Source organism: Ascaphus truei, chromosome 7 (genome assembly GCF_040206685.1).
Source record: "Ascaphus truei isolate aAscTru1 chromosome 7, aAscTru1.hap1, whole genome shotgun sequence".
NCBI classification, from domain to species: Eukaryota; Metazoa; Chordata; class Amphibia; order Anura; family Ascaphidae; genus Ascaphus; species Ascaphus truei.
In genome coordinates, this window is record NC_134489.1 from 106653858 (window position 1) to 106725946 (window position 72089).

A 72089-nucleotide genomic window follows, 5' to 3' on the forward strand; every position below is an offset into this window, starting at 1 on the left:
CGTTGCCCGGGATGTTTGTGGTGTGGGGGGGGTGGCATTTGGGTGGGGAGTGGTCCACGCGGCCCATGGCGGTGTGCGGTGGTACTGCTGCTGTGGCTGTACTGATGGTGATTGTATCGGGGTGCTGATTTGGGAGGGTTTGGTGCTGATGTGGGGGTGCGGATGTGGGTGTGCCGATGGGGGAGGTGCAAAGGTTTCGATGTGTGAGTGCTGATGGTGTTGATGGGGGCTGGGAATGGCGGGGAGCCGAGAATGCCAGTGTGCTGGGGGGGGGGGGGGCATGGGATACCGGTGTGCTGATGTGGTGGTGCTGGGGATAGTGTGTGTGTGTATACACACGTGTGTGTGTGTGTATACATGTGTGTATACATGTTTGTGTGTGTGTATACATGTTTGTGTGTATACATTGTATGTGTGTGTATAAGTGTGTGTGTGTATACATGTGTGTGTGTGTGTATGTCTACGTTTGTGTTTGTGTACATGTGTGTGTGTATACACGTGTGTGTATACACGTGTGTGTATACATTGTGTGTGTGTATACATTGTGTGTGTGTATACATTGTGTGTGTGTATACATTGTGTGTGTGTATACATTGTGTGTGTGTATACACAGTGTGTGTGTATACATTGTGTGTGTATACGTGTGTGTGTATGTGTACATGTGTGTGTGTATGACTCCATGTGTGTGTGTGTGTGTACGTGTACATGTGTGTGAGTATACGTGTCTGCGTGTACGTGTGTGTGTCTACGTGCGTGTCTACGTGCATGTGTGTGTGTGTGTCTACGTGTGTGTGTGTGTACGTGTGTGTGTATGTCTACGTGTGTGTGTGTACGTGTGTGTGTGTATGTCTACGTGTGTGTGTGTACATTTGTGTGTGTATACATGTTTGTGTGTATACATGTGTGTGTGTGTGTATACACATGTGTGTGTATACATGATGTGTGTGTGTGTATGTGTACATGTGTGTGTATGACTCTATGTGTGTGTGTGTGTGTACGTGTACATGTGTGTGAGTATACGTGTACGTGTGTGTGTGTACGTGTCTGCGTGTACGTGTGTGTGTCTATGTGCGTGTGTGTGTGTCTACGTGTGTGTGTGTGTGTCTACGTGCGTGTGTGTGTCTACGTGTGTGTGTGTCTACGTGTGTGTGTGTCTACGTGTGTGTGTGTACGTGTGTGTGTGTACGTGTGTCTGCGTGTCTACGTGTGTCTGCGTGTCTACGTGTGTCTGTGTGTCTGCGTGTTTACGTGTCTACGTGTCTACGTGTCTACGTGTGTGTGCGTGTCTATGTGTGTCTGCGTGTCTACGTGTGCCTGCGTGTCTACTTGTGCCTGCGTGTCTACGTGTGCCTGCGTGTATACGTGTGTCTGCGTGTCTGCGTGTATACGTGTGTCAACGTGTGCCTGTGTGTATACGTGTGTCTACGTGTGTGTACGTGTGTGTGTGTCTACGTGTGTGTGTATACGTGTGCCTACGTGTGTGTATACGTGTGCCTACGTGTGTGTGTACGTGTGTATACGTGTGTGTGTATACGTGTGTGTATATACGTGTGTGTGTATATACGTGTGTGTGTATATACGTGTGTGTGTATACATGTGTATACGTGTGTCTGTGTGTATACGTGTGTCTGTGTGTATACGTGTGTCTGTGTGTATACGTGTATCTGTGTATACGTGTGTCTGTATAGGTGTATGTGTGTGTACGTGTGTGTGTGTGTGTCTGTGTACGTGTGTGTGTCTGTGTACGTGTACGTGTGCGTGTGTGTGCCTACATGTGTGTGTACATGTGTGTGTCTACATGTGTGTGTCTACATGTGTGTGTCTACGTGTGTGTGTGTGTGTGTCTACATGTGTGTGTTTGTGTGTACATGTACGTGTGTGTGTGTGTGTGTGTGTGTGGTCTGTGTGTGTCTGTGTATGTGTATGTATATATATATATATATATATATATATATATATATATTTATGTATAGAGATATATATATATATATATAGTGTGTGTGTGTGTGTGTGTACGGAGGGATCAGGCTGGAGATGAAGGAATGTGTGTGGGGGGGGGGGGAGCTGCTTACCTTACAGTCGGCAGCATCTTCCTCGTGCAGGCCGGGAGACGGACCCTGCAGTCATATGGTACGGAGGGGCAGGGATCGGACGGGAGCCGGACAGAGGGCATGTGGAGGGGGGGGGGGGGGGGAAGCTGCAGGGAGAACAGCACAGGGCATGTGGAGGGGGGAGGGAGGAAGCTGCAGGGAGAGCAGCACGGGGCATGTGGAGGGGGGGAGAGCAGCACGGGGCATGTGGAGGGGGGGAGAGCAGCACGGGGCATGTGGAGGGGGGAAGCTGCAGGGAGAGCAGCACGGGGCATGTGGAGGGGGGAGGGGGGGAGAGCAGCACGGGGCATGTGGAGGGGGGAGAGCAGCACGGGGCATGTGGAGGGGGGGTGAGCAGCACGGGGCATGTGGAGGGGGGGTGAGCAGCACGGGGCATGTGGAGGGGGAGTGAGCAGCACGGGGCATGTGGAGGGGGGGTGAGCAGCACGGGGCATGTGGAGAGGGATGGGGGAGTGAGCAGCACGGGGCATGTGGAGGGGGGGTGAGCAGCACGGGGCATGTGGAGGGGGAGTGAGAAGCACGGGGCATGTGGAGGGGGGAGAGCAGCACGGGGCATGTGGAGGGGGGGAGAGCAGCACGGGGCATGTGGAGGGGGGGGTGAGCAGCACGGGGCATGTGGAGGGGGGGTGAGCAGCACGGGGCATGTGGAGGGGGGAGGGGGAGTGAGCAGCACGGGGCATGTGGAGGGGGGAGAGCAGCACGGGGCATGTGTGGGGTCCCTCCTGCAAGGCTGGCGGGAGCTCCCCCCGCTGGCCTCCGCCTCGAGGTGAGGCGGCGGTGCCGAGGAGCGTTGCAGGCGGCGCCGGGTAGGCTGGGCTTTGCTGTGAGGAGGGTGGGAGAGGTGAGGCGGTGCCGAGAAGCGTGCGGCGAGGCCCGTGGGTATGCTGCCTCACCCATCCGGCCGCTGCCTCACCCATCCGGCCGCTGCCTCACCCGTCCGGCCGCTCCCACGTGGATATGAGGCGGGAGGCAGCGTGTTGTGGCCGCTCCCCCGCTGTGTCCCGGGCGCTCGCTCCGCTCCCCCGCTGACTGTAGCGCCGCCGGGGTGTGAGCTTGGGGGGGGGGGGGATGAGCTTGGGGGGGGTGAGGTGTGTGTTTGACACTGTGTGTGTGTGTGTGTGACACTGTGTGTGTGTGTGTGTGTGTGTGTGTGTGTTTTTTGGACCTTTGGCCCGTCACTCCGCCTCAGGCCAATGAGAGGTGTGGGGGGCGGGCCAAGGGGGTGGTGTGAGTGTGTGAGGCCAATGAGAGGTGTGCGGGGGCGGGCGGCCCAAGGGACCAATGAGATTGCCGCTAGGGACACAGGCCATGCAGACAAACATACAGTGCTTTCACAAATATATAGTAAGATGTGGGGAGTGAGTGTATTTTTATATGTATGGGGGGTGTATTTTTATATGTATAGTGGGCGGGTGTATTATATGTGTGGGGGGGTGGGCGTATTTTTTATATGCACTGAGGGTGTATTTTTATATGTATTGGGGGGTATATTTTTATATGTATTGGGGGATACATTTTTATATGATTTGGGGGGTATATTTTTATATGTATTGGGGGGTATATTTTTGTATGATTTGGGGGGTGTATTTTTATATGTATTGGGGGGTATATTTTTATATGATTTGGGGGAGGGATGATGGGAGGGTGCTCAATCCCCAAACCCTTCCCAGATTTTTTTTTTACGAATTACAATACAGAAATGGTGGAAATTGGTGCACACTTGGAGTGCAATTTAGAAAAATGACATAACGGTCCGATCATTTATAAACAACATACGTCCGAACCGACGTTTCGAGCGCGTCACATCTTTCCCCATTGTGTCCAGTATTTTTGGAGAAGCCGCCTGGCACCCCCTACCTGTTGGTGGCCCTTGAAGACTGGAATTGGCCGCCCCTGCTCTATCACAACTGGAATAACATGGCTCCACCTATTTAATTCATTGATAAAAGAAGAGATTAGAAAGAAAAAAAAAGCTTTGGTTAAGGTTGCGTCAATAAAAGAATAATGTGCTTAACAAATGAGGCGTCGCATCTCACGCAGCAGCGGACCCGGTGAATGCGGCAAGAATGGGCACGATGTATATTGCTAGGGGAGGTAAGACCTTAAGTGAGTTGGAGATTAGTGCAGAATAGATGGGCCAAGTGAGAGGCTGGGTGATTAGCCTATCTCCAGAGACTTCATCCTTTCAAGTCCCAATCCCACTGACACAGAGGACACACATACCCCTTTACAGGGCTTTCGGCTTCACCCTCTCTGTGCTGGAGGTGTATTTCTAACTCTTGCCAATAAGGCAAGGGATATTAACCCCTTTGTTGCCCAAATGCAATGATAGGGGGAATGTGTATGCCCCGTGTGAAGTACAAGCCACAAGAAAAATTAACGAATGGAAATATTATGTTAATGGGTTTCATTTTGGTAAACTGCTGACACTTAAAAAAAAAAATACGAGAAAAATAAAAGTATTTTTAGTTGTGAAATAAATTGTTGGGATTTGAAAAAAAAAAACAAAAAAAAATGACACACCAAATAGAAAAGTAATTACAAATATACAAGTATTATTTGTCAACATTGTCTTGTAATGTTTAAGCTGTATTTAGACATTAGATTTGTTTTACTTCCTTTATGCCCTTATTGCATGGAACTAACACTCCCCCGCCGCCCGCCTTACTGCTTCTCTGCTATAGAGGGAACAGAAATACAACAGATTACTTTGTGGTGTTGGAGGAAATAAAATAACAAACGATCCCTTCCTCAGAGGCGTCGCTGTAATTGAAAACTTGCAGAATTTTTAATTTTTTTATTACACTATATTACTTTTTTTAAATGCATCCATTGTCAAGATTGCATTGTATTGTATATATCTATTTAATTAGCACCAAGCATGTACCAGACATGCACAGACTGAGCCACTCGCCTGTGCTGAAGCAGGGATATCCATAAAAACTGGCCTGTTCGTGGCCCTTGAAGACTGAGTACGAGACCCCTGTAATAAACTATAGAAATACTTTACAGTATTACAACAGTGTTTTTATTTTTTACATGGGCCTTGAAGATGAGCAGAGAGGAAACTTGGCATATTATGAGGGCTAAAGAGTTTGGGAGCAATGAGAGAGAGGAAGATTTCAGGTGGGACAGAACAGTAGAGATGTGTGGAACAGAGAGAAGACAGCCTTGGGAAGAGTGAAGGAGGTGCGCAGGGATACAGCAAGAGATGAGAGCAGAGACACAAGGAGGGAGAGAGCCCAGAGAGAGACAATGAAACTGTGACGATGCTCGTCTCCAATCAGGCAGCGGCCCCGCAGGGCTGAGGTATGAATGCAAATTAACCGACCAGAGCCCAGGGACAGAGTTCTGTAAGAGTATCCGTAGTCGGTAAGCAGGCAGGAGGTCAGGGCTGGCAGCAGTGGTGCAGAATCCAGGCAACAGGCAAAGGGTCAGGGCTGGCAGCAGGGTGGGGTCAGCAAAAGGAATTTCAAATGAACAGGCTAGGCACCCCAATAGAGTAGGCCGCCAGTAATCAAAATGTCCACAGCAGCCAGGTAAGGGCGGGCTCCAGCCAAAGCCTGGACTGGAACCCTTACAAAAACGCATTGAACTAATCGCTGTGATCAGTACGCATTGATCATTAATGGCAACTTTAAGGACATACAACAATTCTGTACAATAGATACCCAACTAGGCACACACGTCTCTTTTCAGTTGTATGTTCCTGTGTCTCCAGCACCCAGTTACCCAGACTGCACTATTTCCCTAAGTGGATGGGGATTTGGCCTCGCTGGTACAGGAGAAAGTAGTCTTCCGAGTGGACCGAACAGCAGAGAAGATGCTTCAACATTTCCCTATCATCAAGCGACGTGTTGAAGGCCCCTCCGGCAGCGAACGGACTTTTAACATGAACAGCTGCCCCTGTAACCACATCTCACAAAAATAAACATGCCAAATGTCTCATCCACGTCAATGAAAACATCGGGATCTCGTGAGCCTGCTCCCCTCACCTTTCTTTTGCGGCTTTGGGGTCACACCCCTCTTTGACAAGAGACAAGAATAAATCCCTGTTAAGCCCAAGGCAGCACTTAAATCTCTTCAGGTTTTTTTATTTTTTTATTATTTAAGCTTTCCCCTGGAATTCCATTAAAAGCCTTTATTAAAATGCTAATTCACGGCGGATGGAAACAAAGGCTTTGTTAACGCGATACCGAGGGCCTTTAAAGAGGAGATTTAAGTGTCAGACTCTTGACCACGATAGCTGGAAGGATTTAGTGGATTCATACTTAATATCTTGGCCTGGTAATATCCCATAATCCATTGCTTTTAAATTCACGTCAGCTTCCTTTTGCAGACTCGGTTGTTCCACCAAGAAACTCAACACATCCCCCCCCCCCCCCCCCCCCCACCACAACGAAATATACTACAAAATAATACAAATAACAGATATTTTCTTCCTTGAGACTGACCGGGATAAACAGGCCCCTGAAAATTCATAAGGATTTTCAGCCCTCCATGAGATTTCCCTAACAAAAGATTTGTAATTTGCTCTTGCAGCTGCCGCCAAACTGCTGATTATTTATAAGGGGATTTGGAGCAAGGAGAATCTGGTCGCGTTTTGCGATTTTTGGAGTGTTCCTCGAGTCGTGGGACGTGCTCAGAAAGCTGCTACTTTGCCAGTGAATAGGCAGCTGTCTATCAAGGTTATTTTGAACTTGACCTTTTATTTCCCTTATAATCACAGAACAGAGCTCGGTTTAGTATTTTAAACAAAATAATAATTGTCAGGAAAAGAAAACGTAAACTTTAGGCCAAGGACAGGGAGGTGCGCGGGTTCGAATTTCCGTGTCTTGCGATGTCGGAGTTCAGCTTCGGATCGAATTTTCAAAAACCAGGTGAAATAGCGGCGAAATCCACAGAAAGTCACATTCTCACATTTGTTTTACTTTTTGTTTTTTCATTTTTTTTTGTTAATAAACAACTTTTGGGTTCGCGGAAGAAACAAATCAGGAATTCGTGCACAAAAGTTTGAATTTTGAAAAAAAAAATGATAAAAAAAAAGAAAAAACTACTTATTTGGAATTTTTCCCTATCATTTTTAGAAATACAAAATGTATGTCTTTATTTATATAGCGCCATTAATGTACATAGCGCGTCACAGCAGTGATACACGTGACATTCATATAAATAACAAATAATACAAATAACTCATAAAGGGGAGAAGTGCTTCAGACATAAAAGTAACATTTAGGTAAAGGAGTCCCTGGTCCGAAGAGCTTACAGTCTGATTGGTAGGTAGGAAGAACGTACAGAGACAGTAGGAGGGCGTTCAGGTAAGTGCGTCTGCAGGGGGTCAAAATCAAAAGTAATCGAGTTCCAGCAAAACCAAAGCATCATTTATTTTTAGACCTTATACCAAAACACCAGTGATAATAAAGAATATCACTTGTGAGCACATTCACATGTCTTAGACAGGTCTGCAACCCCTGCCTTTCAACCATTATCACCTAGCATACAGTGCTTTCACAGCAGCAAGGGATTCTGGGAGATGACATGCAAATGAGCACACAATGTGTCACCTTTTGCCTGAAATCCATTTACATGGAACCCATAAACCGGTGGAGGGTTTTTGTCGCCTTTTTCACCCACCATAACTTAAAATGTGTATACACACATGTGGACTTGGATACCCAACCGAAGCAAATATGATAAGTATTTACAATAGAGATACAATATGTAAGTACTTCAATAGCAGCGGATACTTTTTTATTTGGGGTGACAGAATATTTTAAAGACAAGCTTCCCAGAGCAATACTGTTTCCCCCGTGGCAGGCATCATGTAGCCCTCCCTGCCTGGCTCTTAGGTAGTTTACAGCAGTGTCAGTGTTGTTCAGGGTGCGTTACCTTACTCGGGGTGCGTTACCTTACTCGGGGTGCGTTACCTTACTCGGGGTGCGTTACTTTACTCAGGGTGCGTTACCTTACTCGGGGTGCGTTACCTTACTCGGGGTGCGTTACCTTACTCGGGGTGCGTTACCTTACTCGGGGTGCGTTACCTTACTCGGGGTGCGTTACTTTACTCGGGGTGCGTTACTTTACTCGGGGTGCGTTACCTTACTCAGGGTGCGTTACCTTACTCAGGGTGCATTACCTTACTCGGGGTGCAGGCTTCGCGCAGGCTGCGGGCGTTGGTAATGCATTGATGGGCGCCAGGAACTTTATTCCTTCAAACTGCAGCTTTATTATCTTGTGGGCACAGCCTCACATCTTGTATATCTAATTGAGTGTCCTTGGCCTATTCTGTTACCAAAATCTCCTTGACTTCCTTTGGGGCCCGAGCTCTTAGCCACGCTGTTCCCACTCTTTGGAACAATCTGCCTCTCACAGTCCGAGAGACCCCTCTCTGGGAATCAAGAGCTACCTGCTTACCCAGGCATTTAATTAATTAACCACAACATGTCCGCCATTTAATAACAAAAAGTACTGTCCCATGCTGTACCTTTCCTGGTGTCTGGTCTTGTTTATAACCTTAAATGTTTTCTTCGTTTCCCCTGTTTGTAACTGTGAAGCGCTGTGAGTCCATTTGGTAGAAAAGTGGTATATGAATAAAGCTATTATTATTATTATTAAGGTGCTGAGGCTACCTATAGAGTCCCTCTGCTCGGTAGCGCTGGTAGCACTCCATATACGCGGGGCCCTGGTACTACTCCCTCTGTGGTCAGCCTCCTTCTTTCAGGGTGGCCTGCCACTATGTGGCCTTCTGGGTGAGGACCAGCGATGGACCCTCCAGTGAAACTGGTCTGACTATGCCTAGGGGCTGTGGCTTGTGGAGCCCCCTCTGGACATAGTCTGTCTCTCTGTATACATTGGGAGTAGTATAAGACCATCTCAGAGGCACTCTATATAAACAGGGTACTTTCCCCAACTATAAAACAATAAAAGGGAATTTTTACTCTATCCTAAACATAGGAACTATATATAAACTATAAACTATTAACAGTGAGATCCCTCTTCTTCAACTCCCACTTACTATTTATACAGCAGCCTGATGTCACTGTCTCCAGGCAGAACGGGGCGGGACTTAACTTCTGCTGAGTAACCAAAGCACCATGTGATAGGGAAGGGGCGTAACTCTGTGTGACCCCAGTTAACTCCTTAAGGCCCTAGTAATCCCAAAAGGTGGTTTACATACACATCCTCAATACTGTAACATACAATTTAGATTGTAAGCTCTCCGGGGCAGGGATTTCCTATCCTATTGTCTGATTTTGTTTCTTGCGTTAGAATTCCTCGTACAGTATTGTCTCTTTTGTAAAGTGCTGAGTACACAGTATATTGTGACAGGGTCATTGACTCTGTATACATTAGTAGGAGATGGCAGAATGCCTGCTTTCCAGTAGACGAGGGGTTAACCCAGCTTATTAAGCAGTCCACAGGTGATTCAAATTAAGCTAGCTCACCTGCTTTTAAACAGGAAGAGGAAATGTCTCTGGAGCAGCAGTCTCTCTCAGGCACAGAGAGAAGACAGAGGAGTGTTGACAGACAAACACAGGCTGCTCAGATTGATCCTGTCCCAAGGGGGAACAAAGCTCCCAGGTAAAGAGCCAACTGGTGTTGTTGAACATTGTTGGGCTGGACTAGGTTAGCTAGCCAGCCAGGTAGATAACCTGCACTTTTGTTTAGTCAGTTCCCCGACCGGGGATAGGTTTTTGTTTACATTTATTGCACTTAAATAGACAGAGTACCCATTGTTTTGGTTACACTTTTGGACGAATAACTCCACCAGCATTATTTCACCAGAAGAATCGTGTTGTCTCCTCACTAACCACGGTCATCCTGCCACATGTGGTGTCAGAAGTGGGATGTCGAACACCCTGTAAAAGGGGCGGAGCTACAGATTGCGACTGGTGGAACCTGTCCACGCGGTAACTGTCAGTATGGAGGACGTAGTGAAGGCTTTTGTACACAGCACCGCTGTCCAGCAGGAAGCTAACAAACAGGGACTGGAAAGCACGGCTGCACAACGCGAGACAAACCGGATACTTGCAGCCCAGCTTGACATTATCGGAGAAACACAGAGGGAGCTGATTAAACGCCTGGCCCAGGTTAATATGGACTCGATCAGTACGGCCCAGGCGCGGCCCGTCCAGGCGAACCTGTACCTGCAGAAAATGACGCCGCAAGAACCTGTACCTGCAGAAAATGACGCCGCAAGATGAGGTCGAGGGATACCTCAGGTCCTTTGAGCGAATTGCTTCCCGGGAAAGTTGGGCCCGCTCCAAATGGGCGGGGATTATCGCACCCTTTTTACAGGGGGAAGCCCAAAAAGCATACTGTGACCTTGACGAAGAAGCCGCAGCAGACTATGACTGTCTGAAAAGCGAAATCCTTGCAAGGATTGGAGTGACTCCTGCAGTCTGTGCGCAAAGGTTCCATACGTGGAGATACCAGGAACAGAAGTCACCCAGATCCCAGTTATGGGATTTGATTCACCTAGCGACCAAGTGGCTAAAACCAGAGGTATATAGCCCGGCCCGGATCCTTGAGATGGTGGTGTTGAACCGCTTCATTCGAGTGTTACCCCAGGACCTTCGACAGTGGGTGGGGCAGGGAGATCCCCACACGTGATGCCATGGTAGGCGCAGTCGAGCGTTTTCTGGCCACCCGTAAACTGTCACGCTCCCCTCGCAAAAACTACAACCCACGGCCTAACACGAACGGTAGAGACCAGCGCTGGCGCTAGGACCCGCGACCGGTCGCACGATTTGAGCGAGTGGAAGAAAACCTGGATAGGGACAGAAACTCTAAATCTCTGAAAGGGTTTCAAGAACGAACTGGGCCAATTGTTTATTTTGAGTGTGGGGAGGCGGAGGATATTAAGGCTCACTGCCCACAGTTGTCTGAACCAATGGAGTGTGCGTATGACTCTGTGAAGTCAGAATTTTGTGGAGTGGTAGGTATGACCCACGGGGGAAAACGTACCCACAACTTCCTCACCACGGTGATTTTAAATGGTAAACCAATCTCCGCCCTGGTAGACTCAGGTAGTGATATTAACTTGGTATCCGGGAAGTTGGTTAAGCCTCTCCGGTTACACCAGGGTGAGAAGTTGCGGGTATTATGTGTACATGGGTGTACGCTTCCGTACACCACGACTCTGATAAAAGTGAAAGTCGAGGGGCAAGTCATCCAAACTCGGCAGCAATTGTACCAAAGGTACCCCATTCCCTAGTGTTAGGCTGTAATTTCCCTGGTGTTGACACCCTGATCAGAGGACAACTCACCTTAAACAATCCTACTCCGGATGAGCTTTTTCCGTTTACAGACCCTGAATTATTCTCCGAGGTGTCTAAAAGCCCTAAGTCGAAACGAGAACGTAGGAAGGAAAAAAAAAGAGGTCCGCCCCCACCCCAGTTGGCACTGGTTACTACTCCTAACGGAGGGAGACCAGAGGGAGAGGAGTTGTCCGAGACAGGGCCTGTTGATGCTCAGGTGTCCGAGTCACCCGTGGAGGTAACCGGCCAAACTCCTGATGAGGAAGGTTTTGGAAGTCTAGAACTTTCCCTGACTAACTTTGGTAGGGAACAGGCTAATGATCCCCAGTTGAAAAATGGGTTTAGCCAGGCAGTAGAAGTTAATGGGGTCCCGGTAGAAGGAATAACCAAGGAATCCTATCTCTATTTTTGTATTAGAAATGATTTGTTATACCATGTGAGCCAAGAGGAGGGCCAAGAAATAGAAAAATTGCTAGTACCCAGTTCATTAGTAAGGAAGGTCCTAGAACTAGCCCACTCTCACTTATTGGGGGGTCATCTTGGAGTAGAGAAGACACAGGAAATAATCCTAAAAAGATTTTACTGGCCAGGGATATATAATGCAGTAAAAAGATTCTGTACCACTTTTCCCGAGTGTCAGTTGACAGCCCCCCGACCAAGTTTGAGGGCCCCGTTGATCCCTATGCCTCTTATTGAGATCCCATTTGAGAGGATCGCTATGGATATAGTGGGTCCCTTAGAGAAATCTGCCAAGGGTCATCAATACATCCTAGTGATCCTAGACTATGCCATTCGCTATCCAGTGGCGCAGCCTTTACGTAATACTTCCTCCAAAGCCATAGCTAAGGAATTGTTACAGGTATTCTCCCGACTCGGGATACCGAAGGAAATTTTTACAGATCAGGGTACCCCGTTTACATCTAAACTTATGCGAGACTTATGTGTAGAGCTAAAAATACAGTCCCTAAGAACCTCTGTTTACCATCCGCAAACGGACGGACTGGTAGAACGATTTAATAAAACTCTGAAGATGATGTTGAGAAAGGTGGTTGCTAGTGATGGGAAGAACTGGGACACCTTGTTGCATTATCTCTTGTTTGCTATCCGAGAAGTACCACAGGCCTCTACAGGGTTTTCCCCATTTGAACTCCTGTATGGGAAACGCCCAAGAGGGATTCTGGATAACCTCAAAGAAGAGTGGGAGCAACAAGCTGTTCCAGGGAAAAATGTCGTCCAATTTGTGGAAGATAGTCAGACAACATTTAGAAAAGGCACAGAGGGCCTGTAACAGGGGAGTAATACCTGTTCAAGTAATGTGCCTTTAATCTAGCAGTGTGGTGGTTAACTGCTGGTAGTCAATTAATAAACACCACCTGCCTGATCTAGTTTGCTTACAAGCCTGTCTGTTGAGACAGGAAGTGACTCCTTAGCTCTGACTGAGAGCTGACCTTTGGAGAGACAGAGGAGTGTTCTTGAGACTCCCAGAAGAGACTGACCAAGAGAACACACATCTCTGGAGCTGACCGGTCTTGAACTCTGCCCAGCATAGCTGATTGCAAGACACCAAATAAGACTTCTAAACCTGGATGCTGATATTTTCTGTGCACGCACGGGTGCGGTTCCAGGAGAGCAGATAAGCTTACTCTACAGCAAGAAACAGATAAGACTTTCATAATTAAGAGACTGCTTATATCTGCTTATTTCATGCTATATGTTTTGGGGCTGCGAGACATGCTTGACTTAGGGAGTTGTGAATCAATTGCATGGTATTTTCACTAAAGATACTCCCAAGTGAATAGAAGCTTTGTTCCCCCCCCCCCCCCTGTGTTTGGATGATTCCCTGATGAAAAGGAAAAGGCACAATAAAGCCTATTATAATTTCACCTTATAAAAGCCTCCAATTGTGTACCTCTGTGAACGTCCGTCTACATATGGTGTCCGAGGTGGGACAAGAGGTGTCTTTGTACTTAAAAAGGACCGGAGATTTTTATGTGAATTTTTTTTTTAGGCTTTTTGCCTACAAACAATCTGAGAAACTTAGAAAAAAGAAAAAAAAAAAACCTCATGCAGCAGAGATCGGAATTAAAGGGATAGACACCACTGAACCCACACTGCACTGAAACTTACAAAAACCCAGAAGAGACTGCTGAAGTAGCTAAACCTTAATTTGCCTATCATAAAGTGTAATATGGTCATTGAAATAGGGGTTTTGCCTTTCAGACAGTCAGGGTTCAAGAAGTGAGTCAGCCCTTAAAAAGGGATTGGTGTTTGTTGTTTTCAAAAGTTTCGCTGAAGCAGTGAATACAGATGGTGACCCACGAGTGGTACTGATTTTGCAAATAAAGGTTGCCACACCGCATAGGGCTACCAGCTGTGAATGGAGTATATGCAGAAAAGTGTGAAAATTGATACAAGACTGTGCTGAAGCAGGGGAATTTTTAGCAAACAAATGCTGAGTGTAAAATTGCCCTATAGGGGAAAAAGTGATTTCTGAACTGTGCAAAAGGTTTTTCAAAACCAATTGCTGAATGTTGAGTCACCCTGCCGGGAATGAAAGAAATAGTCCACTGCAAAGAATGTTTTTTTTTTCTGCAAGTAAAAAAAGTCTGCCTATATATATCTTGGGAGCAAAAACAGACACCCAACGTGTGAAGTGTGAATGCCTGTAAGGAATCCACTACTGGCTTTGACTATTGCCGTGCAGACCTGTGCAGTTGCAAGCTTCCTCTGGCAATCTATGGCACAGGTGCTGCCTCTCATTGCAACTTCTGCCCTGTGCTACTTCATTGGAGGAATTCTCACACACCCTCCTCCTGTGATTGGATCTCCGCCCTTTATATTCTAGGCGTTGGCTCTGAACCAGCGCCGAGCATAACTATTCCTACCTCTATGTTACTGTCTCTGCCACAAACCACCCCAGGCCTCTCTCCTAGCGTTCTTACCTTCCAAGTTCCTGAGTATCCAGAGGCCTGGTCCTGGACGTCTGTGCTGAAGCGTTGTTGCCAGCACTGGCCTGCTGCTATTCTCCTGCAGTGGCCTACCCGGGACGTCTGTGCTGAAGCGTGTTGCCAGCACCGGTACCTGCTGCATTCCCTCCTAGCAGTGGCTACCCTTCCTTTCCTGCGGCCTGCTGCTATCTCCTTGCAGTGGCCTGCCCTGGACGTCTGTGCTGAAGCGTTGATGCCAGCACTGGCCTGCTGCTATTCTCCTGCAGTGGCCTACCCGGGACGTCTGTGCTGAAGCGTGTTGCCAGCACCGGTACCTGCTGCATTCCCTCCTAGCAGTGGCTACCCTTCCTTTCCTGCGGCTTGCTGCGATCCTCTTGCAGTGACCTGCCTTGGACTTCTGCGCTGAAGCGTTGGTTCTTCCCGACGCTGCCCTGCGGTGAACTTCAGCCAGCCTGCTGTCTCCTCCTGCTGAGATCGGCGTCATGGGCCGAGGCCGCTCCTCGCACAGAAGCCACCCCCGCGCTCACGCTCCTAAGCTGAAGCGGGGAAATCCTGACTACCTGTTGCCGAACTCCTGCTTCCATAACGACGATGCTGCCTTCTCCAATCCTGACCCTGCGATGTACGACTACGAACTGCGCACTCCGGATCAGTCTGCGTGGACTCAGGTCGGTGATTATATAACCCCACCTCAGCCCCGCGGTCCGGTCCCGGTTTGTGGCGATCATCGGCGTAACAGTATGCTCGGCCCGTTAAAACCGGACCGCGCCGTGGCGGGGGATGGCAATTTTCCAACTGAAGTTATGTCCCGTCCTGCGTATCAGTCCCACTATGAAGGCCAGTATTTGTGTGAAGTACTACCCCTGATTGATGAACTGTGGACTTATGAAGGTTTAACCCCTTTGCAAAGACAATGCCGTTGTGATCTCTTTATTAAGGCTTACTGTATCCTGAACTTAAAACAGTCTCTAGCCGAATGTATTCGCTCCCCTGATTCCCCTTTAACCTGGGATAATGTGAACCCTATGGAACTGGCCGACGCCCAAGAGGCAATCTATGCCCTGGCCTCATCACTGGACATTCATCTAGTAGAACAGAGCGCCCTCCTCATGTTGGCCCAGTCTCAAGATACACTCCATGTACTTTCCTCAACACTAGACACTCACATAATAGAACAGGATCCCCTCCTTGCCAGCTATGCTGCTGCTTGGCAGATTCTCTGTGCTGCCAGTCCTGTTACTAAACCTGTGGGGTTACCTCTCTCTCCTAAGAATGGTCAAACCATTTCTCTGTCGCTGCCCGCTAAGGAAGAAGCTGCCACGCTCCCTAATCCTGAGTTAACCTCCCTAAGTTCTGTCCCTGAGGTTATTTCGGTCTTAACCCCTGCTAGTCAGGCTTATGCGTTCCCCACTGTAAATCCCTGCAGTACCCAGGTCAGTGTGTCTTCCCTAGCACCAGAGAATGAATCCTGTTTGCCCTCTTTTCCTAAACCAAAAATTCTAAGCTCTGTTTCCGAGGTTTTTTCTGTATTAACCCCTGCTAGTCTGCTCTGTGAGGTTCCTACTGCTAACCCTAGTATTCCGCAGTCTAATGATAGGTCCCTAGGGCAAGAGGCAGAACCCCCTATGACCCCACTCTCGGAGACTAGCTTCTATTTCTCTGATTCTCAGGTACAGAGTAATTTAACCCTTGGGGTTTTTCCTATGTTAACCCCTGCAGGTCAGCCCTGTGAACCTTCCTTGGTAGATCCCTTTAGTTCGTCAGTCAGGGACACCTCCTTAGCCTCAGAGGATCAACCCCTTTTGTCCTCTGACTCGGCTAAAATTCTCGGGGCTATGCCCCCTGAACTTTCGGCAAATATACTGGCTCCAGTAAAAAGTATTCTGGAGCCGTTTGTTTCTCTAAACCTGTTCGCAGAATCCCTACTCCTAGGTATTTCACTCACCCCGTCTGCCACTCAGAGAGCTGAGACCCCTGCTTCTGAGCATAGACCCCTTTTCGTGGAATCTGTTGTCGTTTCTGAAGTCCCAGACACTCTTTCCCAAATACCCACTTCAGAGGCCAGCACAGTCGTGGTTGCCCCACTTGCACTGTCTGAGTTCTCCTTTTCTCAAATCCTAGGGTTTAAAGCGAACAGTACATATTATGCTCCTTTCCAAGTGACCCCTACTGAGATCAGCGTATCTGCTGTTGCTCCCTCAGTACCATTAAAGTTAGGGCCCTTCTTTTTGAAGGATCAGGCTTTCAAGTTTGAGACTCCCTTTATCCCTGACTTTGTAAATCTGCAGTCCCTTCTCACTGTAGTTAAAAGTTCTCCAGCAGCCGCTGAGTTAAGCTTTGCCGCTGTCAAATCTTCTGTTATAGAAGCAACCTTGCCTAGCTTACTTCTGTCTGTCCTATCTGTGATGCCTATCACCTTTACTAAAATTTCTGTTTTGCAAGGTATTTCTCCTATTAAATCTGTGATACCAGCAATTCCTTTTATCAGTTCCAAAACTCCTGTCACTAAGTCTCCCATGGAGTCTGATGCCCTCACTAGGGATTCTCAGGGACCCAATTCTGTAACAAGCAAGATGTCCCTTGTGTCTGTTGAAGAGTTTTACCCAGTTTCTCTCACGGATCATGCCACAGCCTCCGGGATGATCAAAAATGACTTTAAGTCTGGGATGCCCATTCCTGCAATAATACTGTTTCACGCTGATTCGCCCACAGTATTCGGGGTATCCACTACTGACTGTATGTCTACTACCACGAACTCAGGGGTATCGCATTTGGAACTTTTCCTTTTTTCAGAAGATACCGTCTTTAAAATGGACTTATATTTCTCTGTGTCTTCCACAATACTTGGGGTACTTGCTATGGACTGTCCTGTCCCAAGACTAGGGTTACCTCTCAAAAAGGTGCCTGGAGCTACCGATGTTAAAAACCCTATGTTTAAAACAGTAACAATTTGCATTGCTTCTCCCACAGTATCATGTGAGACCTGGGTACCTGGGACCTCCACTCCGAAGCCAAGCTCTAGTTCTCTGTCTTCTTTCTCTGTGTTGGAGGCACCCAGCTTTAACCCCAAGACTTTTTTCCCTAAGGTCGATGCACCGCTTAACCGCCTGCCTTGTTTTTTGGATAAAATCTGTTTTCTCACCTTTCAAACAGACTCCTTACTCGCAGGTCTCTGTGCGGTGCCCAAAGTGCCCGTTCTGTATGGCAATTGGCCTCTCCCTAAGACGAAGACACCCTTACTGGACCTCGTCGCTTTACCTGAAGCGTCCGTTCCTGTTCTCTATGGGTCCACTATGGGTATAGACATGCTTATTATGTCCTTCGCCAAGGCCACAATTTCGGATTTGATTCTCTCAAAAGATCACAAACCAAAGGAAGCGGATCCTTCTTCAACTGCCAGTACCATGAGTTGCATACACACTGCTACAGACTCTCGCAAATTGCTTGGGATAGCAACCCTGCTTGGTATCAAAAGTACCGCTGCAATAGTGTGTAGTGAACCCTCCCGCCCCATTCCCTTGCTAACAACCACCCGGAATTCCTTGGAAGCTAAAGACTCTCGCAACTTCCTCCGTGCTGATTTCACCAAAGACATTGCCTTCTCTGAAGGTCCCTCTGCCATTTTTGTCCAACAATCTGTGTCCTGTGTCCCATACTCTTGGACTATTACTATGCACCGGACACCTGGCTACTGTCCTTCCGATGTTCCCATTCCGGAGCCCTCAGGTCCCATTGTCCATGTACCAAGAACTGCAGTACCACCGCTGTCTTTCATGGGACTCGCCAATGTACATCTGGATTGTGGACCTAATTATCGCCGGAGACACTTCAGGAACAACTCAATGTCTCCCAGACCTATGAATGGTCCTGTTCACCCAGGCTTCTCACCCAGTGGTGGGGGTACTGTAAGGAATCCCAACAAACTATGGGCTTTCAACGCCACCTCTCGCCTAAGGAGGTTTAGGAACAATTCCATGTCCCCCAAATCTGTGATGGATCTTGTTCGTCCGGAGGTCTCACCTGAAGGGGGGGGTACTGTAAGGAATCCACTACTGGCTTTGACTATTGCCGTGCAGACCTGTGCAGTTGCAAGCTTCCTCTGGCAATCTATGGCACAGGTGCTGCCTCTCATTGCAACTTCTGCCCTGTGCTACTTCATTGGAGGAATTCTCACACACCCTCCTCCTGTGATTGGATCTCCGCCCTTTATATTCTAGGCGTTGGCTCTGAACCAGCGCCGAGCATAACTATTCATATCTCTATGTTACTGACTCTGCCACAAACCACCCCAGGCCTCTCTCCTAGCGTTCTTACCTTCCAAGTTCCTGAGTATCCAGAGGCCTGGTAATGGACGTCTGTGCTGAAGCGTTGTTGCCAGCACTGGCCTGCTGCTATTCTCCTGCAGTGGCCTACCCGGGACGTCTGTGCTGAAGCGTGTTGCCAGCACCGGTACCTGCTGCATTCCCTCCTAGCAGTGGCTACCCTTCCTTTCCTGCGGCCTGCTGCTATCTCCTTGCAGTGGCCTGCCCTGGACGTCTGTGCTGAAGCGTTGATGCCAGCACTGGCCTGCTGCTATTCTCCTGCAGTGGCCTACCCGGGACGTCTGTGCTGAAGCGTGTTGCCAGCACCGGTACCTGCTGCATTCCCTCCTAGCAGTGGCTACCCTTCCTTTCCTGCGGCTTGCTGCGATCCTCTTGCAGTGACCTGCCTTGGACTTCTGCGCTGAAGCGTTGGTTCTTCCCGACGCTGCCCTGCGGTGAACTTCGGCCAGCCTGCTGTCTCCTCCTGCTGAGATCGGCGTCATGGGCCGAGGCCGCTCCTCGCGCAGAAGCCACCCCCGCGCTCACGCTCCTAAGCTGAAGCGGGGAAATCCTGACTACCTGTTGCCGAACTCCTGCTTCCATAACGACGATGCTGCCTTCTCCAATCCTGACCCTGCGATGTACGACTACGAACTGCGCACTCCGGATCAGTCTGCGTGGACTCAGGTCGGTGATTATATAACCCCACCTCAGCCCCGCGGTCCGGTCCCGGTTTGTGGCGAGCATCGGCGTAACAATGCCATAACACCCAAAGATGAGACTGAAAATTACTGAACTCAGGCAGAAAACCAAATTCTGTTGCTGAAGCGGAGAGATTGCACCTAGCAAATAAATGGTGTAAAGCAAACAGAAGTTTTTTCCTAGCAACTACACATTCAGTATACCTGATGAGAGAAAATGCATGCACAGTACTGCTGATATTGTAAAACTTATCCAAGAAAGAAAATTCTTCAGAGATGCCTGGGAGACCTACGACCTCTACAAGCAAAATATGCCCACCTGTAGGACTACCACAATTGGGGATTCTAGCAAATACAGTGGCAACAGCTGCAATTGCGCCTCCTGAGGTCAGGAAGAAAATTACACCTGATAGCCTAAAAATGGAGGACAAGATGCAGCGTTCCTGTAATGAACCCTACCCCATGGAAGAGTGGCCCTTCCAGTCCAATAAAGAGGAAGACATCTCTTATGGGGAACCCGAACCGAGTCACACTCACAAAACACCCCAAGAATGGTGGGGGTGCCTGAACTCGGCACGAACAGAAAAGACCGCACCCTTTGATGACGAATATGATCAACAGGAGACAGAGCGGGAGCAGCAGATCACCCAATATTTCTGTCAGCTAAAGCAACTGCAAAAAAAGCCTGGCGTATATAATGAAGCTGCTAAAATTTCAAATGAAGATGGAGACCCCAATATCCCTGAAGGGACGGTGTCATCCAAATCAAAAAGGCGGAAAAAGAAAAAGAAAAGCAGTTCTTCACTTACCGTGGAAGGAACAGACACGTCCGCAGATCCTGCGGAGGAAAAGGGGGGCCGAGTTGCCCTGCAGCCTAGAGAAAATGGAGAATTCGTCCCGCGGGTAACCGAATATCCAGAGGGCCCAAGGCAGAAGTCGTGTACCCCAAAGAAGTGTCTGTCCGGTGCCAACAGTGAGGAACCCTCAACCAACCATCCCAGGGAAGTGGAGCCGGAACCAGTGAGTGACGATCCCTTGACCAACCCTGAAGATGCCCTGAAAAATGCCAGGCATGACTGTGATCTGCTCTGTGAAGAATTGGAAAGGGAGAGAGAAAATAATGCTGAGCTACAGAAGACTGTGCTCGCAATTTATTCTGCGGCCAAGACCGAATTGGAGGATCTCAAGACTGAGATAGATACGGCAAAGGCTACTATTTCCACCATGGATGAAAAGCAGAGCCAATCTGATAAGATGGTGGCTACGCTAAAGCGGAAGTATGAGGAGGCACTGAAGCAGATGACAGTCTTCCAGCAAGAGGTTCACACTCTTCGTATAGAGCTTGATGCCTCACATCATGAGACCAACAGCTGCCGCACAGACCTGGAAGTTTCCAGAAAGGAACTACACAGTCTCACTGAGGAGCTGGACATTGCTAAAGAAACTATTGATAATCTTGATACAGATCTCAAAGTCTCTCAGAAGGAGTTTCAGACCCTCAACCTAGAGAAGGAAGTCTCACGTCAGGAGAGTGTCATTCTCAAAGCAGATGTGCGTAAATGGAAGGAGGACTGCAAAGAAGCCCTAAAGAATACAGAGACTGAAAAAAGAGAAAATTCAAGATTAAAAAGAGAAAACTTAAAACTGAAAGAAGAAAATTTTCAGTTGACAGAAGAAGTCAAGGAAAAGTTTGAAGCAGAGCACCGACTGCAGAACCAACTGCAAGGTCTGCGTACACACCTCCAGTATGCTGAGGAGAAGCAGCAAACGCTGCAGGAAGAAAAGCTGCAGGCTGCTAAATAAATTCAAGTGCTGCAGGAACGTCTGATGATCCAGTATGTCCCCGCAAAGCAGCATGAGAAACTGAAGGCTACCCTGAGCATCACCAAAGCAACGCTAAAAGCCAAGCTTAGAACCCAGGTGACGCGGCACAAAAGGGAGCACAAGAAGGTCCAGAAACTGAAACAAGTAACTGTGGCCCAAGCAAAGAAGTTCATAGTGCTTCACAATGCAATAAAAATGTGGAGGCAAGCTCATAGAAAGCAAAGCATGCAGATAAATTCCCTGAGAAGAGACTTGCAAGACACACTCAAAAAACAGGGATCTCTCGCGGATGAGATTACAGTCCTACAAGGACAAGTATTGACCCTGACTAAGCGTCAGTATCCCACAGCCTCAAAAACCCATGAAGACAAGGGTACAGTGAGAGCTGGGAATACCGCTCATCTGAAAGACAAGGTTGCAAAATTTGAACCACCTAAACAAGCACTAGCAAAACCTTCAGCCACCCAGCAGGCAACAAAAGAAGGTACACGTGCTGAATTAAAACCAGAAGAATCCTTAGCTGATGAAGCTGAAAAGATGGGACATTCTCTGGAAGTAGGTGTGGAATTGCAACTTAATCTAAAAGGGGTTGAACTAGCAACCCCATTGAATGGAAAAAGGGCAGAGCGACAGCTTCAAGAGCGGAAAACTCAAAGGGCGGTTTTTAAACGCTCTGCAACTGCTGCCATACAGTATGCCTACAATAAGACGAGCACCCGACGCAAGGGAAATCTCATGACCGCGCACGTAGAAAAAAGACTATACTTGGAGAAAGTCCTCCTCGAGCGACTGAGGGGTACTGATCTCAAACACCTTCAAGAGGAGACACGAATAAACTGGAGACAGGGCTCCAATCCCAACAGGACTGAGGGTTCTCTTCCTCCATCCACTCTCATTCAAGTCACTAAGATATCTAGAATGAGAGTGGAAGGATGGGCTTTGGCCGTGGCAAGCCCGAGCTTCCCACAAACAGGGGAGGTATGTAACAGGGGAGTAATCCCTGTTCAAGTAATGTGCCTTTAATCTAGCAGTGTGGTGGTTAACTGCTGGTAGTCAATTAATAAACACCTGATCTAGTTTGCTTACAAAAGCCTGTCTGTTGAGACAGGAAGTGACTCCTTAGCTCTGACTGAGAGCTGACCTTTGGAGAGACAGAGGAGTGTTCTTGAGACTCCCAGGAGAGACTGACCAAGAGAACACACATCTCTGGAGTGGACCGGTCTTGAGCTCTGCCCAGCATAGCTGATTGCAAGACACCAAATAAGACTTCTAAACCTGGATGCTGATATTTTCTGTGCACGCACGGGTGCAGTGCCAGGAGAGCAGAGAAGCTTACTCTACACAGCAAGAAACAGATAAGACTTTCATAATTAAGAGACTGCTTATATCTGCTTATTTCATGCTATATGTTTTGGGGCTGCGAGACATGCTTGACTTAGGGAGTTGTGAATCAATTGCATGGTATTTTCACTAGAGATACTCCCAAGTGAATAGAAGCTTTGTTCCCCCCCCCCCCCCCTGTGTTTGGATGATTTCCTGATGAAAAGGAAAAGGCACAATAAAGCCTATTATAATTTCACCTTATAAAAGCCTCCAATTGTGTACCTCTGTGAACGTCCGTCTACAGGGCCCAACAGAACCTTTACAACAGACAGGCTACGGTTCGCAGCTTCCGAGCAGGGGACCGAGTAATGGTGCTTGTTCCCACGGCTGTTATCACATTGGCAAGGGCCATATGAAGTTCTAGAACAGGTCGGCCCGGTGAATTATAAAATTCGACAGCCAGATCGGAGGAAGGTAGAGCAAATCTATCACATAAATCTATTAAAATTCTGGAAGGATAGAGAGGTCTGTCTGACGGTAGTAGCTAACAAATCCGGGAAAGGGGATGATCCACTCGTTCGAATATCGGCAGAACTCACTCCTGAACAATACAGAGAAGCTGTAGACTTGGTAAAAAGGAACAGGGATGTATTTTCCAGCGTACCAGGGAAAACTGGGGTGATTTCCCATGATATCGTCACCAAGCTGGGAATAGCCGTTAAGATAAGAGGGGCTATTCAGTCAGAGGTAAAGAAGATGCTAGAATTAGGGGTAATTGAGGAGTCCCATAGTCAATGGTCCAGCCCTATTGTCTTGGTACCTAAGCCGGATGGGTCAATACGGTTCTGTAATGACTTTAGAAAAGTCAATGAAGTCTCGAAGTTTGATGCCTATCCTATGCCGCGGGTAGACTAGTTAATTGAGAGGTTGGCGAGGGCCCGTTTTCTAACCACTTTAGATCTTACAAAGGGTTATTGGCAAATCCCCTTAACAAGTTCAGCAAAAGAGAAAACAGCCTTCTCCACACCTGATGGCCTCTTCCAGTATACTGCCTTACCCTTTGGCCTTCATGGGGCACCTGCGACCTTCCAAAGGTTGATGAATAAATTGTTACACCCACACTCGAACTACACCTCAGCGTACTTAGACGATGTGGTAATTCATAGTCCAGATTGGGACTCGCATCTACAAAAGGTTGAGGCAGTGTTGAGAACCTTTCGGGAGGCGGGTCTTACAGCCAACCCAGCTAAATGTTCAGTCGGCCTAGCAGAAGCAAAATATCTTGGCTATGTTGTGGGAAGGGGGACAGTAAAACCTCAGCTCAATAAAGTTGAAGCCATTGAGAATTGGCCCCGTCCCCTTAATAAAAAAAACAGGTTAGGACATTTCTAGGCATTGTAGGTTACTACGGGCGATTTATACCCCATTTTGCAACCCGGGCTGCACAGCTTTCAGATTTAGTAAAGGCAAAGGCACCTGATGTTGTAAAATGGAGCAGTGGTGCGCATTTTTAGACCTACGTACAGCGCTCTGTAGTCACCCAGTCTTGGTAGCCCTGGATTTTACGAAGGATTTTTTTCTGCAAACGGACGCATCCGAAGTAGGTCTCGGAACAGTACTGTCCCAGTTTGTAGAAGAGGAACACCTGGTCCTCTATCTAAGTCGCAAATTGTGTCCCCGCGAACAAAGATATGCCACAGTAGAAAAAGAGTGTTTGGCCGTAGAGTGGGCAACAGACACGTTGAAGTATTACCTTTTAGGCAGGTCTTTTACGCTCATTAATACAGTGGATGCATAGAAACAAAGAAAAGAACTTGAGAGTTACCCGTTGGTTTCTATCTTTGCAACCTTTCAGCTTCACAGTCCAACATCGGCCAGGCATACTGCACGGTAATACTGATGCACTCTCTAGGGTGCACAGTCTCGGTGCACGGGCCGCTCCACTCGGTAATGTTACGCTGGGAAGAGGGATATGTGACAGGGTCATTGACTCTGTATACATTAGTAGGAGATGGCAGTATGCCTGCTTTCCAGTAGATGAGGGGTTAACCCAGTTTATTAAGCAGTCCACAGGTGATTCAAATTAAGCTAGCTCACCTGCTTTTAAACAGGAAGAGGAAATGTCTCTGGAGCAGCAGTCTCTCTCAGGCACAGAGAGAAGACAGAGGAGTGTTGACAGACAGACACAGGCTGCTCAGATTGATCCTGTCCCAAGGGGGAACAAAGCTCCCAGGTAAGGAGCCAACTGGTGTTGTTGAACATTGTTGGGCTGGACTAGGTTAGCTAGCCAGCCAGGTAGATAGCCTGCACTTTTGTTTAGTCAGTTCCCTGACCGGGGATAGGTTTTTGTTTACGTTTATTGCGCTTAAAGGGACAGAGTACCCATTGTTTTGGTTACACTTTTGGACGAATAAATCCACCAGCATTATTTCACCAGAAGAATCGTGTTGTCTCCTCACTAACCACGGTCATCCTGCCACAATATATATATATACATATATATAATGGTGTTTCCCCCCACCCGATCGCAGATAGGGGCCATTACAGGGTGTGTGGTGCATATACCTGCCGGCAACAGGAGGGCGGAGTCATCCGCCGATGGTAGTGGGGACACAGGAACAGGCTTCTGGGGTTCATACCCCACACATCTCCTTAGCAGTGCAGCGCCTCCATCTGCCGTAGGCTCCAGGAACTGAAGGTGATCTCCCACGGTAGAACTTATTACCTCTCCCCCTAGTAAGGTCACGCACCAGGCAGGAGGTATATTGCAAAACAGGAACAGGTTTATTACTACACTCTGCAGTAACAGTTACTCAGCAGCCTTCTGCCGGACACAGTCTCTCAGGTCAGCTATTACTGGATGATGGTCCCTGGACCATCACTACAGGCCAAGGGCACCCGCAGCCGTCCTAGCTCTTCCCCACCTCCCTAGCAGAGTCAGAGGTATGGTCCACACTCACTCTCCCCTGGAGGGAAAAGAACATGTTAAGACCCCAATCTCAGGCTCCCAGACGTGTGACCTGCCTTCCTCAGAAGGAAGGAACAACTACTAACTTTAGGGCGGTCCTGCCCTTAAGTACAGCCAGGAGGCGGGCACCCCACTGTCCCAGCTACAACAGGATGTAACACCCCCTGCTGTTACTCAAGTGCAGTACCAAAGGTGAGGGGGAAAACCCCATAGCAACTACTGGCAAGCCTGTTAATACAGCAGGGCCCCGGGCATACGGCGGTTCCGTTCTAAGGGCCCGCCGTATAGTAAAAATCGGCGTAAGCGGAACCGGCGATTTTCAGCTGTGCGTATGCGCAACCCGGCAATTTCCCGCTTGTGCGCATGCGCAACCCGGCAATTTCCCCCTCGTGCGCGCGTGACCTACGTTCTGCGCATGCGCGGCAACAGCCTCTGAGGAGACATGGCGGCCCCCTTCTCGGTGTCGCCGTATCAGCGGATCGCCGAGAAGCGGGGCCTTGCTGTACCAGGGTTTACTGCCAGCCCATTGGGCAAAATAGTAGCCAGGGTGGCCCTGCTACATATATATAGCTATACATACATCTGTACCAAAAGGGAAAGCAGAGAGGACCTGCTACATATATATAGCTATACATACATCTGTACCAAAAGGGAAAGCAGAGAGGACCTGCTGATAAATGTAAGGAGAATGGGAGAAGAAGCCAATGAACATTGTTTGGAAGGAACTTGGGGATAAACCGAATCCCTATTATAAAGCCAAACCAATTTCTTACGAAGGGAAAGGAGCAAAGGGAAATGCGTTTTGACTTGCTATTGGCAAAAGACAGGGATGTTTAGGGCAGGAAGTCACTGCCCAAATCGTCACAACTCCACCTAAGAAAACTGTCTCCATCAGGTTTGGATTTTAAAACTGAATTAACCAATCGAAACTTTGCGTCTATGTATTAAGGCCAAAGTGGTGTAATTCAAGGGCAAACATTGCACCAGATGCCCAATACACAAGAAAAATCTTATTTCTTTCAAAGGCTTTTTTTTTTTTACTTTGATCCATATGGAGCACATTTGTCACCCCAGAATTGCACGACTTTCCCCCTAATACACAGGCACATTTGTTGCTACGTAACTGCTTTTGGCATTGGGAATTAAAGTCGGGTTACCATATGTTCGTATTTTCACGTACAAGTCCGGCGTTTTGATTGCAGATCGCCGTCCGGGAGGAAATTTTAAATAACAAAATGTCCGGGAACGTCGGCCGCGCACGCACGGTCAGCTTTTGGCGGCCTCTTTCTTGAATATGGACTTAAGGTAACCCTAATTAAAGAGAATTTTTCCAAAAACACCTTTCGCTTATTAATTACACACACCACAGCCAAAGCCTCCAAGTGCACAACTAGCGGGCTGTCAGAAATGATGTTTCCTGAGTTTAATAAACAGGCGTTCTCCTCCGGGCAGCACAGGAAATATCTCAGATCGATGGTAAATGAGTTTTAACTCCATCATTATTTTGTGTTAATGGAATTAAAGCTGCATATCTGCATCTATCTGTAACTGTGAATCCTTCTTATTTCCATTTGCAATTTTTCAGCACCGAAAATAACAAATCGGTGCTTGTAACTTCTCTGAACTTGCAATGATTTGACTGTTTTTCCTGCTAACATTAATGTGAATGTTTGTCATGTTCCTCGTAAAATTCACAATTACTGTATAGGTGCAGTTACACAAAGCAAAACATACTGAAATTGCAATAAATTGAAAACTCTGAATGTATCTGATTCCCTGCGACACGTAAAGATTGGTTTCATTATTTAAGCTTATTAGCTTTTGTACGTCAACTCGCCAGAGTTCTCGGAGTCTCACTGTTTTTGGAAGTGGCCTTATAGACTTCAGTACAAAGCAGCACTTTCCTAATTAAATGTCCAGAGCACCATTAAAGGTCCACATTGTGCATCTAAGTCCCTGGACTCTGACACAGCGATGTCATTTTTCCTAAAGAGAATGTGAATGTCCATATTTGTGCTTAAACATCCCTATGCTTCAATACATTCCAATACCCAGCCACTTTTGACATGCTCAAAGCCAATATCGTCTCAGGTGCAGGTCACACTCTTATATTTAAACACTGTAAGAAAACAGTCAGGGAAAGAGATTTCCTCGTGACAGGTTGTTGCTCCCAGAAACGTTGAGGATTTCTCAAGTGTGGGACCTTTTTGGTATTTTTATATTATATTGCACTTTTGATATTACTATATTGTGAGTTTGTTATCTGACTTGGTACAATTTTTGCAAATAGGAATTTGAGTGCAGACTCTGCTTTTGACCGAGTTATTCCCTAACTGTTTCTTTTACTCGTGAGTTGGGCTGCATTTTTGGGGGGCCTCTTAATGGAATTTTCCACCTTATTTGTTTTCAATGCGCAACTACAACTTTCTAAGTCTACATTTAAACACTGTAACAAAATGAAATTGTTTGTTGTTATTATTATTATGATTGTTTATTTGCGAAGCGCCAAGATGCTCCGCAGCTCGGTACAATGGGGTACAGTTATGAACAGTATATTACAAAAACAGTTATTTACAAGTCACATTCTCCTGTCTTTCCCCTTACTGCCTTATTATTTTAACCTTGTTTTGTATTTTAATATGTAACATTTCAATAAAATACAAGTTATAAAAAAACAAACATTTTGTTTGGAATATTTACTAGGCCTGATAATGGTCACTGTGGTTCTTAAATTGGTGGAAATTGAATATTTCTCTTCCTTTCTTTCCACCTCTTCACCCCTGGATGGGTATAGGCGACTTCCACGGAAAACTTCACTTTCAAAAGATTCATGGAAGTTGTTTAGCGGGATATACCCGAGGGGGCGCTAGGCCCAAAGGTCGACAGAGCCCATTTTGTTAGAAACGAGGGGCGCCACGTGAAGGCAGGGTTGTCAATTGATAATGAGAGGCTCTATATTCGCATCAATTATCCTTGCCCCCCAATATTTCTCTATAAACCTATTACTGTATTTTTAGGGGAGGGTGGGTTGTGCTTTTTGTCACCAGAATAAAAACTCGCTGCACTTCTGTCCCAGAGGCCAAAGCCGACCCTACAACCTCATCAAGACCAAACCCCACACCCAGCACCTTATCCCCATCCCACAACCCACACCCAGCACCATATCCACACCCAGCACCTTACCTGCACCCAGCACCTTATCTGCATCCCACACCCAGCACCTTATGCACACCCAGCACCTTACTACCTGCACCCAGCACCTTATCTGCATCCCACACCCAGCACCTTACCCGCACCCAGCACCTTATCCGCATCCCACACCCAGCACCTTACTACCCGCACCCAGCACCTTATCCGCATCCCACACCCAGCACCTTACTACCCGCACCCAGCACCTTATCCGCATCCCACACTCAGCACCTTACCTGCACCTAGCACCTTATCCGCATCCCACACCCCACACCCAGCACCTTACCTGCACCTAGCACCTTATCCGCATCCCACACCCCACACCCCACACCCAGCACCTTACCTGCACCTAGCACCTTATCCGCATCCCACACCCCACACCCAGCACCTTACCTGCACCTAGCACCTTATCCGCATCCGCATCCCACACTCAGCACCTTACCTGCACCTAGCACCTTATCCGCATCCCACACCCAGCACCTTACCTGCACCTAGCACCTTATCCGCATCCCACACCCAGCACACTACCTGCACCCAGCACCTTATCCACATCCCGCACCCAGCACCTTATCCACATCCCGCAGCACCTTATCCACATCACGCACCCAGCACCTTATCCGCATCCCGCACCCAGCATCTTACCTGCACCCGGCATCTTACTACCCGCACCCAGTACATTATCCACATCCCGCACCCAGCACCTTACCTGCACCCGGCATCTTACTACCCGCACCCAGCACATTATCCACATCCCGCACCCAGCACATTATCCACATCCCGCACCGAGCACCTTATCCACACCCCACACCCAGCACCTTACCTGCACCTAGCACCTTATCCGCATCCCACACCCCACACCCAGCACCTTACCTGCACCTAGCACCTTATCCGCATCCCACACTCAGCACCCAACACCTTACCTGCACCTTATCCGCATCCCGCATCCCACACCCAGCACCTTACCTGCACCCAGCACCTTATCCACATCCCGCACCCAGCACCTTATCCACATCCCGCAGCACCTTATCCACATCACGCACCCAGCACCTTATCCGCATCCCACACCCAGCATCTTACCTGCACCCGGCATCTTACTACCCGCACCCAGCACATTATCCACATCCCGCACCCAGCACCTTACCTGCACCCGGCATTTTACTACCCGCACCCAGCACATTATCCACATCCCGCACCCAGCACCTTATCCACATCCCACACCCAGCACATTATCCACATCCCGCACCCAGCACCTTATCCACACCCCACACCCAGCATCTTACCCGCACCCAGCACCTTATCCACATCTCACACCCAGCACCTTATCCACATCTCACACCCAGCACCTTATCCACATCTCACACCCAGCACCTTATCCACATCTCACACCCAGCACCTTATCCACACCCAGCACCTTACTACCCGCACCCAGCACCTTACTACCCACACCCAGCACCTTACCCGCACCCTATCCGTACCCAGATCCTTACCCGCACCTTAAGTTATCCGCACTTTACCCGCACCCAGCATCTGCCCTGTAGCTAATAACAGCAGAGTGCGCGTGCGCAGGCAGTTGCGTCCGCATACAGGCGTTCTGTCCCTTCTGTCGCTCCGTAGAAGTGAGAGGCGCAGCGCGCGGGGGAGTTCTGTCCCCGTCGGTTACCCGTAGCTGTGAGGGGCGGTTACAGGAAGCGGGGAAACCGCCGCCGGAGGAGGAGGCCGTGTCCGGAGAGAGGGGACCGAGAGAGGGGCGGGGGAGAGGAGGGAGAGCCGGAGGTGAGGAGGCTACTGCAACCGTGACTGACACACAAACACACACACCCTGGTGTGTGTCTGTGTGTCTGTGTGTGTGGTGTGTCGTTGTGTGTGTGTGTGTGTGTGTGTGTGTGGTGTGTCTGTGTGTGTGGTGTGTCTGTGTGTGTGGTGTGTCTGTGTGTGTGTGGTGTCTGTGTGTGTGTGGTGTGTGTGTGTGGTGTCTGTGTGTGTGTGTGTGTGTGTGGTGTCTGTGTGTGTGTGGTGTCTGTGTGTGTGTGGTGTCTCTGTGTGTGTGTGGTGTCTCTCTGTGTGTGTGGTGTCTCTCTGTGTGTGTGTGTGGTGTGTCTCTCTGTGTGTGTGTGGTGTGTCTCTCTGTGTGTGTGTGTGTGGTGTGTCTCTCTCTGTGTGTGTGTGGTGTGTCTCTCTGTGTGTGTGTGTGGTGTGTCTCTCTGTGTGTGTGTGTGGTGTGTCTCTCTGTGTGTGTGTGTGGTGTGTCTCTCTGTGTGTGTGTGTGGTGTGTCTCTCTGTGTGTGTGTGTGGTGTGTCTCTCTGTGTGTGTGGTGTGTGTCTCTGTGTGTGGTGTCTCTGTGTGTGTGTGGTGTCTGTGTGTGTCTGTGTGTGTGTCTCTGTGTGTATGTGTGTGTATATATATATTTATTTATTTATTTTTTCCATACATGCACACACAGATATGGTATGACAGGGTGTGTGTGTGTATATATATATATATTTCAATGCACAGCCGGCACACCATTTGCAAGTAAATAAGTTTTGGTGCTTATCCCATAAAGCAATAACAGACCATACGCTACCGGTTGCAACACGACATCAAGGGACAGCACGCAGGTAAGTAAATCATACATTTTGTATATTTGATAGACACAAAAACCGACGTTTCGGTCCGTCGTTTATGTGTCTTCTATCAAATATAGAACATTTATGATTTACTTACCTGCGTGCTGTCCCTTGATGTCGTGTATACAGTATCGTATGGTTATATATATTTATATATATATATATATATACATATATATATACATATATATATATATACATATACTTTCACACACACACACGGTATGTGTTTGTGTATATATTTATTTATAAATTGCCGGTCATACTGTATCTGTATGTATATATTATCTGGGTACATAATATATATAACGTATGTATATCTTTATTTGTGTAGCGCCATTTATGTACATTGCGCTTCACAGCAGTAATAAACGTGACTTAATATAATGCATGGGTATGTATGAACAATACCATATGTGTGTGATATAAATATTTATATCTTCTGTATATAACCTGTTGTACTGTGTGTGTGTGTTAAATCATATTTATATACCCTGTCATACCATTTATGCATGTGTAAATATTATAAACACACACGTCATTCCACTTTTCTTTTTTTACCCACCCACTCTATGTACTGTTATGCCTGCTCAATTCAGCTTCTTGTGACTCCCAACTATCTACTCATCTAGGAACCAACCTGGTGACATGCACTTCTTTGCAGTCCTTGTATTGCTGCCGTCTTTGGCAAGGTTACCTGTTAATCTCTTAAAAGGGGTAACTACAGAATATTGTCGGAAGCAGCCGACCACACCACGATTGGCTGAACCCCCTTTCATGTCAGTGACGATGTACAATTGTCCGCTAAGAGATTGTATAGGCTTCGTCATCGACATTCACATTGTCCAGCTTCAAGCCAATGTACACCCAGTCCACTGCAGTGTTGTAATTCCACGAATTGACTCTTATCTTGTTATCTCTGTGTCCCCAGTTGAATTAATGTGAACACATGGTTATCAGCAGCACATGAATAAGCTCTTCTGTTTCCTTCCCCACCTTCCTTCCCTTTGTTGGTTAAAAACTAGAGCATGCATCTATTGCCAGAAAACTGTTACCTATGTCTAATTGTTCCTTTTGTACATTGTTGCTTCTTGTTTGGTGGCGGTTTTTGTGAAATAAGAACTTAAATGGTTGGTGATATTTTTAATAGTGGAATATCGAAATATAATTAAGGTTAAAATACATTCTTTGCTTTATTTAATAAATTTAGATTTTTTTTTTTTTGTGCGTGTGCTTCTTCCCTTTCGTGCTGTAGAATTGTGATGGTATTCTCTTGTATTTTTTTAAGTCTGTGGGGAATGTATAAAGTGGCTGCCATTTGTGCCAATTGGAACTAACGGAGTTCATGCACAACAGTCATCATATATTCATTAAAGTATGATGGCTATTATCACTAGTTACTGGCTTGTCAGGTCAGCAAGATCTAGTGTTAAACACAGACTATGGCCTGGATTAATCAGATTTCAATATTTTTAGAAACATTATTTATACTTGTATTATCTCCACTTTTTTTATCACCTACTCCAGGCTGGCACGAAACAGACCCGCACACCTCTAACAGGGGATCAGTCTGCTTTTATTATTATTTTAACAATATATTATTGAAGCAGGGGGTCTCCGGAGCTGAACAGCATTAATTTCAGCCTCTGGGACCCCCTGCTTCCCAATATACAGGCCTCAGTATGGGGTGCCGGTTTCTCCCTGCGTTGTTTTAATCTCCCACGTCACATGATCAGGACATTGAAACTTTGCAGAGAGGTCCGTGCCTTTGTCTGCATTTTACCGTTCTCGCAAACGATTAGACAAAATAAGGAAACTTACTATTCCACTAAGCGCCTTATTTAGGATCGTAGCAACATTGATGAATCAATATTTACTCTTTCGCTATTAACGCTCCCTAAAAAAAATTCTTACAATTCAAGAATATCACCACTTTATTGAACTTTGATGAAACCGTCCCTTAGATTGTAAGCTCTTCGTGCAGGGACTCCTTTGTCCTAATGTTATTTTTATATCTCAAGCTCGTCTTACCATTGTATACAACAAAAGACTAAAAAAGCCCAATGCTACATCCAACATGACAAAAATACACAGTGAAATACCTATAAATTCTCTTGAAAAAGGGTCATTTAGTTACACCCTTTGGCCAAAGCATTATAAGCCTGCAAGCCACATAAAGGCATGACCAGTGAGCAGGTCCTAACAATACCTTATTAAAATTCTCATTTACCTTTTATATTTGGAGGGAGAATTATCACATTGGATCTGTCCAAACCCAGTAATAAGGTATTGTTAGGACCTGCTAATGGTCATGCCTTGATGTGGCTTGCAGGCTTATAACGCTTTGGCCAAAGGGCTTAACTAAATTACCCCTTTTCAAGAGAATATATAGGTATTTCACTATGTATTTTCTGTCTTTTGTTGTATACATTTGGCCACGCCCAGTAGCACTCATATATATATATATCTAACACACACACACACACACACACACACACACACACACACACACACACACACACACACACACACACACACACACACACACACACCACTATTAAGGTTATGGTGGGTTAAAAAAAGTGACTAAAACCCTCCACAGTAAAGTAAATATTCCTGTATATTCATTTGCATGTCTTAGGCAGGTCTGCAACCCTGTCTTTCACCATTATCACCCAGCAAACAGCACTTCCACTGCAGCAAGGGATTCTGGGAAATGACATGCAAATGAGCACACAGTGCCACTTTTTATCTCATGCTCACATTACATGAGCAACCCTTAGGCTAAGGCCCCGGTCACGGCGCTCTAATGCGCGCCCGCGCTTTCGGCTGCGCGTTCCGGCGATTCCCCGGTCTGCAGCTCACTGCAGGAGCAGAGACCGGGGGGGGCGTGGCGGAGGAGTGACGGGGGCGCGGCCATGACGTCACCCGGCAGGTTCGCCCTCATTGGCTGAACCGCCGGGGGGCGTGCCTAGCCGCTCGACGCGAGTTCCTGCTCTCAATTCTATTGAGAGCAGGAGTAGCTCTCGCGCGAGCGCTGCGGCCCCCCCTCACAGTGGGCCCGGCGCCATTGCGGGGAGGGCTCTCGTGAGCGCAGCGTCCGCCACAGCGGACGCTGTAGCAGGCAGCTGGGGCAAGGCCTTAGTCAATGCATGCTGCTTTAAATGATGATGCAATGCACACTGATGATACCCATCAAGGTTGAAACATGTCTGTGAGTGGGTTAACTGACTTTGCATCTCCCAAGTCCTTGCTTAAAAGCTGTGTTTAAAGCAGCATGCATTGACTAAGGGTTGCTCATGTAATGTGAGCATGAGATAAAAAGTGGCACTGTGTGCTCATTTGCATGTCATTTCCCAGAATCCCTTGCTGCAGTGGAAGTGCTGTTTGCTGGGTGATAATGGTGAAAGACAGGGTTGCAGACCTGTCTAAGACATGCAAATGAATATACAGGAATATTTACAGTTGCTATATATATATATATATATATATATATATATATATATATATATATATATATATATATATATATATATATATATATATATATATATATATATATATATATATATATATATATATATATATATATACACACACACACACACACACACACACACACACACACACACACACACACACACACACACACACACACACACACACACCGTGTGTGTATGTGTATATATATATATATATATATATATATTGGTATGTTTTGTGGTTTCTTGTGCTTGCTGGGATTATGTTTGCTTAATCCCATTGTGTTATATTATTATGTCACGTGTATTACTGCTGTAAAGCGCTATATAAATCAAGACATACGTACATTAGTTCAATGAAAAATATACCAATATTAGAGATGTGTTGCAGAAAAGGATAGCATGTCTATACTAATTACGTAAATATATAACAACATTCCAACTGGTTTTGTTATGATTTGTTACTCATTCTTTTTATTTTTGTCCAGTTAATATAGCCTACCAAAACAGGTGTGATTTGTCAAAAGTGAAATCTCTTCTTATCTTTGTGTGTGTGTGTGTGTGTGTGTGTGTGTGTGCAAAAATCAACAGATTTTGTTAAAAGAATCACCCGTTGGTTTCAGAAACATTGGCAATCGACGTTGCTTTCTAAGGAAAATATTCCAGATTGGCAGTTTTTAGCAAAGTTTGGTATCTTTACACGGTTTTTTGCCAGCTGTGAATATCTAAACCTCTTCACAAATCTTTCGCTCCTTTTTACTCGGCAGGAATTGGTATATTGATGATAAAAGTAATTACGGGCTGGTAATGTATTCTCTCACTAATGCTGCATTAATAAGGGTCACAATAGTTTGTCATGTGTTATACCGATGAACCAGGAGGCCATGGATATGCAGCATGGAGGCCACTTAGTTGTGTTTATCATGAAGGGTGTTTCTGGTTTACATTTCCCCTGTATGATCAGTGACGTGTTGTATGTTCACGTTTGTGAAACCCACGCTGACCGTTGTGAAAGCTTTTGGGAAACCACCTCTCAGCTGAAAGTCAATTGTGAAGAAATTATAAAGGCTGTACCATCTCCATCATGGAGGAGAGACTATGTTCATGCTTTTAGTGTCCTGTTTCCTTACAGCTGTGTGTACTTCTAGTGCTTATAAAAGCCATTAAGAGTCCAGAGCAAAGATACATGTGTGATATGTGTAGAGTTTTAATGTGTTTATATATATATATATATATATATATATATACGTGTGTGTAAATATGCCACAGTTGGACAATAAAGACTTAAATGATCCTTGCCCTCGGATCTTAAAATCTATTATTAGTACATATCGCAGGCAGGCAAAGTGATTTACCAAGGGTTACGTGCAGCTGGCAATCTTTCCTGAACCAAAAGTGCCGTCACTGTGCACCCTTACTTGCTTTCTCCTTTCTGGGATTTGAGAAGAATACAGTTTCTTCCTCATGCTTAGTGTGTCTACAGCACTGAAGGTGTTAAATACATAGCACCATTATGTTAGTGTTCTCTTTTATTGCGTTACTTTCAAATTGGCTAATTGTGGGATCTGAGTATGAAGGCAAAGAAAAGTGTGAGACGGGAGGAGCGCCTTGCCATGGGGGAGCGCCTTGCCATGGGGGAGCGCCTTGCCATGGGGGAGCGCCTTGCCATGGGGGAGCGCCTTGCCATGGGGGAGCGCCTTGCCATGGGGGAGCGCCTTGCCATGGGGGAGCGCCTTGCCATGGGGGAGCGCCTTGCCATGGGGGAGCGCCTTGCCATGGAGGAGCGCCTTGCCATGGAGGAGCGCCTTGCCATGGGGGAGCGCCGTGCCATGGGGGAGCGCCTTGCCATGGGGGAGCGCCTTGCCATGGGGGAGCGCCTTGCCATGTAGTGTATTTATTGACTATAAAAAGGTAAAATAATGCAGTGACTTTTCTGGGATTATCCTGTCTGGGGTCTCCCGATAATCACCCATTTCCTGGCAGCCTCCACGTCAATCTCGGTCCCGTCTTTGCTTAGCTCAGTTTGACGTCACAGAGGGCGAGACCAGCAAAGCTCCCCCTCTGTCCCCCTCTCCCCCTCGCCCCCTCTCCCCCTCTCCCCCTCTCCCCCTCTCCCCTTCTCCCCCTCTCCCCCTCTCGTTTTTATGCGATTATACTCTAGTGGTTTTTGAAGATTCTCTTAATTTGAGTAGATGCCTCATTGAATTTAGTGACGAAAGAAATACAATTTTCTGGAGCTCTAACTTTCTTAGGTAACCTGTAGCAGTCGATAACGGTTCAGCACTGCGGCTCTATTAAACATTTCAGAAATAAGTTCTGGATCATAGTTCCCATCATGGAATCTTTTCTGGAGTATTTCCGATTGTTCAATAAAGTGGTGATTCCCTGGAGCAGTTACGGTGTATCCTTTGAAATTCGCTTTATGGAATGTTCCGAATTCATTTGGGATGATGGAAGATGCACGCTTCACGGTACCTATTACACCCACCATTTTTAGTGTGGATAGCTCCATCCTCCCAAGTGGAACAGTTCCACACAAATGAACTCTGCTTTCTGTCCGTTAACATTAGTTCTTCATTTCCACCCCAAATCATTATCATTAAGTAAACTGATTATATAAATGTCATCTATAAATCTTTTTCTTAGAATGATATTCCCAGGAAAGGTGGTGGTGTTCCATATGAATATCCTACCAGGAAATCAATTCACATATGCTGGGGCAAATTAGGTCCCCATCGCTGTTCCACATTTTCTTTCAAACCTAAAATAATTGCTACTCAGAAAAAAATCATTTTATGATAAAATCTTTGGGTCACAGGGAAGCGACAGTGATATCCTAAAAACAATTCAACTGCTTGTTGTTCCTGTTAGAATGTTCAGTACAGGTGTATAATATCTGAACATCACAAGACACCCTAATAAAGCCGGCTTTTCACTGCCCCTCCCTGGTTGTAATTGAGGGGTTGTATCCCTAAGATGGGATTTGAGTACAAGGACCATTGAGTGTAGGAAATGTATCGATGTACTGTATTTTGAGAGATTACTTTCAAGTGAATCTATTCCGGAGATATGGGACTGCCTGCTGGTGTTGTAGTGTCTCTGGGAATTTTGACCAGACGTGTCACTCCATTCTGAATGCATTATTTTACCTTTTGCTTTTATTCTAGATGCAATAAATATATTATACCAAACGTGGCAAACACCAGTCCTCAAGGGATACCAACATGTCAGGTTTTAAGGATATCCCTGCTTCAGCACAGGTGGCTCAATCAGTGGCTTAGGCTAGGGCTCCGCAAACGTTTCACTCTGCACCCTCCTGCCTACTCTCCCCCCCCCTCCCCTGGTCGTGCGGCGTCTTGACATCGCAATTTCGTGTCGCTGCGTTACCATGGTGACGCGTCGCTGGAAGCCACCGGAAGTTGGAGGCCTCGCGCGCGCTCCCCGGCAGTAAATTTAAATGCCTTGGGGAAGAGCGCGGGGCCTCGGTAACCGGGTGCGCACCCCAGTTTGCGCACCCCTGGCTTAGTCGATCTTTTCTCATTGTTTATCTTTCATTCTGATTTTTATTACTCTTCTTTACTTCACACTTTCACTCCTTATCCAAACCACTGGTTGTTAGATATATATTTTTATCTTTTTAAACATTTTCTTCAGTTTAATCTTCTTCTCTGTCTCCTCAGCAGCAGTGCCACCTGTTCTGCATCTGCTAGGGATAGTAGCTGTATGTGCGGCACTTACTTCATATAAATCTATCTACACCTGACTGATGTCAGTGATTATGGACTCTCGCACTTTCCTCTTGTAAATATAAATATACAGACCCGTCCCGGCTCAGTCACTATGCCCACCGACCTCAAGCCAGCAGCAATAACAAAGTTCTTTCTCACAGGATTTTAATGTTATCAAACAGTAAAGCAGGGTAGTAGGGATATACAACAAAAAGAAAAGTGCTGGAAGCGCTACTGCTTACAAACAGTATGTGCGGTGACCACTAGTGACTAAATATACTCACAAAGTGTACAGAGAACGTATACATGTAAGTAAGGCGGCCTGATAGCAAACTGACCGCGCGAGATCAGGGAAACATACATATAACACATACAAACCAGCGCCTCAAAAAGTCCAATAAATGCAAATATAAGGTAATATGAAACCTTATTACAGAAGTCCGATCTGGAACATCCGGATCCACGTGAATAATCCACGAAGACGTTTCCTCAGGACATGTGGGATTAAACACAAGTGACAATCGCAGTGTGTACTACGGCATACACAACAAACAACTAAGACAAGACTAACACACCAACAAACAATGAGCAATCAAAACACTGCTGAAATAAACAGTTGAGCTAATTTAGTAAAATATAGAAGAGACAATGTCTGTATAAAAATACATGCATTGCGCTGCTGGTCCGGTTTGCAAAAAACAGAATCCTACTCACAACAAGATAGGCGTTAAATCGGCACATCCAAACAGTGGCGGGTGACTCCCAATGTCTCCTCCGCTGCAGGGGGACGTCTGTGTAGGCGATTCGATGCCGTCTGTGCGCGCCGTGTACCGAACTCAGATGCTGGAGCAGGCATGGCGGGAGAATTTCACAGAGAGCTGCTGCAGTGCCTGAAAGGCTGCGCGCGCGTCTGTCACGATCAGCTGTAACCTGTGACCCTATGCGTTACTTTGATTGTTCATTGTTTGTTAGTGTTAGTCTTGCCCTGTCTGAGTTGTTTATGCAGCAGTACACACTGATTGGCCCTTGTGTTTAATTTTACGTGTCCTGAGGAAACGTCTTTGTGGATTATTCGATGTTCCAGATCGTATTTCTGTAATCAGGTTTTCGTATTACCTTATATTTGCATTTATTGGACTATTTTTGAGGCACCGGTTTGTATTTGTTATATGTAGGGTAGTAAGGCTGCTACTTAGTTATCAAAGGAATCCATTCTTTGCCAACTTAAACTTTATACTGTATGTTAACAAACTCTCATGTGAAACATACATTGGCATTAATAATGTGCTGTCCGTGTACGCAGCGCTGCACATAAGTCATCAGACGAGTCACTGCCCCGTAGAGCTTACAATCTAATGTTGCTGCCTGAGGCACAAGGAGATAGTGGCTTGCCCAAGGTCACAAGGACAGCTGCCTTCTTCAAAGTCCCTGACATTACTGCTGGGCTGTCCTTTCAGCCAGGCCGCGCTTATAGTGTTGGCGACGTCGCAGAAAAACAAATGTTTTGCCGTCGTCGCGTGCGCTTATAGTAGAAGCGGCGCGACGGCTTCGTCGCAATCGCTGGAAGTCAAGTTAATTTGATTTTTCCAGCGACCGCAGCGTGACATCACTGTCGCCGGCACTATAAGCGCGGCCTTAATTGCGCTGTTATTTTTCTCCCATTACTGCATTTCTCGTGCCCTTTCTCCCTCTTCTTTTCTTCACTGGTTTTTTTTCTTTTTCTTCCCTCCCTCCCCCCCTATCTCACCCCCCATCTCACCCCCCGACGCCCGGTCAGGCGGCCCTGTCCTGCAGCAGGGTTCTTCCTGCGTTTTTCTATCACTGACCTATTAACGTCAGCATGTCCCAAATTACAAACCTATTATGTTATCATTCCAATCATTTTATATTTAAAAATAATTCAATCATTGTCTTGGCACCAGGCCACGGGTATGTTAGTGGGAAGATTTCTCTCCCTAATTCAGTTACAACGCTCAGTGCCTAGACTGGCTCCGACATCCATGAAATAGGTTCTCAGTCAGCAGTGCGGCCGCTTCTATATCTATCACAGAGCAGAGAACTGCTGTAGGGTAAGCCCGATATATTTCCCATCAGTGGGGTTTGATAAGAGATTTGGCACCTTGACATAGACGTGTTGCTGTCGCCTGTAGCAGACAAAGGTTAAAGGTCACATTTCTCCGTAGTCGCCTTGCGTAGCATTTTGCTTTTGGAAAATATTGATGAGCTGTTCGTAGGAATTTAAAAACATCTGTTGATTTGTGAATATTACTAGACATTACTAGACATGTTTGATATGTTAATTCGTACAGTTATAGAGACAGTGGTTTATTTACTTGGGTCAGAGTCTGTATTAACAAAAAGTGTGTGATATAACAACATTTAATTTCGGTTATTGCTCTGATGTACGTTATTTACTTAAGGTTTTTTTTGTTTTTCACAGCACTTTTGTCCTTTTTTTGTTTTTCTTGCTTTGAAGGTGGCAAAACATGAAATCTTATGTTTTTTTGAAATAAATCAGTTCTGTAGTATTAGATAATAGTGACTTTTTTTGTTTGTTTTAAACTCTTAATGCCATTTTTAATTAGTTTTAAAGCATCCTTTGATTTATATAGCAGGCTTTAGCACATCTCCAAAGCAGTGCAAGATATTTGTAACACTTTCCTGTTTGTGTTCATTTTGTTGCCAATATTCCCAGCAGTTTGAGCTGCAAACTGTAACAATAGATCATGTTATCTTAGTAATATACGGATACATTGTAGCTGCTGTGTTACACTTAATGAAGCAGTGTTAGGCACACAATCAGGATTTTGACAGATTTATGAGAACCAAATGATTGCCAGTTTAGGTTAGAATGTAGAATTATACAGTCACATGCTTTCCAACTTTTTTCTTTACTTTTTATATTGCTGCTTTACTTTCTTTATTCATTATATTATAATATTATCAAGCTTTACTTTTTTTCTAATTATTACATTTACCCGTTAACCCCTTGGCTTTGGTTTTGGCAATAAACATGTTGTGCCCTCGGATAGCAGAAGGGTTAATTGTTGTTGCGCTGTTCTTTTAATCTGTCCACTTCATTTGTTTGGGGAAGTGGCGGCTTCTGAGTTTGTTGCTTTTTTCCATGACATTGTTCTGCTTTCCAATAACTCTGAAATAAGTAGCGTTCCCGTCACTGAAACACTGGCGTGTGACCGGTTCTGTGTGTTGGCGGCAGGGGTAGCTTTGTGCTTGGGCTCTAGTCTTTACTTTTGGAGGCCTAGGTTGATCCTCGGTACCATCTGCAACTAAAATATATAGATTATAAGATCAAACAGAAATGGATTTGCATTGTACTTTATAATATATATATTTTTGCTTTATTTTTCACCCCTTTTTTTGCATACACTATTACAGTTACCGGGGATCTCCATTTCTGGTGGTTAGGTAAGTGAACTTCTCTCAAACTGTATTAATCCTTGGTGAAGGTCATCGGATTTATAATTAAAGTCCGTCTTTACCTCCCGTTAGTCTTGACAAATTCCGAATGGGTTTATTTGTATTAACTTTATTGGCTAAAAAGCAGAATGGGGGGGGGGGGATCAGTCACAGAGCATGACCAGGTGAGGGATACATGTTACAGATGTACAATACAGAGATGCAATGTCTGATTATATGTACTTTGTATTAGGGTGTTTCATCTGCCCCATGTCTGCTTCCCTAACTAGCTTTGAGACATACGGTGGAATGGGTATTCATGGATGTTGTGGTGAAGCAAACAAAATGTTTAGAACCCGCTGACTTCATGCTGGCATCACGGCACATTCTGTGTTAAGTAGTTTATCTTCATTGAAGTCTGTGACCTGAAGTGGGAGGGGGCTCACTCAGGGGAAATGTGAGGAAGTACTTCACTGAAAGTGTGGTGGATGCATGGAACAGCTTCCCAACAAAGGTCTAACACAATAAGGGAATTCAGAGATGCTTGGGGTGGACACACATCGATCCTAAATATGAAATAAAAGATCAAATCAGGTCTAAAGTTTGGAAAATAGGCAAATGCTTCTTATCTGCGGTCCCATTGTATGTTTGTATGCGCGTTCCAGGTCAGTCGGTGTATAGGGCATGAATCTGTGGCTGAACTCCCAGTGAGTACACATCTGGCAGGATACAGCAAGAGGAAGTGTATCCTTTATACCCATGAGGCTGAAAACAATGAAAGGAAACTTCCTGTCGGTGAGACTCCTCCCTTAAGACATTAAACCATCTTTGGTTAGGTATCTGAAAGGGAACTTCTTTATTTACACCATGGCAATGGGTTGAAAAGTAGTCTCGCGTACCTTATAGGGTGTACATTTCAGATTTTGTAACAGCTTCTGTGTGTTTATAGATTTTATTAACAAAGGAGGGAGGGGGAGGAGGGGGTGTGATACCTTTTTATTGGACCAACACGTAGTTGATCTGTTACAAGCGTTCCTACCTCTCAGGGTCCTTCATCAGGTATGGCAGAAATACAGAAACACAATGTTACCTCTTTTACAAACGCTGAATATATCTTGTTGCATTGCTTGCTGAGAGGAAGTGGGAATAGAAGGTAGAAACAGGAAGCCTGGAGTGAAAATGAGCAGTAAGGACATAAAAGGCTTTTCTCTATTGAAATACATAGACGGCCTAGACAGTAAGGAGACCTGAGAGGGAGTGAAATGGGACAAGGCCGTGTAAACAGAGCCGCCGCCCCCCGGTGTTGGCGGCATTGCGAGCCCCCCCTTCACACCACCTTGTGAGCCACCTCCTATTCTTCCCCCCCCCCCCCCACCCAAAGTATTTCTCTCGCCCTTCTCCCCCTCTCTTCCTCACTCACTCTCCCCTCCCCACCTCCTTTTCCGCTGCCTCTCCTCACACATTTTTCCTCCCCCGCTCTCACTTAATTACCTTGCTCTCACTTAATCATGCTCCTCAGTCCCCCCTCCCTCACTCATTCCCCCCTGGCCACACACCCTACAATCCCACCACAATAATTACCCCTCTCCCCACAAAATACAATACTCTTTCTCTCCCCCTCCCCCCCCACACCACACACAATACAAAAGGCAGCATAGACCGTAAGGAGACGTGGGATGGGACAAAGACACTCTAAGCAGGGCCGCCAACAGATTCCCCTGGACTACACTTCTGACTAGGTCTCTTCGCACCCCCCCCTTAACTTGCGAGCCACCTCCTCTATCTCTTCACCCCCCAAATATTTATCTTGGTCTCCACCCCCCTCTCTTCCTCACTCTCCCTCCCTGCCGCTCTCACTCCCCCACCTCCCTCTTCTCAAACTCTTCTCCCCCCCCTCCCCTCGGCTATCACTTCTTTACTCCACTCTCACTCAATACTGCTCACGCAATCCCCCCCCCTCTCCTCACACTCAGTCCTCCCCTGGCCTCACCCCCACACACACACCCCCCACCCCCACATGCACGCCTCCCCCCACACACAAAATATAATATCCCCCTCCCACCGGTCAAAATACAATATGCCCCCCCACACACAAAATACAATATGCCCCCCCACACACAAAATACAATATGCCCCCCCACACACAAAATACAATATGCCCCCCCACACACAAAATACAATATGACCCCCCACACACAAAATACAATATCCCCTGTCTATATACATATACACACGCATATATACATTGCATATATACATACACACACACATTACATACGCACTTGCATAGAGAGAGAGATCTCCATAATATCTACTATATTATCTATACTATATCTCTCATCTCCAACACACACACACACACACACACACACTCCTTGATAGCATTTCACATTTAAGATGGCTGCCTCCTGAGGATAGAGGACAGCTCGTTTGTTTCATGTAATGCCCTAAACCTTGTTTGATCTTTCGCTCTCTCACTTATTGACAGAATCCCAATTTCAAAGCATTTTTTCATTCCTGTTAGTGTAGTTGCCTCTGCTGGGTGGCGGCTCTGTGCACTTGCTACTCTTGTTTTTGCCCCCTCACTTTTTTTTTATTCTGCGACTGCTTTGTTTTTTTGCCCAGTGTGAAAACGGCGATATCTTGATGCCTATGTGCAAAACCAATTCCAGCTGAAACCACACTACGTTTCACCTTCCGTGTGAGGTTAATTTCATGGTCAGTAGTGTTGGGTTTCATACCATCTTCCTGGCTAAATCCCCAGCCTTGAGTCTGCCCGTGGCATCAAAGGATGTCCTGGTTATACATCTCTCCTGCTCCCTCATCGCGTTTACACCCCATTCCCACAATACTTGGCAATGGATGTGTATGAAAATAAGAGCAATATATTGGAAATGCACAGAAAGGTAACCATATGGTGTATTGCATGTCTTTATTTATATAGCGCCATTAATGTACATAGCGCCTCACAGTAGTAATACACGTGGTAATCAAATAAATAACAAATAATATAATATAAATAACAAGTCATGGGAATAAGTGCTTCAGACAAACGTAACATTTAGGAAGAGGAGTCCCTGCTCCGAGGAGCTTACAATCTAATTGGTGTCTTAACGTTGAACAGTGTTTGGGCTACCCAGTAAATGAAAGCACTCAACCACTCATTGCTGCCACAGGGGCAAGGAATACATTGCAAACTAAATTCCCAGTGGCCCCTGGTGTTAGCAGTACTTTTACTAGGACTCAGAATCATCATTTTTTTGGACCTTCCTTCTGTGTTTTCTTTAAAAATAAATCCTGATCTCTAAAATTAAAATAAAAGCCCTAGTGATTTGGGGAGCTCCTCAACACCATCACACTCCTTTCCAGGAGCAAGTGTTCTCACCGCTCCGATAGTCGGGAACGCTTTGGTCCTGTTTATCAGCATGTGGGTTTTGGGAAAGACGAAATGACACTCAACGGTCTACAATAAGGCTCCCCGTATATCCCTTAATATCCCTTACTATATATAAAACTAAAGTGTGGTGCAAATACAAAAAGAGAGTTGTAATGTGAACACCAAAATAAATCGTCCTTTATCGCAAGCGCAACATAAAGCAGCAGTGAGTATAACTACAAGCCTCTAGGGCACGGGTGGCCAACTTCATTCCTCTAGGGGGATATTCCTGCTTCAGTACAGGTGGCTCAATCAGTGGCGCAGGGATATCCTGAAAGCCTGACCTGTTGGTGGCCCTTGAGGACTGGAGTTGGCTGCAGCAGAAGGTGGGTGCTGGGAGAACTTCCTTCCTGGTGTCCTTGCTGGAATTTGGTCTCCCACGTCCGGGTTGGGAATTTTATGCTGCGCTAAAAATAGAATTGGGACAGTTCCTATTGGGGTAAACATGGCGGCCCTGCCGGCAGTATTGGGAGAGAGAAACCTCGAGGCCGGCAACTGAAACGCGGTGAGATTCTGAGTAGATCATTCTTAACCTCTACATTGCGTTGCAGGTCTCAGACACGACGGGGTTAATATTTATACATAAATAGCTGCACTCGGGTGAAAGCAATGTTTCTGTGTTAGAGAGGTTACTCGTGTTATAAAGGGGGCCTGCAATGCAAAGGGACACAAGGTAATCTAATACCTGCAGTGTCACCTAAAGGGTCTACTCATGTTCTTGGGCAACCCAAGAATCAAAATGACCAAGATATGTATTGCCTGATTTACATGGCCCCACCGATGGATTTCTAGCGTCTAAAAATTATTTGAAGTGGTGATATTTTGAATGATCCACCCAGCAGTGGAAGGGTTAATCCCGTGTAGATCTTAATCTTGGAGACCAGAATGGTGGCCCATAAATCTATTCCTTGTGCTGTTTGTTATTTTAAAGCTGTAGGTGGCATGTACATCAGGGAGCAGCTTATAGATAATCGCTTCCAACTTCTGCGTAGCTCACAACTTCACATAATCTGCTTTCGGTCTGACTTCATCAGGTATGACATCACTTATTGTCCAATAAAGTGTGTGTGTGTGTGTGTGTGTGTGTGTGTGTGTGTGTGTGTGTGTTTACCTCAGTGTTACTTTCATATCGTTCTTGTTCATGAATTACATTTGATCTGATGGAAGGCGGCTGGAACTTGTATATTCGCCAGCTCTGTACTGTGCCACCTGCTGTAGCTCGGGCACCATTTACCTCTCTGCAATGCTGTGTTTATCCCCCTGGCAGCAAAGTGGTTAATGTTCTGATTGAAAGTAGCCGTGTGGTAATGGGTCTTTAACCAGGTCTTTCTCCTTCATAGACGGTGCTAACACCAGCACTGTATGATTGTGACGGTTTCCTTTTCATCGGTCATTTTGTAAGCGCTTTGGTACAGGAAGCCAATCCCGGGAGCAAAGGATATATAGATATATATATCTAATATAACAATGAAAAGAAAAAGAAAAGCGTCCCAACTCAGCACTCAAGTATACTCAGAACAAATATCAAAGAAAATTATGATTTAACAGCACAAATAATCAAACATAAAATACAAAAAATATTAAAACAAACCCTGACATCCTCCTGTGATAGAATATGTATCAGACAGGGGAAATCCCCTATGAAGATACTGATGGACCCCTAATACCCAAGGCAAGGGAAAAAAGTCTATAAGCACAAAATATATGTAGAACAAGGGGTTAACAATAACCCCTTGAACCTACAAGGCCAGCCTCACCCCTAGTAAATATAAAACCACACAGCAAGCATAGATAACACATGCACCAAATTGCCTAATACATGCTGATGTCAAATACATATATTATATACATACACCGTAAATGCAGTTGGTATAATCAAGACAAACCAGGCATAATATTTTCATAATTGTTTATAACAATGTTAACAGTTTTTTACATGATCTATGTTGTTTAAGGTTGTTAAACATAGCCTCCGTTCCCTTCCGAACGATGTTCGGCGAGTGGCTGACTGACTGGGTGCTTTCTTTACCAATCGGATTCGTCATTGCCGGTTTCGTGCCAACACAACCTTGCGTCACTGTTTGTTGGGGGCGGAAGCTAGGTTATATTAGCCAGGGATTAGGGAAACGCGAACACACACTTTGACAAACGCTATGTGCGAAACGCGTCAGAGTACTCATACCTGTGCTCCACGGTGTCTACCATGTTAATAAAGGTATTTTTATAGATATTTTTGGTGTATAGCCCCAATGTGTGCTGCAGCTATGCTCCGTTTTTCCCGTTGTGGAACTTCTCATACTCCGCATTAACGTACGCAATGGGTCAAGAGCATGTATGTAAAGCGAAGATGTACTTAAAGTGAAGCACTACCTTTTTTCCACTTATCGATCCTAGTACTGTAATCGTCCTATACGTGCATAACTGATGTAAATAACACATGTGTAACAGGCTCTATAGCCTCCCCGCTTGCGCACAGCTTCGGTACAGGTAGGAGCCGGTATTGCTGTTCAGAACGTGCTGACAGGTGCATGCGTGAGCTGCCGTTTGCCTATTGGGCGATTATGTACTTACTTGTGAGTGTTCTTAAAGTGAGTGTCCTTAAACCGGGGTATGCCTGTATATTTTAGTCACTAACTACTTCACAATTGGTGCACAGGTTTTTCTTTTATATTTCACCTCGGAAGGGGATGCCAGTATCTCTGCTCGGTGTAAATGGCCTGTGGGCCAATAGGAAGCTGCAAGGGATGACATCACTGCTCGTTATTAGCCCGCGGGGCTTTGAAACCGCCATTATGTTAGCCCCAACTAGCCTAGCCAGAGCTGTTACCAGCACTCCCTACGGAGGCAAGAATCTCGGGAAGCCAGGGGTTCCCCCGGAGTTTAAATTAACACGACTCCGCTCCGGAGACCCCCTGCTTCCATCCTATTTTTAAATAAAGGGTCACCAGGAGTGCGGCTTTAAGACACAGACTCCATCAGGGCACTAATATTTCCCTCTGTGTCTCTCTTCCAGCTGCTGGGACTCGCGGGCTGGTGTTCTCGGAACGTGTCGGCGGTAGGACGGCAGAGTCATGGCTGCTAACAAGAATAAGAACCAGAGTTCTCTGGTGCTACACAAGGTTATCATGGTGGGAAGTGGTGGCGTGGGCAAGTCAGCACTCACTCTGCAATTCATGTACGATGAGGTAAGTGTCTGCATGCAGTGAGTGATGTAAGTGGGTGTCAGGCTTCTCTTGCAATGTAAGTAGCGGGTTTCATCTTCCATTGCCTTTGTGATACAATGCGTGGCTTGTCCCCTCTGGTAATGTTAACATGCCGCCCTCGTAGGGTTAGGATCTCACCAGTTTAAAAATAGATGACTGTTGCTTAAAAAATGTAGACGTGTAAATATTTTCAAACTGACTTAGAAAGTTTGAAAACGTTTTCCATTCATTGTTGTGTTTTTTTAAAACGGATTGTAATCAGAAGGCTGGCTGTCATCTCGTCTGCCTCACCCGGGGGTGACGTGTTCTGAGCTATTTTATCCTCCGTGCTACAAGGTTATTTTAAACAGGAAGAGATAGAGGCAGAAATAAGGGCAAGGTAAACACCAATAGATGTGTGGGAGAAGGGGGTTCCCCCAAATCAGAATATTTTAGGGTCCTCATCGCTGGGTTGTATCGCTGCCACGCTAATGTCCCACCTAGGACCAACGTGAGCTAATGGCGGTGGCATGTCCTGTAGGTTAAGCGTATGTGACTTGTACAAATCAAGCCTTTTTTTTTAGCCTTTTAATGTTTCCATTTCAACCAAATACTTTCGGGCGTTTTTTTCAGCCAATCGCTTTTGTAATAACACTGTTTGCAAACTGCTTATACACAGAGAGCTTGTTCCTCTGGAGTCTTTCTCTTTTAATGATGCGGTTTTTACTAAAGGTGGCAGCATTGTGTGTTTTAAAGGGACGAAGGGAAAAGAGCAAGAATTGCCAGAAAAGAGAGAGGGCGTGTTATTTTTGCACAAGAAACGAAGTAGTGAGAACGTAATTTTCGAGGGAACTTAGTCTCTTTATAGAAGAATTGATTAAGGTGTTTTTTTAACCTTTTACATGGAATTGCTTGTTTATGTCAGTTTGAAACTTTAGTTGTATAGTCAGAATAAATGTAGATTTTTTCAGCGCTACCATAGTACAAAAAACAGGCCCATTGGTATGCAAATCAAAGACGCTGAAATTGTTCATTAAAAGCAAAAATAACAAGATATCTACAAGTGCATAAACACCACAATATCAGCATAGACCATAGATCATGTATTGAAAGAGAAACCAGTATTAACTGGCAAGAAGGGGGGCAATGTTTCAGGCCATTGAGGAGGTGAGGGACCATTTTGGGGTGGCTTAAGAATAGAGGTGTCTCTTTTAGTACCTAGTTATATAGTGGATTGTGGTCCAAGCTCAAGTGCCAATATCAAGCCAGGAGATCAATACCTATGCAAGTTGCCTTGGTTCTAATTCGAGCCAGGTTAATTACGTGCTACTAGAGACATCTTGAAAACCTGAACTTTGCCTGGACTCTTGTGGTTCATCATGAGCTTTGGAATATCTTTGTAATGATAGCATGACAGACTGCACCTGTATGAATGCCGAATTCCAGGTCTCAGAGAGCTGTCTCCCTCCATGAGTCTCTCTCTGTGCCCCTTCCAACAGTTCGTAGAAGACTATGAACCCACCAAGGCCGACAGTTACAGGAAGAAAGTGGTGCTGGACGGGGAAGAGGTGCAGATAGACATCCTGGACACGGCGGGGCAAGAGGACTACGCAGCCATCCGGGACAACTATTTCCGCAGTGGAGAGGGCTTCCTTCTGGTGTTCTCCATAACGGAGCACGAGTCCTTTACAGCGACAGCTGAGTTCAGGTACTGGCTGCGAGAGACTGCTTTCCAAGTGCTCCAGCATCTTGGGGTTATCTGCAAACCTGTGATCTGAGAGAGCAGGACTTGCGATGCATAAAATGGGATGTGTACAGGGGGAACTGAGCATCACAAGCCTAAACTTTCACACTTCATAGTAATGCCTTCATTGCTAGAGGGGCTGAGATGCATGCAGGGGTTAAAGAAATATATATTTTTAAAAAAAAACATTTTATTTTTGTAAATAGACAATAAACACTTTGAAGAATGGTGTCTATAAAGAGCTGGGATTGCTTGTTCCCTAGGAATGTGAACAGTACCAGTGCAGTGTTAAGTCTCTGGCAGGAGAGGATTAAAAGCTTGATGTTCACCTACTACAAGTTTGAGACGCGTATTTTGTACACTTGTCGGAAAATGTGTGTTTCAAAGGCCTAAAGCGAAATCTCTAGGAAAATAAATGGAACCTGTAGCTGCCCTGTGTGACTGTACCAGCATTGTGCAGAGATGCATCTACCCGGTCATAGCTCGCTGGTTTCATTCTTAGCTGCGTTTGAGTGCGTATGGCCTGTTCAGACATGTACAGACAGGACTGTGTGCAGGGGACGTGATGCAGAGGAATATTGCTGCTGCATCTCGGGTGAATCCCGCACGGACCCGCATACAAGTTGTGACTTGGAGTATTTCTGAATGTCACGTGCCATTGTGGCTTTTATACGCGTATTAACTCTCTGCCTGCCAGCAGCCTAACGGAAATCCGCCGCTAAACTTTATATATGTATGTATGTCAAGGGGCATTTTGAGAAAAAAATGTTTATGCCCCTGAAGATATTTCTGCTTTGTAAAATGATACCGAGTATCAAACTGTAATTTGTTACTTGATCACAGAGAAAATAAAGTTGCCAAAGTCTGCAGAGCCCCACGCTGGCTTTACTTTGTCTTTGTGCACCGTCTGCGTCCGCACTCCTATAATCCCCATTAATGGGAGAGTTCCCCATTTGTAGTATTGTGAAAGGCCCAGGAATGTTATTTTAATCTTAATGCAGAACTTGGTTCACCTGCTTGGTAGTATGTAACTATGTGACTATCTGCTTGGTAGTGGTAATACTCCTCTTGCGTTACTATGTATTGCTGCCTTTTGATTTCCATTGAAGCTGTGTTACTGTCAGTATTCTTGGTAATACTGAGATCTCTGTCTCTCCTATAAGGCTGTGATGTGAATGCAGTAATGGGACTGTGTCTTTTCTCTCAGGGAGCAGATCCTCCGTGTAAAGGCAGAAGAAGATAAAATTCCTCTACTTGTCGTGGGCAATAAGTCTGATTTGGAGGACAGGAGACAGGTCCCGGTAGATGAGGCCAGGGGCAAGGCAGAGGAGTGGGGTGTGCAGTACGTGGAAACGTCGGCCAAAACCAGAGCAAATGTGGACAAGGTGAGTGCTTTTACCTGGACGTGGCAGAGGGAAAGCCAAAATTGTCTGTCTCAAAAGAAGTCAGGCTGAAAGCAGAAGATGGTGTAAGGCAGGGGTTCTCCACTCGTCAAGGGCCACCAACAGGCCAGGTTTTCAGGATATCCCTGCTTCAGCACAGGTGGCTCAATCAGTCACTCAGTCGAAGACTGAACCACCTGTGCTGAAACAGGGATATCCTGAAAACCTTGCCTTTTGGGGGGTCTTGAGGACTGGAGTTGAGAACCCCTGGGGTAAGGGAAGCAAAATGTTGGACACTCTTGTGTATGTGTGTGTGTGTGTGTGTGTTCCTGCTTCTTTGACTCTTCCACATAGTGCCGATTAGTACGTTGGCAGCCGCACCCGCTCCGGTCTCTGCATTATTTTCTGCCCTGACTCCTTTACTACATATATTTTTTCGTTATGTGCGAGTCCTCACCTTTAACAGCTGCAGATCACAAAACCCCGTTTTATTTCAGGTGTTTTTTGACCTAATGAGAGAAGTCCGAACAAAGAAAATGTCAGAAAACAAGGACAAAAATGGCAAGAAAAGTGGCAAAAGCAAGAAGAGCTTTAAACAACGATGCTGTTTGCTGTGATGAGACTGCGGTGCTCGTCTGCGACGCGTTGCCGTAAGCCAGATCCCTGTTAAAAAGTCAATACTCTGTTTTTGCAGCAATGCAACATTTAGTATTTAAAGCTCAGTTAGTTGTATCCCTAACTGATCTGTTTTTCTTTTCTTAACCTTTGGAATCATTATTACGAACAAAAACACATTTTAATAATAAAACCTAAACATTTCATATTGGGATTTAAAGTTTGTCTTAGCCCTTTCAATGCCAGAGATTTTTAATACACTGTGCGGTGCAGGTGTCCTCTGGCACTGGAAAGGGTTAACATTAATCTTGTGTTATATAAACAAATACTAAGTACCACTTAACACCTTCAACCAGCCAAAAGTGTTCTTGTTTAGACCACAGAAACCCTAAAAACATAGTAACTCTCTAATAAAAACTGCTGTCCTGCACAGCCTGCCCTTCACATCCTCAACTCTTCCCTAACACTATGTAAGAGTGTGTGTGAAGCGCGTTGGGGGCTGACACAAATACAACCAACACATATTGACAATCCTGCAGGGTTTGGAAGTTTATGGAGATACAGAGCAACATTATACAGGGCACCATGTTCATGCAGGACAAGGAGGGTTAAAAATGAACCCCTCCATGGGCAACACGGATCCAGGAATTACAACGATAATTGTACATTAAATGTTGGATTATGTAGAAGTTTATTTTATAGGAGCTGCATCCAGTTCCCAGTGGTGGTTTTCCACTTCGAGCTCAGTGGGAGTAATCTCTTTTTGGGCGTTTTGAGATCTGTAGGGTACTACAGACCTGGAGCGAGTATTCCCCAAAGATTCCATGATTCCACATGGTTCTAAGATGCCCAATGAAGATACTTATTTATATACCTACTAAATGCATTCACTTAAGTGTGCAACACCAGGTCTTATTTGTGGAACATGACATCATTTGGCATGCTAAAGATAAATGTGAGAGCAGCCGATCAAGACGGTCTCCGTAGGTCAGCCTGGGAGAGAGAGCGCAATGCCAAGTCTCTAGTTCAAATGGAAAAAAAATAAGGCTAAAGTGATCAATAAATAGCATTTACAAAACTGTTGACCACATTCTCTTCGCGGTCATGAAGTCGCTACAGATCTTTGTGATCGCAGTAACAAGGGGACAAGACTTTCCAGGCATTGAAGTCATTACCCGTGCTTCAGGATGAGAAGAATTTTGCAGACAGTGTCTCATCGGCAGCAGTTACAGAGCTGTGACATAACGTTTGTCGGGAAATGGGTTTTCCCTATTTTTCCTGCGCTTGTTTTTCTGCATAAAAGGAAATCTTGCATTTGTTGAGACATGGCTATTACAAAACCAGCACCATGGGTAAAGGAGGGTTTTATTCCAGATGGGCACAGACCTCTTTTTACGTTTCAATTACCGGATTGCAAAGCCCTATTGCCAAATTGCTTCCTTATAGGCCAGCTACCTTCTTCATTCATTACCATATTCTCGCACTGTTTGGTTTCTTTCATTGGTAGAACATTCTTAATGTTCTCTATATATTCTGTATGTTCTGCAATCTTAAAACTGTTCAACATTTGGGAAGGCGGTCCCTGTGCGTTCACGCTGTGCTGCTATTTTCTACCTTGGTTGGGACAAAATAAAGCATTGGTTGAAGAAACATATTTGTTAGGATAATACAACGACAAGTCTGCTTATTTGCTCATTCAATTAGCAACCCCTCTACTCGCCATAATCTGCCTCATAATAGTAACAGGGGCTATGGTGGTATAATTTGTCTCCTAGGGAAATAAAAATGGCGCTGCCATCGACACACACGTTAAAAGGAGGTAGCCATGGTAACAGCTGCTGCCAGCGAAATAATTAACGGGTAAAAACAAACGTTTAAAAAAGAAAAATTAAATAAAAAGCAAGAAATATATCGGCACAATATAGACCGTTTACCCTATTACTTCATTATTAAAGGTGACCTTTTTCTGTCCCGAGGAGCCGGCTTCGTACGTCAACGCGCTGTCCCATCTGGCAGCTAGGGGGTTAATAAAATGCAAGTCACGGCAGGTTTATGAATTGATTCACATTTGGAAACCGTGCAGTCTCTCTCACTAGCAGTGAGTTTGTTCACTTGGTGCTGGAGTCGCTGTGTAGCATTAACTCGCCGTCCGGACATAGCATTCTGAGAAGTACGTGGTATAGATAAGTAATGTTATTACACTTCTACAGGGGTGGGCAACGCCAGGCCTCAAGGGCCACCAACAGGTCAGGTTTTCAGGATATCCCTGCTTCATCACAGGTGGCTCAGTCAAAGACTGAGCCACTAATCGAGCCACCTGTGCTGAAGCAGGGATATTCTGAAAACCTAACCGGTGGTGGCTGCGATCACGCGTGAGAAAGCCGATTACTCACTGCTCATTGTTCGTACTTGAATGTTTTAGCGACGGGCTAATCATCACTAGCTTTGAAGGCGTTCTATTCCCGAGCTCACATTAAGCGTAGGTACGTGGCTGTTGAGAGATCGGTTTAAATAAATGAAACTAAAATTCTCTTTCTTTTAAAGCCTAATACATTTTTTTCTGTTCAGAGAAGATGTGCCCTATTGCCAAATTGCTTCTGTATTTTTCTAATGGGGTTTCAATAAATAAATAACCGCACAGGGTGTGTTATTCTGAGCCTGCAGTAGGACTCCTCCATAGTCTCTGATTGTAATTATATCCACTGTGTTATAAGTATCCCCTCCCGTATCTGCCTGTCTGACCTGCTGATACAGACACACAGGCCATTGCTGCAGGAGGTCAGTATTGTGTTGTATCCTCCATCCAGTAACACCAGGAATCTTCATTGTATTATATTTACCGACCCCTCAACACCGCATGTAAACCTAATACGCCACATTTACAAAATGAGCAATTCATGTGCACGCCCCCATTTACTTTACCATTGCAAGCCTTGTTATCCAGCACGGCTTAAAGGTGTATCGTTCTGTCTGCAATGACTTGTTTTTAAGCGTAGGTGGGAAGGCTGGTGTTCAGAGCAGAACCGCGGTCCTCAGATATTTACCACAGAAGGTGCTCCTGGTACCACCCCCTGCTGGGGAAACAAAATGGAAGTTGAAGTCTATCGCGGCACATGGGACCGATAGGAAGCAGCGACGCCATCCATCCTGGCTTCTTATTGGCCCATGTGCTGCGGGAGATTTAAGAACCAGGAAGTACAGGCAGCAGCTACAGAGGTAAGTATGGGGAACCATGACGTCCCCATGGCTGAAATGAGCGCGGTTCGTCTCTGGAGACCCCCTGCTTCGCACCTACGCCTGCCTTCCCCATGACCCGTTCCTTTTAATCAGGTGTTTAGTTTCAAGCATTAACCCCGTCACGACCGAAGGGGTCGGCAGCACGTTACTGTGCATGTAACTTCATATGTGCATCGCACCAGGACCCCTCGATAAGGAACATTTTAATGAGGCATGCAGCTGGCGTGGGTTCTGTACATATAGTGAGCAGGTCCTTCGATGCTTAAAAGTGCCAAGCGGCTTCAAACATAGTCCAGGTGTGGGAAACACAGAAAAATATGTATTTTAAATTGAAATCAACATGGCTGTTAATACTTAATGCAAAAAATAAATAAAAAATCAACAAAAACTTCACACACACGTGCTGAAAATGGCAGAACCGGAAGTACTAACATCAGATCTCACATAAATAAACCCGTTTTATTTTCCAAGGCTCCTTTTGACACTGAGGTTTGTAAGATCCAGAAATTCACAGCAGCAACATCCTTCTGTGCGACAGTCCTGAAAAGTCTGCACGGGTCGCTTCTAATTAGGGAGCTCAATGCCAGTCCTCCGGGGCCACCAACAGGCCAGGTATTAAGGATATTCTGGCTGCAGAACAGGGCTACATCTAAATGACTGAGCCTCTGATTGGGCCCCCTGTGCTGAAGCAGGGATATCCTTAAAACCTGGCGTGTTGGTGGCCCTCGAGACTGGAGTTGTGCACCCCTGGGGTTATGACTTTCAGTACTTTGAATTATTGTGTGGCTTCTGGTAGCACATATTTCTGTCAGTAGAAACTCCTACACGTGATTGTATTCATAATGAAGAATGTAGGACTGACAGTCTATCCATTTGTTATTGAAATTGGATAAATATATATTACTTGTGACTTAAAATAGCATTCCTTGTTATAAATTAAATATTTTCTTCATGCTGCAATATATATAATAAGTGTGTAGCATCCAAAGGTTCATTGTTAAGAAAATATCAGGGTAACCCGCTTGGAGTTCTTCCGTGTGCATGCTGTGCCATCTGTCTATAATAGTTTATATTCTAATTTCAGTTAGAGGATATTCGATTTGGGCAATTGTTGGGGTAATTCAATACTACTTTTGCATCTGTGCTCCCCAAGCAGGGGAATAGGAAGTCTGTAGGTATACTCTGTATAGATGTATGTTGCAGCATGCTTATTTTAAAGCAGGGGTGGGCAACTCCAGTCTTCAAGGGCCACCAACAAGTCAGGTTTTCAGGAAATCCCTGCTTCAGCACAGTTGGTTCAGTCTTCGACTGGAGGACTGGAGTTGCCCACTCCTGTTTTAAAAGGTTACTCCATAAACGTGGAATGCTGCTTTGAGGAGCAATTTGATGAGCAAATCTTTCAATTCATTATCTTGTTGGCCAAATCGTAACGGGGGTGGCACGAAGCGTTTCCTTGATAAATTACACTTTTATTTTGTGTAATACAGGTATACTCACCTGACGTTTTATAAAGGTGAGATCCATCTGGCAAACGTATGTTTGTTTTTTTAAAGGACCTCCTTATTACCATATTATTAATTCTCTTACTATTGGGGTACAGGGACTGTTGCAGGAATTCCTGGAGTACGGCAGCACCAGTATTTCTTTTGAGCTGTATGATTGATACAATCTCACTAGGTGTTCTCGCTTGTCAGACCGATGCCAGAATACCCAGGCACTCCGCGCGGTGATGGACTGGCATCGCAACCACATAGAACAGGTACACAGAATGCGTTACTTCTGACTTCATGGTTTGCAGGTAAAATAAATTTGCAGTTTCAGGCAAGAACCGTCTTTTATGAAACCACAACCATGTTAGCGGAGCTCAGAAATGGCCAACTTCAAGGACCACCAACAGGTCAGGTTTTAAGGATATCCCTGCTTCAGCACAAGTGGCTCAGTCGAAAACGGGACAGGTCTTCAGCACAGGGGGCTCAATCAGTGGCTCAGTCTTTGACTGAGCCACTGATTGAGCCCCCTGTGCTGAAGCAGTGATATCCTTAAAACCTGACCTGTTGGTGGCCAGGACTGCAGTTGGCCCTCCCTGGCTTGGCTAGTAAAACTTTAGTATAAAGGGAATCTGGCTTAATTGTGCTGCACTTTATTCTAGTTCAGTGTTAAACTACGTTGTGCCATTACTCGGAGATGTATCAAATAAATGTTGGTACCGAACTTGAATTTTTACCATAGGGGTTATCGGCACATGGAAATGGTTTAACAAGGGGGAATCTAAAGAGATTATTTTAATAGGTATCTAACCAGTAACAAACTGTAGTTTTCAAAGCAGAAACAGAAGTACAAGGGAGTGATACTCTGCAGCACACAGTAATATCCCACGTTCCCACTGCTTTGTGTGCAGCGGGGGAAAGTGTTGGGGTTACTCCCTGGGGATATTTTCCTGATGAAAATGTTGCCTTCTCCCCATGTTCCTGTGTAAAACCTCCTGCCCTTCTGACATGGACTGAATGGCTGTTTAAATTATGGATCTTCTCCATCATATGAAACGTGTGGGAGGAGGGAGATTTTTTTTAAATGTTTATAAAAATAAGTATTTAGCCATTTATGTTCATTTTTTTTCATGCTAAACGCACTGATTTGTATTTCTACTGTATAATAAAAATAAATTGGTACCTTTTACATTCTATTGTAGTGTTTTCTCTCTCCTTGTGCTTCAGTGTCAACAGTTGTTCATACATAATATATATATATATATATATATATATATATATATATATTTTTTTTTAGACGATGCATAACGTCACGCGCCTTCAATCAAGTGAAAGTGCTCGCACAAGTAACAGAATAAATGACTTGCGAAGTATCCACACTGAGGCAAACTCTGCATCATTAAAGCAAAAAAATCCCTACATCAGGGATGCTCAACTCCTCCAGTCCTCAGGCCCCCCCCCCCCTCCCCCAACAGGTCAGATTTTCAGGATCTCTGCTTCAGCACAGGTGACTCGAAGACTGAGCCTCTGATTGAGCCACCTGTGCTGAATCAGGGATATCATGAAAACCTGATCTGTTGGGGGCTTGAGGATGAGTTGAGCACCCCTGCTCTAGAATTGTGTGTGTGTGTACGTGTGTACACGGGTGGAAGAGGCATTTATCAAGTTGAGTACTAGCACTATTTTTTTAAAAACACATATAAATAAGCAATGCCTGTGTAACACAATTTGGCTTCACATAAGATTCAGTGGTAATTCTCGAAGGGTGTTTCAGGATATTGCATAAAACTCAGCAGGATGTTGTCAATATTGTCAGCCTCACATGTCACAGGGAGATTCCTGTCCTGTCCTGATTCTCAAAGAATTGCTTACTGCGCGAAATATGGGATTGATCTCATGGGAATATGGAGTCAAGTGAGTGACGGTCTACATCAAATATATACAGAACTTCCAAAAAAAAGAATACATACAAAACATAGCCTCTAGAATAATAATACACACGCACTGTAGGCTACTTAGGAGACACTATATGACACCTGGTAGCACCAGAGTTAACAATTGCTTTAGAGCAGCAAAATGTTGCCCAACTCCTCACTGCTGAAAGAGACGGGTTTGTGCTGGTCCTGGAGGAGCAGAAGTCAGGGGAAGTGGCACTGCAGCTGCTGCCTCTGTGTCAAAGGAAAGAACACATTCAAAAGTACCCGTGAGGGAAGAAATCGCGTTCTATAAAGTCATTTGTATGTTGAGGTTATTTGGGATGTCTACTGTAGTATTTTGGATTATTATTTGGATTAGGTCCTGTAGGGCAAAAATTATATATATTTTTAGTGTATTTTGAGACCAGAATTTAAACAGGTGCAGCTGCTTTAAGCCCCCTTCTCTGCCTAACAATCCTGCAACAATTTTCAGTTCTCTAATGCAGGGGTGCTCAACTCCCGTCTTCAAGACCCCACCCCGAACAGATCAGGTTTTAAGGATGTCCCAGCTTCAGTACAGGAGCCTTTAGCCACTGACTGAGCAACCTGTACTAAAGCTGGGACATCCTTAAAACCTGTCCTGTTTGGGGGGGGGGGGGGTTATTGAGGATTGGAGTTGAGAACCCCTGCTCTAATGCATTGCAGGGGTTAACGTTTTCTCCACCTAATGAGAAGAGCTTGCAAATACTACGCACAATTCCTTTTAAGAGGGGCGTTCATTCTTAGCCGCCAGGAAGGCGAGAGTCGCAGAATATTTCACCGCATTACACACCCTCCTGGCCGTGCCTTACACACCCTCCTGGCTGTGCCTTACACTACCACTGTACTCTAGATTAAATTAAAACTCCTCCCACCGGAGGAAAGAACGATGCACCGCCGTGGAAAGAAGTCACTTGCAAGGCTGATATGGTGACTAGAAAATATTTATTGGAGCATCATTGTGTAGTTCTGGCGGATCCTCTGACGCGTTTCAGCCGCAGGGGCCTTTGTACTCTAGATTAGGTTGAAACTTTTATAGTACAAACAAGCTCTTTATTCACTGTCGTTGCTAATGCTCTCCATACAAAATGGACTTCAGACATTCACTGGTGGCAAATAATATGGTTACTCTGCTTCTTCCCCTGGCAGCTCTCACTCCCGTGCTGGGAAGGTACTTATCATGTTTCCCTTAGTAATAGTTATATTGGCAATCTCCTGCATAGCGTCAATAACACCCCATCTCCAGTGGGCTCCTGCTGGGGATACCCTGTTCTCGGGTATCAGTATCCCATCACTCTGTACTGCCTACCTCGTCCATGCATATTGGATCGGGAATTTACTTAGGACCTTCCGGTGGGACCGATCCGATTTATGCTCTGGAACTTCTATCAAGCAGTGCTGACTCCTCCCCGAATGAGAAAAATCTTGGGCCATTACTATGACCTAACTATAAACATGTTCCTTAACAATAAATGGTGACAGGACATCCTTAAAACGCACAAGTATACACTTAAACATATATTAAGGACTCACAGTGAGGCGTCACTATAAACTCTGAGGAACCTGTTTCTAGAACATGAGGAGGATCTATATATACCCTTCTATTTCCATATAGTGACATCACAAGGAATTCAGGGGAGGGGTTATCCTTTCTGCATAGCCATCCTGCATCACATGATGGGGAGGGGAGTAACCTGAGTGACCCCACACAGGTGACCCATTAAGGCCATTAACCCCTTACACTAACAGGGGGGGCTACATTACATAAAGGGGAAACAGTAACATTTGTTATTTTACATTCCTATTTATTGTTGCAGACGCACTTACTAGAATTCCCTCCTACTCTGTAAGTTCTCCCTACCTACCAATTAGATTGTAAGCTCCTCGGGGCAGGGACTCCTCTTCCTTAATGTTACTCTTATGTCTGAAGCACTTATTCCCATGACCTGTTATTTATATTATTTGTTATTTATATGATTACAGCATGTATTACTACTGTGAAGCGCTATGTATATTTATGGCGCTATATAAATAAAGACATACAATACAATTGTTGATGTATTTTAAAGCCACAGTTCAAACGGCCTTTATTTTCTCCCATTTCTTGCTCATCATTTAACTTACTGTCACATTCTCCAGCAGTTTTCAATTTGAAAGAAATATGAATGTAAACCCGTTTTTGGAAGCATGCTGCCATTATGGATTTACCTACAAATTTGTTTATTTATAAAATGCTTTACATTGAGAGTTACCTCTCGTTTTCAAGTATGTCCTGGGCATAGAGTTATAATGACAGATACATGGTTACAAATACAAAGTTACATTAAGTGACCAGGGTATACATTATACAAGACATTGCCTGCACAGTTAGAGATAATATATATTATAGGCATATGTAACAGTTACAGACCAGATTAAAATGTGAGACAGCTTTAGTTTTGAGAGAGCTTAAACTGGTGGTGGATGTGAGATTCTCCGGCAGATTGTTCCAGTTGTGGGGTGCACGGTAAGAGAAGGAGGAACGGCCGGATACTTTGTTGAGCCTTGGGACCATGAACAGTCTTTTGGAGTCTGATCTCAGGTGATAAGTTCTGCATGTGGTAGGGGTGAGGAGCTTGTTCAGATAGCTGGGTAGCTTGCCCAGAAAGTATTTGAGGGCAAGACAGGAAAGGTGAACTTTGCGCCTAGACTCGAGTGATGACCAATCTAGTTCTTTGAGCATTTCGCAGTGATGTGTGTTGTAGTTGCATTGGAGGCTAATACAGCATATTGGATTGTAGAGGGTATCAAGTTTGCTAAGGTGAGTTTGGGGCGCCGTGCCAGAGACTATGGGGACATAGTATATAATTGGCATTAGCATCTACTGTGCGATACGCTTTATGACCAGCAGACTTAGGGAGGATTTCTTCCTATAAAGTACACCTAGTTTGACATAGGTTTTGGATGTCAGGGTATTAATGTGCATCCCAAATTTTAAATGGGACTCAAACCATATGACTTAATACTTGAAACTAGTGACAGGGGCTATGGTGGTATTAGCATTGGTTCAGATCTGGAGCTCAGTCATTGGAAGTTTTAAAAATTTAGCTTTGGTCCCAAATACCATTGTTACAGTCTTATCAGTGTTTAAAAACAGTTTGTTTGTAGGAAGTTCAATTTTCAAGTCTCAAAAAGTCAGACTGAAGTATGTGTTCAAGGTTGGAGAGGCTAGAGCTGTTGCATATAAGATTGTGTCATCTGCATACATGTGTATTGAGGCTTCCTTACAAGCTGTGGGAAGATCATTGATGAACACTGAGGAGAGTAGGGGCCCCAGAACAGAGCCTTGTGGGACACCGCAGGTGATATCCAAGGGGTTGGAGTTAGAGCCAGTTTAAAGTAGGAATTAAACCAGTTTAAAGCATGCTTCCCTATTCCAGAGCACTGGAGTTTGTTTAGCAAGATAACATGATCAACAGAATCAAAAACCTTTGCAAAATCTAGGAATATTGCACCAGTAAGTTGTCCCAGTTCCATTCCAAACTGGATTTCATTGCAATCTTTTAGTAGGGTAGTTACCGTGGAGTGTTTGGGGTGAAAGCCAGATTGGAATTGGCTTGGAAAATTTGTCTTTGTAGAGTACTCGCTTAAAGCTGCAGTTCAGGCTTTTAAAAAAAAAAAAAAGTTTTTTTTTTTTTACTTCAATAGTTTTATGTGGGTAATCTCTACTTACCTAAAGAACTGCATAGCTGCCGGTCAATTCGTTCTCCGTCTATTGATCAGCAAAGTTTGGCGACATCTTTAAATATGGGGAATGTATTTCCTCTGTTTCTGTAACTCAGTGGAAGCTCATGAATATTCATGAGCACTCCTGCACTGACATGTGCAAGAGGGAGGGCAGGGCACACAAAGGGGTGTGCCAGGGCTTGTGACAGGACATGAAGGGGCAGTGCCTTAGCAAATGGCTGTTAAAATAGAATACAAGAAAATTGGTCTTTCAAAGTTGTTTTTTTAAAAACAAAATGCTAAAAGTATTTTTTCTTACTACAGAACTGATTTATTAAAAAAAATACACATGCAGGATATTGACTGAACTGCAGCTTTAATTGGGAGTGAACACATTTTTCCATGAGTTTGGATAGTATTGGGAGAAGAGAGATTGGTCTGTAGTTGGAGACAGTGTTTTTGTCCCCACTTTTGAAGATTGGGACAACTATGGCAATTTTCCAGGTCTTAGGGATATGGCCTGCAGACAGGATAGAGTTGACTAGGGAAGCAATCGGTTTGGCAATGGCTGGGGGCACCAAGTCTTAGGAACTCAGATTGCAGTAAATCAGGTTCACATTGGCTGCTTAGTTTTAGTTTGAGGAGCGCTTGTGTAATCTCCTCTTCAGATACTGGGACAAATTGTGGGCAGTGTTGGGAGAGGGTGGGGCTATAGGGGTACTCCCAGAATGAGGTTCATATTTGTGGTTTGGGTTGCGTCTTGCTAATATGTTAGTAGCACACCCCACAAAGTATTCATTGAATGCATTTGCAATGTCGGTGGGATTTGTCAGGGTAATATCCTCCTTAATGATATTACATTGTTGTTGATGGCTGGAAGGCTGGAATATATTGTTGATAATATAAAAATAATATTGTTGATAACCTTCCAGAAGTTAGCTGGGTTGGATGTATTCAAATGAATGACACGCATATGACTTTCTGTATTAATCATGTATGGGTAGAAGTTTTTTTTATAACAGAGTGAAAAGTGTTACAGGGGCCTTTCCCCAAAATACAATGTTATCCGCTTCCTTAGTTAAATATTCCACACCCCTTGGAGGTGCAATCCCACATGGCCGGCCACTTTTTTCTTTCCCCTTATCCCACCCTGTTCTTATCAGAGGGGTCTCGGGCTGTACAAGCGCTCGCTGATCACACGAAAGGAAACAGTCAGAGGAAATCAAACCCCTCCCAAATCTCACTTGAAATAATACATTAAAAATACTTATAAGTGCTAGATTTCTGTAAAAAAAAAAAAAAAAAAAAAAAAGGATTAATTACCCAGATGAGGCCCCCTTAAATATGTCTGTGGAATTCGTTCACTTTGGTCTTAGGAGGGGTTGCCCTTTTGAAGTAAAATGTTCTCTTATTTGCTACATATGTTATGATTTAAGTAGAAATAGCGGTTAGTCCAGTTACGGTAGTGCAGAGTAAACGAGTACTTCAGTATTAGGTTATACCTTTGTTATTTGGACTAACAATAGATATTATAAGACTCGCTGTTGAGTTCTCTTCCTTCTTCCTTTACAAAGAATCCAAGAGTTTAGCACACACACACACACAAAACACACACAGTTAGGTCCGGAAATAATTGGACACTGACACAATTTTCATCATTTTGTCTCTGTACGCCACCACAATGGATTTGAAATGAAACAACCGAGATGCAATAGAAGTGCAGACTTTCAGCTTTAATTCAAGGGGTTGAAGAAAAATATCGTATGAAACGTTTAGGAATTGCAACCATTTTCATACACAGTCCCCTTATTTCAGGGGCTCAAATGTAATTGGACAAATTAACACAATCATAAATAAAATGGTCATTTTTAATACTTTGTCGAGAATCCTTTGCATGCAATGACTGCTTGAAGTCTGGAACGCATGGACATCACCAAACGCTGTGTTTTCTCCTTTGTGATGCTTTGCCAGGCCTTTGTCTTCAGTTGTTGTTTGTTCGTGGGTCTTTCTGCCTTAAGTTTTGTCTTCAGCAAGTGAAATGCATGCTCGATCGGGTTGAGATCAGGTGACTGACTCGGCCATTGCAGAATATTCCACTTCTTTGCCTTAAAAAACTCCTGGATTGCTTTCGCAGTATGTTTTGGGTTATTGTCCATCTGTAAAGTGAAGTGCCGTCCAATCAACTTCGCTGAATCTGAGCAGACAATATATCCCTATACACTTCAGAATTCATCCGGATGCTTGTCTTCTGTCACATCATCAATAAACACTAGTGACCCAGTGCCATTGTAAGCCATGCATGCCCATGCCATCACACTGCCTCCACCGTGTTTTACAGATGATGTGGTATGCTTCGGATCATGAGCCGTTCCAAGCCTTCTCCATACTTTTTTCTTCCCATCATTCTGTACAGGTTGATCTTAGTTTCATCTGTCCAAAGAATGCTGTTCCAGAACTGGGCTGGCTTTTTTTTAGATATTGTTTGGCAAAGTCTAATCTAGCCTTCTATTCTTGAGGCTTATGAATGGTTTGCACCTTGTGGTGAACCCTCTGTATTTGCTCTCGTGAAGTCTTCTCTTTATGGTAGACTTGGATAATGATATGCCTACCTCCTGGAGAGTGTTCTTCACTTGGCTGGATGTTGTGAAGGGGTTTTTCTTTACCATGGAAAGGATCCTATGATCATCCACCACGGTTGTCTTCTGTGGACGTCCAGGCCTTTTTGTGTTACAGAGCTCACCAGTGCGTTCCTTTTTTTCTCATGTAACGGGTATTCCCCCCCCCAATCGCAGATATGGTGTGGGTGTGGAGAACATACAGTGTTACCAGGTGTGGTGCATATACCTGCAGGTTCACAGGAGGCCTGAGCCTCCGCTAGTGAGAGCCTGGGGTGAATCCTCTGGAACGGTCTCGGTTTCAGCGCCTCCACCTATGTAGGATTCTATGGAAATGTAGAATGACCCTAACATAGGAACCCACCCAGAAACCCACGACACCAGTATTATGGATAACAGGTTTACTGAATAAATAAATGATAACTCTTACATAACAATTATACTCATAACAGAGTTATAACATCCTCACACGGTGCCCACAGCCCAACCCCTTTGTCCCGTGGTCAGCGCTGCCACTATGTTATTTATTTATTTATTTTATTTATAAAATATTTTACCAGGAAGTAATACATTGAGAGTTACCTCTCGTTTTCAAGTATGTCCTGGGCACAGAGTTAAACAAATACATGGTTACAAGTACAGTTACATAAATGAACAAGGTATACATTATATACAGAAACATTGCGTGCACAGTTAAAGAAAATATATATTATGAGCGTATGAAACAGTTACAGACCAGATTAAAGTGTGAGACAGCCTTAGATTTGAAACCATAAGCCCAGGTATTTAAAACTAGTGACAGGTGTTAGGGTGGTGTTAGCGTTGGTTCTAATCAGGAGCTCAGTCACTGGAATCTTTACAAATTTAGTCTTGGTCCCAAATACCATTGTTACAGTCTTGTCAGTGTTTAAAAACAGTTTGTTTTGGGAAATCCAGTTTTCGAGTCTCAAAAAGTCAGACTGAAGTATGTGTTGAAGGTCAGAGAGGCTATGGCTGTGTGCATATAGGATTGTGTCATCTGCATACATGTGTATTGAGGCTTCCTTACAAGCTGTGGGAAGATCATTAATGAACACTGAGAAGAGTAGGGGCCCCAGAGCAGAGCCTTGCGGGACACCACAGGTGATATCCAGGGGGTTGGAGTTAGAGCCTGAGATGGACACATGTTGGGATCTTCCTGATAGGTAGGACTGAAACCAGTTTAAAGCATGCTTCCCTATTCCAGAGCTCTGGAGTTTGTTAAGCAGGATAACATGATCTACTGTGTCAAAAGCCTTTGCAAAATCTAGGAATACTGCACCAGTGAGTTGTCCCCGTTCCATTCCACACTGGATTTCATTGCAAACTTTTAGCAGGGTAGTTACGGTGGAGTGTTTGGGACGAAACCAAGACTGGAATTGGCAAGGGAAATTTGTGTTGGTGTAGAAATCGCTTAATTGGGAGTGGACACATTTTTCCATTACTTTGGATAGAATTGGAAGAAGTGAGATTGGCCTGTAGTTTGAGACAGTGTTTTTGTCCCCACTTTTGAAGATTGTGTTAAGAATGTTAAGCTTTGTTGGTGCACTTATAGAGTACCTGCCGAGTGCTCCTGCACTCGGACCTGCAAGGACTTCACAAAGGATCTGTCGCTCTGGAATCCCGTCTGATCTGGTCCGGTGAATCCTTGCTTGGGGTCCGCCAGGGGCGATCCCACCCTGAAGATAGTCTTTCTCTCTGGGCATAGACTTGCGCCCAGACCTCTTCACTGGAACCGCAGCATCCGCTGAGTCCCTATATAACACTGGCACTACATAACACGGTCCCTAACCTAGGGCCTGTCCCTGTAGCACCACAAACTGGGGAGTGAGGACCTACCTGGGACCTAAGGGGTTAACTGGCCTATCTCGCCCCCCTAGCTCTTCCCGGTCCTAACTCTAACTATCTAGCACCTAGTACTTGCAGTAACGCACTGCCACCTACTTGGTATGTGCAGCAAACGTGCTGCACAACACTGGGCTTGCCTGTCAGACCTCACAGCACTGACAGCCGTGACTCTGACAAGACAGCACTCACACTAAGGGCAGAGTCCCTAACTGGGGCCGTCCCTTATCAATTACCCACTAACCTGGTGGGGAGTTGGGGCCTACCTGGGAGAGGGGGACCTTACGCGATGCAGGAGCTTCACTCGCTCCCTGCACCCTTCCTTCCCCTTCTGCTCTGCTGCTCCAACTGACTGCGTAGCTGCAAGCCCAAACAATGTATCTCCTTTCTCCCTCTAGAGATCCTTGGCCCTCATTGGCCACACTAAGGCACCTGGTGTGCTTGGCCCTAAGCCCCATGGGAGTTGTAGTCCCTTGGAGGCTGCAAACATATTGGGGCCGCGTGCGCGCTTTCCCTGCACCTGCGCGAATTGCTAATGGCCGCCGCAACCTCTCCTGTACAGTCCCTGCCCTCACGCAACTTTTCCCTGGCTCTAGGGTATCTTCTGCGCATGCGTGACTCTGTCAGGCCGCCGGGGGCTTACTGCGCATGCGCGAACTGGCGCAACATGGCGGCGCCCTCATCAGCCCAGCTCCGGGAGCGCCGGGAGCCCTGTGATGCGCGTGTGGCCTTGGCAACCGGCCGCACGCGTCCCCGGCAACCCCCGAGCCCGCGATCGTCAGCAAGGTGAGGGGGGTGCTGACAGGCTGGGGAGACCTGGCTACACTCTCCCCCTGGTGGAAAATCCAACGTCCCCGCTTGGGGAACGACATCAATCAAAATAATAGTTATAATAATCAAAATGCAGAGCATATAAAATACAACTCATCACATGGCAATTATATGACTGGGTACAATGAAATTCACACATAATACCCGAGGCCAGCTGAACATCAGCTGCTTGCTGAGACCATTTGTGGGGTGCCCCTAACTGATCAGGTGGGGGTACCTCACTTTTGCGTCCGTGAGCCTCACCCAGAAAAATCTCTCGGCGAGCACACTCTGGGGTTACAGTCACCGGTCCAGTACTACTTCCTCCCCCTGGTGGAAGGAATAGTACAATGTCTCTTAGCCAGGCCTTGACCCGGCCCTCCGCGACATGGATGCGGTAGGCCAGGAGGCCTGGACCTTTCCCGCGGTCCACTACGTGGTGAATGAAGCGCTCCTTTTTGGGCTTAAAGGAGGCAGCTTTCCCTGAATCCCTCGTTACACAGTCTTTGTCCCTACATACTGGCGAGGCTTCCACTGGGAAGCGAGCAATGGACAATGTCTCTTTCCTCAAAGTCTCTGTTTCACCTGGCAGGGGGCCACTGCGGTGATTCCCGGTGGCCAACAGGTCCTCGGGGACGCTGTCAGTTCCCACCTCGGCTATCTCAGGACCTGTCCCCGGCATTTCTGGGGCAGTCCACTTACTTGCTGGAACCTTGGGAGCGTTGGATCCCAGTCCTGTGACCACTTGTGTCGGAGCGCACGGGCTCACACTCAGATCAGGAGCCTGTGGGGAGTAATGAGGTTCCTCACCACTCCGCTGGCTTGCGATGGGTTCCTCCTCATCTGGAACACGATCAGGTAGATACGGGTCCACTCGCACCACTGGACAGCTACCTTCTAAGGAGGACACCTCCGCCAGGACGCGATGCCTAGTGGAGCCATTCGCCCTGGTGGCCAGACTTAAGGAGCTACCGTGCTCCGCAGCCACCTGGAGGCTCACACCCGACACCCCTGGGGCAGTCAACTCACCCTTGTCTTCATTAGGTACTGGTCCCCATTCTAGGACCAATGGTACCATCGTAGTAGGCCGGACTGGCCGTTGTAGGGCACACGGGCCCACAGCTGGGTCCGCAACATCTGGATACACCTCCTCTAGGGCACACGGGCCCACAGCAGGCTCTGTATCCGCCGAAATAGTTGGTTCGATGATTTCACTAGAGTGGTCCGCCGGCAGGCGCATCACCACGAGTGGTTGGTCGCTGGAATCACCAAAGGAAGACGGGGGTGTAGACAACTTACCCTGTGATTCCTCTGTCTCCTCTGCATCACCGCTGGGGTGGTTCGCCGGTAGGCGCATCGCCACCGATGGGACTTCAACCTCTTCCCCGGAGGATATCACGATAGTATCCTCCGCACGGGAGTCACCGGGGTCTTCTGCGATACAGCCAGTGGTTGTTGGTACGAAGCTGGCGTGCTCCGGTACCTCCACTGCGGTCGCACTCTTCTCCACCAATGGTTCGCTTGGCTCCATAGCTGGCTCTGTCGGCTGGGGTACAATAGGCATCAAGAAAATTGCACCGCAGCAATCACATTTGGGCTCCCACGCCAGTCCGCCTCTAGAACAGTCACAGGTGGGACTAAAGCACTGTATACACGGTTCCCCATCTACCTCGGTGGTCTTGAAGTCTATTGGTAACTGGGACAATGTAGCTCCCTCGCTATAGGCTTCTTGCAAGCAGTGACACATTAGTGCAAGGACTTCCATTCCTGGCGTTCGCCAGGGCACATACACATTAGGGTGTATCCCCTGACAGTCTATCTCATCCTCATACATCATCTCATCCTCAGAGAACAAAGAGTCTATTACGGCGTCAACGTATGGTTGAAGATAACAGTGCTTTCTCCCCCTGGTGGAATCTGAAGGAAGGGCACTTTCTACAATGGAGTGGTTTTGGCTCTGCACTGAGTCACTCACATCACAGGGGAGGGGCTCTGATTTTCACGCCAAACCCGGACAGATTGTTGCAACATCTTTCTGTGCAGGTTGGCAGTCAGCAGCACGTGCGCTCTCCTGATTTGGCGGGAGACGCCATTTTGCTGAGTCTGCGTAGACTAGGGGGTACCCCTCAGACGGGGCCCCGGGCATAAACAATGCGGACGGTGCCTCTGCCAGGCATATATCTGCAGTGTGGGTTACCACAAAAAGTATGGTTTTCCATGTGGACGTGGAATCTTGTTCTTCATCTATGACACATGAGTACGGCCACCCAGGAATCTTACACATATACTCCCTGACCTTGACCGCGGGTATAATTGCGGGAATGCCTCCTACTGCCACTACCTGACCAGGTTCTAGATATTGCCTCAAAGCCCAGGCAAGTACCTCGTGTCCGGACTTTACAAACATGGTGACAAAAATAGGAATGAGACAATTTGGAAAAAAATGGAACAGGGCACCCCAGGTGGTATCTCAGCAGCGCCTCCAAATGTAACGGGTATTCCCCCCCCAATCGCAGATATGGTGTGGGTGCGGAGAACATACGGTGTTACCAGGTGTGGTGCATATACCTGCAGGCTCACAGGAGGCCTGAGCCTCCGCTAGTGAGAGCCTGGGGTGAATCCTCTGGAACGGTCTCGGTTTCAGCGCCTCCACCTATGTAGGATTCTATGGAAATGTAGAATGACCCTAACATAGGAACCCACCCAGAAACCACATACACCAGTATTATGGATAACAGGTTTACTGAATGAATAAATGATAACTCTTACATAACAATTATACTCATAACATCAGAGTTATAACATCCTCACACGGTGCCCACAGCCCAACCCCTTTGTCCCGTGGTCAGCGCTGCCACTATGTGTTAAGAGAATGTTATGATCTGTTGGTGCACTTATAGAGTACCTGCCGAGTGCTCCTGCACTCGGACCTGCAAGGACTTCACAAAGGATCTGTCGCTCTGGGATCCCGTCTGATCCGGTCCGGTGAATCCTTGCTTGGGGTCCGCCAGGGGCGATCCAACCCTGAAGATAGTCTTTCTCTCTGGGCATAGACTTGCGCCCAGACCTCTTCACTGGAACCGCAGCATCCGCTGAGTCCCTATATAACACTGGCACTACATGACACGGTCCCTAACCTAGGGCCTGTCCCTGTAGCACCACAAACTGGGGAGTGAGGACCTACCTGGGACCTAAGGGGTTAACTGGCCTATCTCGCCCCCCTAGCTCTTCCCGGTCCTAACTCTAACTATCTAGCACCTAGTACTTGCAGTAACGAACTGCCACCTACTTGGTACGTGCAGCAAACGTGCTGCACAACACTGGGCCTGCCTGTCAGACCTCACAGCACTGACAGCCGTGACTCTGACAAGACAGCACTCACACTAAGGGCAGAGTCCCTAACTGGGGCCGTCCCTTATCAATTACCCACTAACCTGGTGGGGAGTTGGGGCCTACCTGGGAGAGGGGGACCTTATGCGATGCAGGAGCTTCACTCGCTCCCTGCACCCTTCCTTCCCCTTCTGCTCTGCTGCTCCAACTGACTGCGTAGCTGCAAGCCCAAACAATGTATCTCCTTTCTCCCTCTAGAGATCCTTGGCCCTCATTGTCCACACTAAGGCACCTGGTGTGCTTGGCCCTAAGCCCCATGGGAGTTGTAGTCCCTTGGAGGCTGCAAACATATTGGGGCCGCGTGCGCGCCTTCCCTGCACCTGCGCGAATTGCTAATGGCCGCCGCAACCTCTCCTGTACGGTCCCTGCCCTCACGCAACTTTTCCCTGGCTCTAGGGTACCTTCTGCGCATGCGCGACTCTGTCGGGCCGCCGGGGGCTTACTGCGCATGCGTGAACTGGCGCAACATGGCGGCGCCCTCACCGCCCGGCTCCGGGAGCGCCGGGAGCCCTGTGACGCGCGTGCGGCCTTGGCAACCGGCCGCACGCGTCCCCGGCAACCCCCGAGCTGGGGCCTGACCGCCTCACCCCTGCGATCGCCGCGCGGGGCCGCCATTTGACTCGGCTGCACCCGCGATCGTCAGCAAGGTACCAAACTATTGATTTGGCCACTCCTAATGTTCCTGCAGTCTCTCTGATGGATTTTCTTTTTCTTTGCAGCCTAAGGACGCCCTGTTTCACTTGCATTGAGAGCTCCTTTGACCGCATGTTGTGGGTTCACAGCAACAGCTTCCAAATGCGAATGCCACA

At 46.1% G+C, this 72089-nt stretch overlaps 1 protein-coding gene across 2 annotated transcripts; it reads left to right on the top strand.

Moving 5' to 3' along the window:
- The first annotated feature begins 30246 nt into the window (after positions 1-30246).
- Positions 30247-58136, top strand: RALB (RAS like proto-oncogene B). Of its 2 annotated transcripts, none has more exons than XM_075609795.1 (5): positions 30247-30398; positions 48309-48480; positions 49977-50185; positions 51429-51606; positions 52101-58136. In XM_075609795.1, the coding sequence occupies exons 2-5, from the start codon at positions 48367-48369 to the stop codon at positions 52218-52220; spliced, it is 621 nt and encodes a 206-aa protein (XP_075465910.1). In that variant the 5' UTR covers positions 30247-30398; positions 48309-48366; the 3' UTR covers positions 52221-58136. The 2 variants fall into 2 exon arrangements, with proteins under 2 accessions (XP_075465910.1, XP_075465912.1); XM_075609797.1 differs by lacking the exon at positions 30247-30398 and adding an exon at positions 41850-41868.
- Positions 58137-72089: the final 13953 nt, after the last annotated feature.

Excerpts from the sequence above, each read along its gene's own strand:
- RALB (XM_075609795.1), top strand. The coding sequence starts at position 48,367 with ATGGCTGCTAACAAGAATAAGAACCAGAGTTCTCTGGTGCTACACAAG. Across the intron at positions 48,481-49,976 it reads TGCAATTCATGTACGATGAG|TTCGTAGAAGACTATGAACC; the intron begins GTAAGTGTCTGC and ends CCCTTCCAACAG. Across the intron at positions 50,186-51,428 it reads ACAGCGACAGCTGAGTTCAG|GGAGCAGATCCTCCGTGTAA; the intron begins GTACTGGCTGCG and ends CTTTTCTCTCAG.